This window comes from Salvelinus alpinus, chromosome 1 (genome assembly GCF_045679555.1).
Source record: "Salvelinus alpinus chromosome 1, SLU_Salpinus.1, whole genome shotgun sequence".
Taxonomy (NCBI): domain Eukaryota; kingdom Metazoa; phylum Chordata; class Actinopteri; order Salmoniformes; family Salmonidae; genus Salvelinus; species Salvelinus alpinus.
The window spans coordinates 99,086,976-99,151,354 of NC_092086.1; the positions used below are offsets into that span (position 1 = coordinate 99,086,976).

A 64,379-nucleotide genomic window follows, 5' to 3' on the forward strand; every position below is an offset into this window, starting at 1 on the left:
CAGAGCCCAGGCAGTGCTCAGACAGAGGCTCAGGGAGGGGCCCAGGTGCAGCAGAGGGAGACAATTCCCCAGCATCCAGAGAGGAATAGAACTGTCAGCCAAACCAGCACGAAAACAGCCCAGAGAAACCATTCAGAGCCCTCACCACAGGATTCTCATTCAACTATGTGAAGAATCTTGACACATAGCCAACAAACAAGCAGTACATAAAAATAAACACACACACACACACACACACACACACACACACACACACACACACACACACACACACACACACACACACACACACACACACACACACACACACACACACACACACTGAAATTGTGAATAATTCTAGTTTCATCTACAGACTTGAGTGATATGCTTCATTGAGTGATGTTTAATTGAAATCACATATTGAAGAACTCCATAAGGAAATGATAGAGGCGTTTGGCGCCACGACGTCAGACTGACATGAGGAAGAGGAGGCAGTAAAGTGCATGAACGTTAGAACGCGCTGTCCTTGGTGCTGGAATCGTATTACGGCGCGCAGCTTTGACCTTCCTACCACAGTAGCTATCGTCCAATAAAGTCAAACTGAAGATCATCTGTTGTTCCTCGGGATCAGCTCTTGCACATTTCAAGTAAAAAAATAATATATATGTATTACTGTATACAGCTTTAGCAAAAAACGACATCCTTAAATAGATAGACTATAATATTATTTCTCTATCTCTACGTTCATCTATTCATTTACCATTACGTGCCCTAGTACAAGATACAGTGACCATCATGTTCAAGCTTCACTAAATAGTAAAAAGAGTCAGTCATCAATGTCAACCTTGAGAGACACGTTTTGTGCTCAATAAGATACTATATAAAGTCTACCGTGAAGGGGGAGGTGGATGGGGTTGTCATCACTAGAAACCGTGGGGAGCTTGGATTGAGGGAACCAAAATGAGACAACAGTGTGCAGAGCAGACGGCTCAAGGATCAACCTATACACGGAGTGTTTCTCCATCAGAATAAAGAGACAGTGGGTCGACCAGGAAATCCATTGACTATTGAATATCATGACAACTCTTGTTTTTAGCTTTGCTGTTATTTAGTTGTTAGGCTATACATTATTTTTGTCAATTTTTTTGCCGCCAAAAAAAACGTGTTAATTTCACTGAGAACCTTACCGATGAAAATCTGTTCAATAAGCTACTGGTTGCAGCTGTTTTTGGCTAATGGTTACTTACAGTTGTATCGACTGGTCTCAAGAAGTGAAGATAAAGGAACAGGAGAGGAACGTGTGAGGAAACCGGCGTTAGCCTACGTTGATCTATGATTTAACACAAAAATATGCGCTCGACTCGGGTTTGTAATTCACAAGTTCTGTTTTTATGTATAGTTTTTTTGTATCATTATTTTATTCCCAGATATGCGGAATACAATATGTGATTTCAAATTGGAGGTTTTGGTGTAACACAGATATTCGCTATGCTTAGGTGGATCATTATTTGAGACAATAACATAGATATAATTACACCTGATAATAAAGTTTCAGCACTATATGTAGTACTTATATCCTTTGGTAATTGTATTGCAAAGTTGGCGTGACATATATACACAAGCATTCTTGTTGTATAGTCAGCTATTACATGCATGAAGCCAAAGGCAGAGACACCTGCCACTTTGTCGGGGACTTCACGTGCTTCGATTCCGCTACTGTTTTCTCAACAGGCTACACCAAAAAACAGAAGATATCAAGTGACATAACCTAACAGATTTTTGTTCTCCAAAGTGGACTATAGTAAAGTTTTATTCAGCAAACAGTGAGCTATAGCCTATGAAGATCGCGACACAGAGTTTCCCTCGCAGAAATGCCAGTGCGAATGCCAGTGCGAACCACCAGGTTGATGTACAGGGGAATTTGCACTATTCCAGATATCCTGTCATACCGGACCCCCATTAACCTGCCTGAGGATGAGGTGGAAGGTGAGTCATGATTGTTATATCTACAGATGTAGGATCTTAATTTGATCACGCTTTTGTTGCTGAGAATTTTCTTGCACAGCAGGAAATGCAAACCTATAGTGTATTTGAGGCTTAAAAATGCTTATAAAGTTTGTAATTTCCACATTGAAATTTCAGACTTGACTTGCACTTACAAAAAATGTATCAACCCCTACAAAAATGTCCATTATTGTATCAACAAAAAATGTATCAACCCCTAAAAACATGTCCATTATTTATAATAATTTTAATTGCTGTTGCTGCAAGATTATTTTCCTGCTGTAGAAAACTGGCTCAAATTAAAATCTTACATCTGTATTGTTTCATGTCTTGCCGAAATCCATTCTACATGTGGCGGATCGATCCAGCCAGGGTAAGAGAATGACCTTAGACTTGACCATAAAATGAGTCACATAAAATGAGTCAGCAAATTGGAGAGCGCCTCACAGATACGGGGCTAAATGTTTGCACATCAGAATGGTCTCAAACAAGAGCAGCAATTACAACTTAAATGTACTCACATTTTTGGGCCTGCTGTAATATTCTCTATTTAGGTGATAAAGCCAGAGAAGCCGGTGTTTGGAGGATATATTGGCACGGGTGTTGTTAGGTCCGAGATGAACTCGAACGCCGGCAACCGTGCCAATATATCCTCCAAACACCGGCTTCGAGGGCATTATACCTTTCATACAACGAGTTACCAACAAATTCAAATAATGATTGACATATTTTCATTAAAAACTTAATTTTGATGAATTTATTCATACAATTTCATCTTTACACAAGATATAGTCCCGACACAAATCTAGGGTTGCTGGAGACGCGACACAGTCATTCAGTCTTTTTGTTCTGTATCTATGGATGTGACCCAGTCGTTAGTTCTAAATGTTCCATTGCCATACTGGCTGGCAACGTTCTTATCCCTTGCTTGCTAGCTAGCCAACTATATCTAAAAGTGCAGCTAGAATAACAACAAACTAGCCGCATTTGCATTTGTTGAAGCTGTTTTCTAGTGACATTTATTTGGATACATCCATAACAATGAGCTAATGAGGCGCGATTTTGCCTTGCATAGTAAATGTGCTCACTCGTCAGGACACTGTTGTTCAGAGGAGCAAGCCAACAACACACCTACAAAACTATTGTTTTGGCTTGTCAGTTAGGACATCTACTTTGTGCATGACACAAGTCATTTTTCCAAAAATTGTTTACAGACAGATTTTTTCACTTATAATTCACTGTATCACAATTCCAATGGGTCAGAAGTTTACATACACTAAGTTGACTGTGCTTTTAAACAGCTTGGAAAATTCCAGAAAATTATGTCATGGCTTTAGAAGCATCTGATAGGCTAATTGACATCCTTTGAGTCAATTTGAGGTGTACCTGTGGATGTATTTCAAGGCCTACCTTCAAATTCAGTGCCTCTGCTTGACATCATGGGAAAATCAAAAGAAATCAGCTAAGACCTCAGAAAAAAATGTAGACCTCCACAAGTCTGGTTCATCATTGGGAGCAATTTCCAAACGCCTGAAGGTACCACGTTCATCTGTACAAACAATAGTACGCAAGTATAAACACCATGGGACAACACAGCCGTCATACCGCTCAGGAAGAAGACGCATTCTGTCGCCTAGATGAACGCACTTTGGTGCGAAAAGTGCAAATCAATCCAAGAACAACAGCAAAGGATTTTGTGAAGATGCTGAAGGAAACAGGTACAAAATTATCAATATCCACAGTAAAACGAGTCCTATTTCAACTTAACCTGAAAGGCCGCTCAGCAAGGAAGAAGCCACTGCTCCAAAACCGCCATAAAAAAGCCAGACTACGGTTTGCAACTGCACATGGGGACAAAGATCGTACATTTTGGACAAATGTCCTCTGGTCTGATGAAACAAAAATAGAACGGTTTGGCCATAGAGAACATCATTATGTTTGGATGAAAAAGGGGTACGCTTGCAAGCCAAAGAACACCATCCCAACCGTGAAGCACGGGGGTGGCTGCATCATGTTGTGGGTGTGCTTTGCTGCAGGAGGGACTGGAGCACTTTACAAAATAGATGGCATCATGAGGGAGAATAATTATGTGGATATATTGAAGCAACATCTCAAGACATCAGTCAGGAAGTTAAAAATTGGTCAGAAATGGGTCTTTCAAATGGACAATGACCCCAAGCATACTTCCAAAGTTGTGGCAAAATGGCTTAATGACAACAACGTCAAGGTATTGGAGTGGCCATCACAAAGCCCTGACCTCAATCCTATAGACATTTTGTGGGCAGAACTGAAAAAGCATGTGCGAGCAAGGAGGCCTACAAACCTGACTCAGTTACACCAGCTCTGTCAGGAGGAATGGGCCACAATTCACCTAACTTATTGTGGGAAGCTTGTGGAAGGCTACCGAAACATTTGACCCAAGTTAAACAATTTAAAAGCAATGCTACCAAATACTAACTGAGTGTATGTAAACTTCTGACCCACTGAGATTGTGATGAAAGAAATAAAAGCTGAAATAAATAATTGTCACGTTCCTGACCTGTTTTATGTTATTTTTGTATGTGTTTAGTTGGTCAGGGCGTGAGTTGGGGTGGGCATTTTATGTTTTGTGTTTCTATGTTTAGGTCACTTGTAATTAGCCTTATATGGTTCTCAATCAGAGACAGGTGTTTGACGTTTTCCTCTGATTGAGAACCATATATAGGTTGGCTGTTCACACTGTTTGTTTGTGGGTGATTGTCTTCCGTGTCTGTGTCTATGCACCACACGGGACTGTTTCGGTTCGTTCGTTTTATGTAGTCATTTTTCCTGTTCGTGCGTTCTTCGTGTTACATGTAAGTTCTCAGAGTTCAGGTCTGTCCACGTTTTCGTTTTGTTATTTTGTAATATTTCAAGTGTTCTTCGTCTTCGTCTTGTTCTGTAATAAATTCATTATGTATTCACAACCCGCTGCATTTTGGTCCTCCGATCCTTCTCTCCTCTCCTCGTCCGAGGAGGAGGAAGATCTAGACACCCGTTACAATAATTTCACATTCTTAAATTAAAGTAGTGATTCTAACTGACATAAAACAGGGATTTTTTACTAGGATTAAATGTCAGAGATTGTGAAAAACGGAGTTTAAATGTATTTGGCTAAGGTGTATGTAAACTTCCGACTTCAACTGTATATCTGTAGAAATGATGCCAGTTGATTCATGATTTCGACTGGCTGAGAAATGCTCCCTGCCTGTCTGTCTTGTTCCGACTCCCGACACATTCATTATTATGGGACAGCAGGAGATCAAATTTGAATATTGAAACAATGTTGACAAAGTCGGCGAGACAGACAGCAAGGTTTTTGCAAATCTCTGCTGTTGAAAAAAAAATGTTAGTCTAAAAGAAATGTGAGATAATGTCTAGATGCTTTTTATAGTGGAGATCAAGTTTATAAATTGCCTGGCTGGGCTGATGAGACAGTGTATTGCGTTGAGTGGATAGCACAGAGTAAATAGGCATTTTAACATCATAGATTTAGCCGGTGGCAACTTGTGGAAACGACACCAGCTGGAATACAGTTTTAACCAATCAGTATTCAGGATTAGACCCAACCGTTGTATAACATATGTTCTTGACCCATTAATTTGTTCATAAAACAACTTACATGTGCACAACTGTTACAATTGGGGGATCAAAGTAGTGTAACGTTTCACCACGTTGGGTTGCGAGACATCAGTGGGCACCAAAGTGTTGTTATTGTTGTTAATAATGATCCTGTTTTGATGGTAGTTCCACCAAACGCAAAATAACTGAAATCCTGATCATTTAAATCCTTCATCCTGCAGCATGTGACAGACAAAGAGAATGGGTGCTAGTATGCATGCAAATCTGAATATGTGCTATGATTATTATTATTCTAAGGCTTGCAGGCCTGGAAAAGCATGCTGAATATAGCTAGACAATATTTGTTTGAATGTTGCTTGAATGCTCCTAGACAATATTTGTTTGAATGTTGCTTTAATGTTGCTAGACAATATTTGTTTGAATGTTGCTAGATAATATTTGTTTCATTGTTGCTTTGAGTGTTGCTAGACAATATTCAGGTCTTTGTACTTCCATTTTTTGTTGTTGTATTCGTTGTCTGATACTTTATTCCTGTATTTCATTATACTTAAATTGACTTCATGCAATCCTGTTTCACAGAAGCCTTGTTGGACCTACATCTCCCAAATCTTAGTTATGTCAAGCAGTTAATGATCTCTCTCTCTATCGCACTCTCAATATTCCTTCTTTATTAATCTATCTTGCCAAACATGGGCGATTCAGACTGCCTGTGAGTAAAGATGTGTATACAGATATATCTCTCACAGCAATCACTCAATTCACTCCATTATTCTGATTCATATGTATTGAAGCCCCTGCATATTGCTTACTGCAAGCTATTTCCTATACAGGCCACCCAGCATCCACAGACTTTGTCTATCTGTTTACTCTAATAACTTTTCTGATTTAATTCAGTAAAGTTATGACTTATCATCAACAGAGTAGCTGCGGATCTTACTCTTCTGAACCCTTCTTCCTGACAGCTAAAGGTCCCGAAGCTTCTGCACATGTTTGGGATTCTATTTATGCACAGTCTCTGCTCTATTCGTAGAGAACAGGCGACTCTGGCGAATGGTGCTCATTTAATAAAGTTATATTAAAGCTGAATCAATTTCTGCAAGATCACATAATGATAGTATTTTACATAAAATAACAGAATATAATAGCATAGTCTAACATTACTGTAAAACAATAAAACACCACCTAATTTCTTATGAGATTACAGCATGATGGTCAAATTTTTCTCTCATGTAGCCGAAACTCAACAGCCATGCCACTAGGCGAAATATGTGCTTTGAAACAAAACACAGGTAGGCTATGCTACAGTTTATTAACACCATCTGCCCTAAAATTCAGTCACTTTACACAATTCAAACAACAAAGTAGGCTGCTTCGAAACAACACTATATAACTCAACAAGATCTAAATGCATATCCCCATGAAACTGATTGAGATAAAATGGTTGGTATGCAGATCCTGCATGGACGTCTCACCCGTTAAACCTGAAAAATTTTCATTCAGGATTGACAGTGAGAAATGTGAAGGGAGGGTGACCACAAAAATGTGTGCATAAAGTAGAGGTAAAGAAACACATGCGCAAAACGTGATTCGGATCTTCAGCTCTGGGGAAACGGGATACAGGGGAGCGGGACAGAGCGGTTACCTATGGATCGCAAACCACTGCCTATCATTAATGTGTTGGTGCTGTAGGGGGGGGACATATAGAGTAAGAATCAGGAGAAAGAGGATATCACAAAGTGTAACTGTGTAGCAGGATAAATCCAAAAATGTCACCAGAATTTCCTAGGAAATGCAATCAGATTTTCCTGAGAGGATGTACTGTAGCTAAGACAAGCCAACGTGTACAAAACGTACCCCTACCTAAACGTACAAGTTACCTCGACTAACCTGTACCCCCGCGTATTGACTCGGTACCGGTACTCCCTCTATATAGCCTCGTTATTGTTGTTTATTGTGTTACTTTTGATTATTTTTTACGTTAGTTTATTTGGTAAATGTTTTCTTAACTCTTTCTTGAACTGCATTGTTGATTAAGGGTTTGAAAGTAAGCATTTCACTGTTGTATTCGGCGCATGTGACAAATAAAGTTAGATTTGATTTGAATATTTAAATATAACCTGTGTATGTCTGCTTTATCCAACTTTGAAACACAGAAAACCAAGTACTTAGAATCCAAATAAAAGAAAACAATTTTAGCCAATTATTTACTTCTTCACACTTCCAGAAGACAACAGTCATTAGAATACAATGCATGTCCATTCTGACGTTAGAGGGAGGGGCCTCTCTAACCCTGAAGTAAAGGAAATGGTGCATTTCGGTCCATTGGTCTGCACTGTGTACATGGTATGGCATTGGAACTCACAATATGTGATGACTGCTGATGATGAGCATGACTCCCGGCTGCAAATTAAAAGGGAAAATATGAATGTCATTGACTGTTTTTATGAAGGTCATTGATGATTGACAGCAGGCGATGGTATGGGGCAGGGAGGAGTGACTACTACTTGGAAGGACCAGATAACAATGAGAGAAGCTGCATTGTGAATTCTGAAAACAAGTGGTTCATGGAGATTTGAAATTGAACTAAATACATAGGAATTAAAACAATCAACAGCATAATAAAAACCTTAGAGAAGAGTTAGGGATTGATCGGCATTGACGCATCACTGTTCTAGTTGACGTTAGTTTGGCTATAGAGGTTGCAAATCATAGAGAACCTATGGGTTTGGGTAATATAGAACCCAGTCTTGCACAGGATATTTGGTCCTGGGTGACGAGATTATAGAACCCAAATATAAATATAGAACCAAATATAAACGTGAGACTATACTTTGTCTACTACTCCAGGATGAATGGACTGTGGAGTTGAGTTCATAAGGGATGTTTTCATTTTGAAAAGCCAAATTCTAAAGTTCACATAGGTGCATCTCAGCAGACGAATCATTAAAGAGATCTGGCATTGGGTAAAAAACTAAACCCTGTCAGAATATTGTAGCCTTCCTCCTGTCTGAAAGAGCAGTTTGGTGGTTCCTGCAATGACAAGATACACATTAATTAGAATAAATGTGTTTTCATAAGTTTCCTGGAAGTTAACAATGGAGATTTTGTTGTAACAAAAAAGAGATGAAAATCAGATCAGTCTTTTATGCTGATAATGAAAACCCTATTTTCTGTTTCTGCTCTTGGTTAGACACCCTGGCCCCAGATCTGGCCAAGCTGTCTCGCCCTAAAATTCCATCATCGCTTTGAGCAATTAATTTGCTGTCAATCAGCTGTACATTTTTACTTTCTCCCCCTTCCACTTGCTTCTTCCATTTTTGTGGTAATGCTGCAATTAGTTGGTTGTAATTTTGAGTAGAGCAGACATTTCCATATATTTTTGTTAGCTGCATGTGTGACATAATTCCACAGTCCTATTTATCAAATCAAATCAAATATTGTTTCTCACATGCACCGAATACAACAACCTTACCTTGAAATGCCTACTTACAAGCCCTTAACCAACAATGCAGTTTTAAGAAAATAGAGTTAAGAAAATATTTACTAAATAAACTAAAGTAAAAAAGAAAAGAAACAACACAATAAAATAACAATAATGAGGCAAAATACAGGGGGTACTGGTACCGAGTCAATGTGCGAGGGTACAGGTTAGTCGGGGTAATTTGTACATGTAGGTAGGGGTAAAATGACTATGCATAGATAATAAACAGCAAGTAGCAGCAGTGAAAAAACAAAGGGAGTGGGGGTGTCAATGCAAATAGTCTGGTTCAGCAGTTTTATGAATTGGGGGTAGAAGCTGTTAAGGAGCCTTTTGGACCTAGACTTGGCGCTCCGGTACCGCTTGCCATGCTGTAGCAAAAAGAACAGTCTATGAGAACAGTCTGTTTCTTCCTCTGACACCTCTTGACAGTTTAATACTTTCTGTGAAGTACCCATTATTTACTATTTTTACACCTACGGCTGCTATACTTTAACCCATTTGTATAAGAGATTCTCCAAAATTGATATATTCCAGGCATTTATATATAAATCTCAATTGTACTTTATCAAAAGTATTTTCAAAGTCCGCTATGAATACCAGGCCTGGCTTTCCAGATTTTTCATAGCAGTCTATTGTTTCCAGTACTTGTCTTATATTATCTCCAATGTACTGTATCGTCCATGTAAAAAACCTGTCTGATTAGGATGAATAATATCCTTTTTAATTCTATGCGCTATGCACTTTTCTATAATTTGTTGCATCACAACACTGAAGTGTAAGGGGATTTTTATGGATTGGATCTTTATATTTACCACTTGGGTCCTGTTTCAGTAATAATGAAATCAGACCTTCTTGTTGAGTATCTGATAATCTACCATTTTGATAGGCGTAGTTAAAACATGCTAATAACAGTCTTCTGAGTACATCAAAAAAGGTTTGGTATACCTCAACTGGTATGCCATCCAGCCCTGGAGTTTCCCCAGACTATAATATATTACACTTGATCTTTCTTGAATAAGTTCATTCATTTCTTTTTGTTTTTCCTCAAACGTATTCTGTGCCTCTATGGCACTGTTTTTGTTAGTATCTATCTGTACTGTTAGTCCCTCTATTTCCTTTCTTAATATGAATTATTTTGACTTAAATTGCTTTTGTTTTAAAGATGAGTATTGAATTGCATGGCCTCTAAAGGCACATTTAAAAGTGTCCCATACAGTAAGGGGATCTGCTGTACCTACAATATATTATGTCGGAAAAAGTCAGTTATAAATTCTTCTGTCCTGATTAAAAACAAGCTGTCATCCAATAGGCCTTGATAAAGTGTCCAATATCCGACTGCATTCTGTTTCCTGTCAACACTTTTTTTAACTTTTGGTGCCAGCGAAAATGACATAAGTATTCAATACGACTAACTTGATTGAGCCTCCACCATTTATATCTGACTAGTTCAGGATATTTAACCCTCCATATATCCACTAGTTCCATTATATCCATGATATTCATGATTTATTTAAGTGCAGAAGGGTGATAGTTTGTAGTGTGATGAGGTTAAAAACCTCTTAAGGATCTCTACAGATCGGTGTCCCACCCTCTGGACGGTTGAGCTAATGTGTGCTAATGTGATTAGCATGACGTTGTAAGTAACAAGAACATTTCCCAGAACACACAGCCACTGTCACTGATTCCTTCCAAACCACTAGTTGAATTTGGGATTTCCAACTTGTTGTGTCATATTTATGTCCAATGGCCGATGAGCACCGATACGTTTTATCTATAATTTTTCTTCCTTATTTCTCTTCATATGACAAGGATTAAAAAGGATTTGCAAGTAGATTGTCGACTTGATTCATGATGATGACTGCTAGCTAAGATTGTGAAAGTATGATGTTGACATGATCGGTCCAGTCAAAGTGATTTGATGTAATTTTATCTGTGGCCAATGACCTTGAGCCTTCTTGGATGGGCACTTCTATGGCAGCAGCCAATGGGATAGAATTTTCAATGTCTCCTCTTACACTTGGCAGTGACGTAAAGTCCCCATGAGTGACAGAACACTGAGCCAATCATGGCGCAACGCTCCGTATTTTCTGCTGGCTTTCCCCACCACCACAGAAAGCACTGACCTAGGCTGAAACACCTGAATTTTGGAGCTGCCTTTCTCAAGAAAACAAAAAAGAGACCATGTTTGTATGTGGGTTTATTAACTCAATGATACTGTATATATTATTTTTTACATTGTTTGCAAACTGATATGTGACACCCCCCCCCAAAAAAAAGTATTTTAGTTATTTATTATTTGCTAAAAACCTGCCCTGAATGACGGGTCACCACTGCTTGTAGGCTCGATAAATTATTATATATACAGGGCCTTCGGAAAGTATTCAGACCCCTTGACTTTTTCCACATTTTGTTACGCTACAGCCTTATTCTAAAATGTATTAAATAAAGAAAAAATCCTCAGCAATCTCCACATAATACCCCATAATGACAAAGTGAAAACAGGTTTTTAGAAGTGTTTGTAATTGTATTAAACATAAAACACTGAAATAACTTATTCACATAAGTATTCAGACCCTTTGCTATGACACGAAATTGAGGTCAGGTGCATCCTGTTTCCATTGATCATCCTTGAGATGTTTCTACAACTTGATTGGAGTCCACCTGTGGTAAATTCAATTGACATGATTTGGAAAGGCACACTCCCGTCTATATCAGGTCCCACAGTTGACAGTGCATGTCAGAGGAAAAAACGTAATTGTCCGTAGAGCTCCGAGACAGGATTGTTTTGAGGCACAGATCTGGGGACGGGTACCATACCATTTCTGCAGCATTGAAGGTCCCGAAGAACGCAGTGGCCTCCATCATTCTTAAATGGAAGAAGTTTGGAACCACCAAGACTCTCCCTAGAGCTGGCCGCATGGCCAAACTGAGCAATCGGGGGAGAAGGCCCTTGGTCAGGGAGGTGACCAAGAACCTGACGGTTACTCTGACAGAGCTCCAGAGTTCCTCTGTGGAGAGGGGAGAACATTTCCAGAAGGACAACCATCTCTGCAGCACTCCACCAATCAGGCCTTTATGGTAGAGTGGCCAGACTGAAACCACTCCTCAATAAAAGGCACATGACAGCCCGCTTGGAGTTTGCCAGAAGGCACCTAAAAACTCTCAGACCATGAGAAACAAGATTCTCTAGTCTGATGAAACACAAACTCTTATGCCTGAATGCCAAGCGTCATATCTGGAGGAAACCTGGCACCATCCTTACGGTGAAGCATGGTGGTGGTAGCATCATGCTGTGGGGATGTTTTTCAGCGGCAGGGACTTGGAGACTAGTCAGGATCGAGGCAAAGATGAACAGAGCAAAGTACAGAGAGATCCTTGATGAAAACCTGCTCGAGAGCGCTCAGGACCTCAGGCGAAGGTTCACCTTCCAACAGGAAAACGACCCTAAGCACACAGCCAAAACAACGCAGGAGTGGCCCTGCCAAAGCCCGGACTTGAACATCTCTGGAGAGACCTGGAAATAGCGGTGCAGCAACACTCCCCATCCAACCTGACAGAGCTTGAGAGGATCTGCAGAGAAGAATGGGAGAAACTCCCTAAATACAGGTGTGCCAAGCTTGCAGCGTCATATCCAAGAAGACTCGAGGCTGTAATTGCTGCCAAAGTTGCCTCAACAAAGTACTGAGTAAAGGGTCTGAATACTTACGTGAATGTTATATTACGTTTTTTATTTTTAATAAATTTGCAAAAATGTATAAAAACCTGTTTTTGCTTTTTCATTATGGGGTATTGTGTGTAGATTGATGAGGAGAAAAAATTAGTTAATACATTTTAGAATAAGGCTGTAACCTAACAAAATGTGGAAAAAGTCAAGGGATCTGAATACTTTCCGAAGGCATGGTATTTTCAAAGAAGCTTGGATCATCATTATTTGGACCGTATAGATTAATGAGCTTTAAAGATTAAAATAATCCATCTTTGCCACCCGAGTGTCGCAGCGGTCTAATGCACTCCGTTGCAGCTCTAGAGGTGTCACTACAGACCCGGGTTCAATTCCGGCTGTATCACAACCAGTCATGATCAGGAGTCCCATAGGGCGGTGCACAATTGGCCCAGAGTTTGGTTGGGGAGGCTTTACTTGGCTCATCACGCTTTAGCGACTCCTTGTGGCGGGCCCGACGCCTGCAGGCTGATCTTGGTCGTCAGTTGAACTGTGTTTCCTCCGACACATTTGTGCGGCTGGCTTCCGGGTTATGAAGCGCGGTTTGGCGGGTCATGTTTCGGAGGACGCTTAACTCGACCTTTGCCTCCCGAGCCCGAAAAAGGGGTAAAATACCCAAAAATATATAAAGAAAATCCATCTACCTTGCGGATCTGTTTGAACAATTTGCACATTCGGATCAAATTGATTGTAAATTCATATCTTCACCCCTTTCGCCCATGGAAGAGGTATATTTCGTCCCACCAGTCCATTCTCCACACAACTTAATCTAAAATAGTTGAATGAGTTTCCTGTAAACAATGGATATTATATTCCTTCTCTTTTAGCCATGTAAATACTGATTGTCTTTTCTTATTATCTGCAAAGCTATTAAAATTATAACTGCCTATACTTATTTCACCATAACGAGATACAAGTTAAAATTCTATTTATCATAATATATGTTTAGAAACTTACCATTAAAAAGTAACATAATGATTGGTTGCCCATATAGCTATACCATTGTATTTGCACTGCTAAAACCTCCCGCCATCCCAAGTTGGATTGTCGTCCCAGTGACTGGCAGACCACCCCTGTCAATCTGTATCCTAGGTCCTTTGAGAGATTAGGACCCATCCTTTAAAAAGAGCACATAGCGCCACCCACAGAACAGAAGCAGATTAACTGCCAAAAACATTTCCAACGCCCTTACCTCGATTGTATTGTATACCGTTATTTAAAAAAATATTTATCTAAATTAATTTCCACAATTGGCGAATAATATGCGTAATAATGTTGGCAGTTCATACGAAGGATTGTTACCTATAACCAGGATTGGCATTAAAAAAAATGCATTTTTGGCAAGCAATTATTGTTTTGGCCATGTACTGTTATAATCTCCACCTGGCAGAGCCAGAAGGGGACTGGCCACCCCTCAGAGCCTGGTTCCACATTAGGTTTATTCCTAGGTTCCTGCCTTTCTAGGGAGTTTTTCCTAGCCACTGTGCTTCTACATCAGCATTGCTCGCTATTTGGGTTTCTGTATAGCACTTTGTGATATCTGCTGATGTAAAAAGGCTTTATAAATACATTTGATTTATTGATTCAATTATTGTAATTCATCCTGTATTGTCCCTAACATTATAACCCCATAGCAACAGATGTGGGATACACACGCACGCACGCACGCACGCACGCACGCACGCACACACACACACACACACACACACACACACACACACACACACACACACACACACACACACACACACACACACACACACACACACACACACACACACACACACACACACACACACACACACACACACACACACACACACACACACACACCACCCTTCCCCTACAAACAACCACAAGCTCAGATGTTTAACAGTTATTTCATCCCTGAGCCCAACTCAAGAGAAGGCTTAATGTGCGAATGCATATACAGTTGTAGCTGTTTGAGAAGGCACGCAAAATTGAGCAAGAATGGGGAGATTTGATTAACCAGTGTCAAGTCTTAGCTGATGGTGCTCAGATACACCCCCCTACCCTGAAACACACACACACTAGTCCCCCGTTGTGACCATTTTACCAAGCATCTCTGTGCAGTCAGACCTTTTGATTATTTTGTCCCACCAGGGCCACAATAATTAGCCCCTTCTCTGATTGTGACCCCCTCCCCATGGGTTACTGCAGCTAGTGTAGCCAGTACTGCTACTACCTGTGTGGGGGCACCCCACCGGAATCCCCACCAGCTAGGTACAAGGTCATCAAGGTTCTCATTAGCAGCTTTGAAAAATTCCTTGTATATTATGCTCACATATCCGGGGGCTTTAGCTTTATAGGACCAACCTTGCCAGGCAGGCTCAGACTCTTGAGGGGGCAGTGTTGCTTTAGTGGGTCTTTGACCGTGTTTATCTTTCTGTCTTGGCTGCATATAGGCTACTTGCAGTAGGCCTATTAAACAGATAAGGATTTATCCTTAGTGTGTGGGTCACTCAGGTGCGTGTCTAGGGTACAGGGTTGGGGACTGCTCCGTCATGATAAGAAATTAAAACAATAAACTATATTTATAATCTATTTTAAAATGTATATCCCATATCTGCACAAAATTGAAAGCTCTCTGTCACTACTCCTGCTCGCAGACACACATGGGCTCTGGCATTTGCAACAATTTTCCTTTTTCACTCACTTAACTCCAGACTTTTCCAAACACAAAAACATATACCCCATCTTCCATCACAATACACCCACACATACCCAAATACTGTGCCTTCTATGTCCTCTGTTTGCTGTGTTTTTTTTTTTTATCTCTACCATGTTGATTCCTACCTAATTTTGGGCTTTTAAGTACTTATGTGTTCCAGTTCATTATATTTGAAATATGTATTATTTAAATAATTATCCTTTCTTCTAATGCTGTTTTTTAAAATCTATTTATAAATAATATGAATAGAAAGTCGAATACAAATTATTTTACAACATGCTATCTTGATTGATAGAGTGGGTTTGTAGTTTATTTCTTTATCAATTGTTGTATTTTCTTGTTTTCCGTTTTTTCCTTGATTACAATCCCTACCATGGATAGTATTGGGCGTTCCATTATTCAACTCCTCTTTTCGAACTTTGTATTATTTAGAATAGCCATGGAGTAGTCTTGGTGTCTCGGAACAGTTGGTTATCAATGTACAGTTTATCGACTACGAGAGCTACACATTTCCCTATAAGTCTATTCACCTTGAAAACTGGGTACAGAACTTTGCGCCGTTCTGCAATTTCCTTCATGAACTGATCATTCATTCCTATTTTCGTGCCAGTGAGTTTTTTGCCCAGGCTTTTAACCACTATTTTATCTTTAAGAATGCAAATTTGGCAACGATTGGGCACTCGTATCGTTGTCCTCTCTATCCGAAACGGTGTACGCGTTTGAAAAACGTTTGCAGTCAGAGTACAGTATAACTGCAGTGATAAATGCAGTTAGAGTGCAGTCTAACTTCAGTGTGCTGCAAATATTGCATCCAAATAACAAAGTTTTCTTTACTGCAGTAATTTTGCAGTATAACTGCAGTTAGAGTGCAGTAGAACTAACTGCAGTACAGTGCAGTTATTCTGCAATTACTGCGTCCAAAATACTACAGTCGACTGCAGTTACTGCAATTTTACTGCAGTTTCAAAACTGCAATTGTTTTTTGTAAGGCTTGATTTTGTCAACAGTATCGCATGGGATCTGTAGCGCTTCAAGGAGGAATTCTTTCCCCATGCTTTCAGGATCTTTCACCCTCATTTTCTTTAAGCACCAGTTTTTCTCGCATGGATCTAGTCTGTATTCCATGTAAGGCTTCTCTTAGAAACATGTTCTCCTTTTTAAGTTCATTAACATCAGATTCAACAGTATTGACTGTATCTTTTAGCTTGTTTGTTTCTTTCTCCATTGTCGCAGCTTTTTCGTCACTCGTTCTCCTTTATTTTTTTACTGACAAGTTCAAATACTCCCAATTTATAATTTCTTGATTTTAGCAGGTCGGTTTCCACTCTTACCGTACCAGGTGGTGAAAAGCCAATGGTGTCTGTCGAGGAATCGCGTTGTTTTCTCTTGGAGTTTGGTTCATAATTTTTTCCCCTGGTTCCTCTCTGACATGTTTTGACCTCGACTGCATGTAACGTATACGCTGGGAGTCAAAAAGCAGGTGCAGAAAGTGAGGTTAATACGGAACTGATACAAAAGAACAAACATGGGAAGCGTACTGAACGTGAGAGACAACCAATAACACCTAAGGACTGATGGTTAGTTGTTAGTAAACCGGCGACGTCGAGCACCGGAGCGGTGGAGCGGGAGTAGACGTGACAGTGGGCCGATCTGGATGGCAAAGGTGGAAATCTCAAATTTTGTTGGGATCTAGAATGTCGTCCACCGGAACCCAACACCGCTCTTCTGGACCGTACCCCTCCCAGTCCACCAGGTACTGTAGTCGACCCCCACAACGTCGGGAGTCCAGGAGGGATCTGACGGCATAGGCAGGGCTTCCCTCGATGTCCAGTGGTGGCGAAGGGATATCGTGGGAGATGGCATCAGCCAGGGGACTAGGAACCACCGGCCTAAGGCGGGACACATGGAAAGAGGGTGAGATCCGGTAGTCAGTGGGGAGCTGCAAACGGTATGTTACCTCATTGACCCTCCGGAGTACTTTGAACAAACCCACAAACCGGGGGCTCAGCTTCCGGCAGGGCAGGCGGAGCGGGAGGTTCCTGGTGGAGAGCCAGACACAATCACCAGGACGGAATACAGGAGCCTCACTGTGGTGGCGGTCCGCCTCCTACTTCTGTCGGTGGACGGCGCGTTGGAGCCTCACGTGGGCAGCGATCCAAACCTCCTCTGCATGCCGGAACCACTCGTCTGCTGCTTCGGTCGGGCTCTGGATCCACGGGGCCAGGGCCTGCTGGTACCCCAGGATGCACTGGAAGGGAGACAGCCCGGTGGAGGAGTGACGAGGTGAGTTCTGGACGTACTGCGCCCAGGGAAGGAACCGGGCCCACTCCCCCTGCTGGTCCTGACAGTGACTCCTAAGGAACCTCCCCAGCTCCTGGTTGGGCCTCTCCACCTGGCCGTTGGACTGAGGCCGGTACCCGGATGTGAGGCTGACCGTGAGCCCCAGCTTCTCCATGAAGGCTCTCCATACCCGTGAATTGGGGTCCACGGTTGGAGATGATGTCCTCCAGAAGGCCATAGTGCCAGGAAACCTGTTGGAACAACGTCTCACCAACCTGGAAAGCAGTAGGAAGACCAGAAAAAGGGATAAAATGGCAGGATTTTGAGAATCTGTCCACAACAACCATAACAGTGGTGAAACCATCAGACGGAGGAAGATCAGCAACAAAATCTATGGACAGATGTGACCAAGGCTGCTGAGGCACGGGAAGGGGAAGTAGTTTCCCTGCTGGAGATTTGGATTGGGTACATATGGAGCAGGAGTTGACATAGTGGGCGACGTCCTGCGCCAAGGTGGGTCACCAGTACTTCTCAGAGAGGGATTGGATGGTGTGGGTGATATCTGGGTGTCCGGCGGCAAGGGATGTATGTGCTCAGGTCAACAGCCGATTTCTCACCCCCGTGGGGACATAGATGCGTTCTGGAGGGCAGGTAGCAGAAGCAGTTTCCCTTTCCAGAGCCTGACGAGGGCCACATCTATGTCCCAACACATGGGAACATACAAAAGATCAAACATGGGAAGCGTACTGAACATGAGAGACAACCAATAACACCTAAAGACTGATGACAAATGAGGGCTAAATAAAGGGGGAGTAATCAGGGTATTGATCAAGTCCAGTTGTGCCTAATTATGGGGCGCAGGTGTGCGTAATGCGAGTTGCCAGGTGTGCGTAATGCTGGGTTAACCGGTGGTTAGTAAACCGGCGACGTTGAGCGCCTAAGCGGTGGAGTGGGAGTAGACGTGACAATGCCTTCCTAATATTTATCAATGAACTTTTCTGTCCTTATATGTTTTTTTCGGGTTATTATCCAGTTTGAATGTTATTGCCCACGAGCAAATGGATCAGTGTAGTGCTACTATTTGGTCCGTTTTAGAGATAATGAATATTGCAATATCTCATGAGGCATTCTGCACCTCCATCTTCAGTCCGCCATCTGCTAAATAGTTAACCAAATAGATACCCGGACAATCTCAAATGTCTTTTTTGTCTGCCTTATAAAGTAATTGTATTTTGGCTGGGTGACTGGTTTCTGGGACTGATTACACTGTAATACTGCACTGTCCAAGTTTCAATATTAAAAACCTTTGTGCTCCTTGATGATACTGCAAAGTGCTATAATAATAATTGTATCAATTTCCATTTTCTCACCAAAATTACAATTGTTACAGATGCTATATGATAGAAAAATTATTAACAAAATAATGCATAATTTTTTTAATTGAAAATAGGTTATTAAATATGTTGTCAGGAGGTGTAACTATATTCATCATCAGGGAACTAAAGGGGATTACAGCGAATGGCACTTTTTTGTTATTCTTCCCAATAAATATTCCCTACGAACAAGAGTCAACACCTCAAAATAATCAGACTGAAACAGTTAATTCAAGTGCACCTCGACAGCTATGGCATAGTCAGGAAAGTATTTTAGGACTGCCAGTTCTCGCCCTTGAACAAGTCTGCCGAGCAAGATAAGACCACGGAGCACTGATTTCCTTAGAGTGAGATCCCATGTCTCAGTCTCCACCTCTCTTCCTGTTTCTCAATGCACAACTGACAGAGCTCACAAACGTTCTTTATAGATCACAGAATGTCAGAGAATCCCCCAGACACAAGACATTGTTGTAGGACTTAGATCACTTTCCACTTTGTATGCAAAGCTGTCTTCATACATGGTTACAAATGGGAAGATATAAGCACCTCATATAAAGAGATGAGGTCTCTGACTACTGTAAATCTGAAAATGAATTAGCTAATAAATTTGATACAATGCTAACATTTGACAGAGACCCATAACCCTCTGTATGACAGCAATGCTCCCCATCAGCTGATTTACACATAATACCTAACACACAGTTGAACAGACACTGGACTCTAATTGGGCTATAATAGAGTTCATACATAGGGTGTGTTCGTAAAATTCCATCTGGCTATCTAATCCGATTTCAGAGCACTCTCTTCTGAGTGTGCCAGAACGCAGAATAACTGATGAATTTAGGAACGCTCAACATCCATCGAAAATGACCGGTGTCAGTAAACATCTGCAAAAAAAGCGTAATTAAATTGTTTTAATTGACGTGTTGACGTGTTCTCTCATTTTATGTTTGGAAGTAGATAGCAAGCTAGCTAACTTTAGCCAGTTAGTTTGGGTGCTTGACTGCCGTTGTGAGGTCAGAATGCTCGGATCAACCCTACTCCTTGGTTAGAGCGTCCAGTGTGCTCACTAAATGCTTAGAGAGCGAAACGCTCTGAATTTTCAAAGGACAATCTGACAAAGCTCTGAAGCTGAATTATTGAAAATGTCATAACAAAGATCAAGTCATGACTGGAGATTGTGATAATTTCTTGGAGAGCTCCAGGCTCACAGTAAGCTATCTGAAGAGGAGGGATCTCTGGTAACCCTCCCTCCCTCTCTCCCCCCCCCCCCCTCTCTCTCTCTCTCTCTCTCTCTCTCTCTCTCTCTCTCTCTCGCTCTCTCACTCTCTCTCTATCTCTCACTCTCTCTCAGCCGCAGTCTCACTGAATGCAGAACCAATGTCACAGTGCCAATTCAGCTATATTATGATAAAAAGACAAGCCTTTTGAAAGAGAGAGAATTCTCATGAAATGGATGAGCAGGTCGCTTAAAATTGAATATCTGACACCAGCTTCAGCAAATACAATTGTCAGTCAGTTGGAACCACACAGTCTTGTGGTTTTTCATTTTTGTTTGATTGTTGTCAGTCATTTGTTGGGAAAGCATTGGGACAGTGCAGAATAGAGCTATATCACCCATACAAGACCTACCTGCAGAGTGAGACAGAAAAAACGGTCCTCCTCAGAGAGGGAAACTATGGTCCTGAGGCACTGGGGAGGAATAGGGCTCTGGCTCATAGGTGACCTTTTGTTCAGGGGGAACGGAGCAGACAGACCCCTGTAGAGATCCCCTTTCAGGGCTGGGCACACTACACCAGAGATGGTTTCTTTCTGCTCTACAGAGCAGATTGACTGAGGAGATTTTAATACACATCTAGATTGGAATCTTTTAAAGTGACTACCAGGTGGAAATGAAGGAATTGACTTATATCTTCAATAATGGAACGTTGTTCGGTGTGTGTTCAGGGTCCTGCCGTTGCTCAGGAATGTCAGCAATTCTACAGATCAGGTGTGTATTGTGAGCATAAATAATGATAGTCGACGTGAGACTTCAACTCCAGTCAAATATCTGCAGTTGTGCAATTACTTTGAAGAAAATGGACATGCGCAGACGACGAGCCAGGCTTTGTAGTATTCAATTCTCAAAGAAACAGATCATGAATTTAACTAATTTGTTAACTAACTGTGGATTTTTAAACTAACTGTGGGAAACTAAAGTTTTGAATGACTTTGAAAAAGTTCTGAACATGTAAAATAAATGATATGCCAAGGGAGCTAAGATTTCAAAGTATAACTCTTCTTGGCATAGGAGCAATTTGGTGGCCATAACCTTTACATTAAATCAAGGACTAAGACTTAAAACTACGACCTTCAAGAATCTATGACCTTCAACCTCTCTCACTCATATTAAGGATATCTGATAGAGAGCCAAGATATACTTGGAGCTGATTCGTAATATTCAGCATTGACAATTAACATATCATAACATCTATATAAAAAATATGGCTGTTTTGAAAGAGAAAACAAATAGGTGAAAAAGTGATTAATCGCTGCCCCAATAATGCTCAGTCACTGGTGGCTGTCTCTACAGCCACAACACTCCAAGGGGCATTGCAGTTATCAGCCTGATGGCGTCATACACTCAGTGGCCAGTTTGTTAGGTACACCACCCCTTCACGAAAATGGTTCACTCCTACAGACAGTGAGTCACATGGCCGTGGCTTGCTATATAAAGCAGGCAGACAGGCATCGAATCATTCAGTTACTGTTCGATTGAACGTTAGAATGGGCAAAACAACGGGCCTAAGCGACTTTAAGTGTGGTATGATCGTTGGTGCCAGGCGCGCCGGTTCCAGTAGCTCAGAAACGGCCGGCCTCCTGGGCTTTTCACGCATGACAGGGTCTAGGGTTTACCGAGAATGGTGCGACAAACAAAAAACATCAAGTCAGCGGCAGTCCTGTGGGCGAAAACAGCTCGTTGCTGAGAGACTTCGAAGGAGAATTGGCAAGATTCGTGCAAGCTAACAGGTGTGCCACAAACAGGCAAGTAATGGGCGCAGTACAACAGTGGTGTACAGAACGGCATCTCGGAACGCACAACTCGTTGGTCTTAGTCACGGATTGGCTATTACAGCAGAAGACCACACAGGGTTCCACTCCTATCAGCTAAAGACAAGAAGAAGCGGCTCCAGTGGGCACGCGATCACCAACACTGGACAATTGAGGAGTGGAAAACATTGCCTGGTCCAACGAATCTCAGTTCCTGTTGCGTCATGTTGACGGCAGAGTCAGGATTTGGCATAAGCAGCATGAGTCAATGGCCCCTTCCTGGCTGGTGTACAGGCTGATGGCAGTGGTGTAGTGGTATGGTCCCGTGATACCAACTGAGCAACGTTTGAACGCCACAGCATATCTGTAGCTGTTCTGGAGGCAAAGAGGGGTCTGACCTTTATTTAACTAAGCAAATCAGTTAAGAACAAATTCTTATTTACAATGACAGCCTACTCTGGCCAAACCCTAACCCGGACAACACTGGGCCAATTGTACGCTGCCCTATGGGACTCCCAATCACAGCCAGGTTGTGATACTGCCTGGAATTGAACCAGGGTCTGTAGTGACACCTCTACCACTGAGATGCAGTGCCTTAGACTGCTGTGCCACTCATGAGCCCCAAGTGGAGGGGTGTACTAGATGGGTGTACTTAATAAACTGGCCAATGAGTGTATATCAACAGTAAAAGTTGGCACTATATGAGCTAAAAGACAATTGTTCAATCACACCCATTGATCAGGTGGAAGTAATACATGTGTTGCTATTATAATAATATCATAAGCCATTTAGTAGAGAGTTTTCTCTAAAGCAACTTACAGTGATACATTTTACATGGGTGATGCCAGGAATCAAACCCACTACCCCGGTATTGCAAGCACCATGCTCTACCAACTGAGCTACAGAGGACCATTGTGAGGCTTTGAGAGGGGCAGAAAGATGTCTGATGGCCAGGTCAATGTGACCTCATCTCTCTGTCAGAGCTGATGGGATGTTAATCTGACACAGCAGAGAATTGAAACCGGAAGGGATACCATGAGAGGGAGGATTTCTCTTTTACTGAAACAATAAAATAAAAAGGTGATACCCTGACAGCAGATCAAACAACCAGAGCCAGAGCCTAGCTGTCCCCTTCCCATAGAACACACTTAACAATGGCTGGAGGACTGTCAGAGGACTGTCAACACAGCTGAAGAAGATGTAAGAGTTATTGATCCACACATCATATTGTTAGAACTGAGTATCTCTATGTGTATTTATTATGGATCCCCATTACTTCCTGCCAAAGCAGCAGCTACTCTTCCTGGGGTCCAGTAAAGTTAAGGCAGTTTATACAATTTTAAAAACATTACAATACATCCACAGATTTCACAACACACTTTGTGCCCTCAGGCCCCTACTCCACCACTACCACATATCTACAGTACTAAATCCATGTTACATTTACATTTACATTTACATTTAAGTCATTTAGCAGACGCTCTTATCCAGAGCGACTTACAAATTGGTGCATTCACCTTATGATATCCAGTGGAACAACCACTTTACAATAGTGCATCTAACTCTTTTAAGGGGGGGGGGGGGTTAGAAGGATTACTTTATCCTATCCTAGGTATTCCTTAAAGAGGTGGGGTTTCAGGTGTCTCCGGAAGGTGGTGATTGACTCCGCTGACCTGGCGTCGTGAGGGAGTTTGTTCCACCATTGGGGTGCCAGAGCAGCAACCATGTGTATGCATAGTGCGTATGTTATTGTGTCTGTGTGTGTGTGTGCGTGCGTGTGTGTGTATGCACGTGTCTGTGCCAATGTTTGTGTTGCTTCACAGTCCCCACTGTTCCATACGGTGTTTAAAAAAAATAAAATGTAAATCGAATTTTACTGCTTGCGTCAGTTACTTGATGTGGAATAGAGTTCCATGTAGTCATGGCTCTATATAGTACTGTGTGCCTCCCATAGTCTGTTCTGGACTTGGGGACTGTGAAGAGACCTCTTGTGGCATGTCTTGTAGGCTATGCAAGGATGTCTGAGCTGTGTGCCAGTAGCTTAGACAGACAGCTCGGTGCATTCAACATGTCAATACCTCTCATAAATAAAAGTAGTGATGAAGTCAATCTCTCCTCCACTTTCAGCCATGAGAGATTGACATATATATTATTAATATTAGCTCTCTGTGTACATCCAAGGACCAGCCGTGCTGCCCTGTTCTGAGCCAATTGCAATTTTCCTAAGCCCTTTTTGTGGCACTTGACCACAGGAGTGAACAGTAGTCAAGGTGCAACAAAACTATGGCCTGTAGGACCTGCCTTGTTGATAGTGTTGTTAAGAAGGCATATCATCACTTTATTATAGACAGACTTCTCCCCGTCTTAGCTACTACTGCATCAATATGTTTTAACCATGACAGCTTACAATCTAGGGTTACTCCAAGCAGTTTAGTAATCTCAACTTGCTCAATTTCCACATTATTTATTACAAGGTTTAGTTGAGGTTTATGGTTTAGTGGGTGTTTTGTTCCAAATACAATGCTTTTAGTTTTAGAAATATCATTGGATGTGGTGAAAATTGAATTATTATCAGAAACAGTTTATTACATTGAGGCCCTGGTATTTTTATCAACCTTCCTAATACTGCCAAGATTAGAGACACCCATGAAACGACTTGGTATGGAAAGAGATAACCGTATTAATCTCCATTATACATAGGATGTGAATGCTGAACAACTTTCTCATTAATTTGACAGTTATAGAAATCATTAATCACGATTTCCATTGATGTGCTTTCTGGGAAACATAGCAGTTATAACAGCACTCACTGTAATTGTATTGTGTGATTTGTCTTAATCCTGCTGTTGTGTCCCAGAGCAGTAGGGCCAGTCTGACCCTGGCCACAGATTAGACACAGGGACAAATCTATTTTCAGCCATCAGTACACCAAAGAGGTTCCGATATGCCTTTTATCAATTGCATTGAACAGAAGGTTAACACATGCACACAAGTGCTCAAATTATTCATCACAACAAAAGTAATTTGAGTGTAGGCTAATTGGTTTGCATGCTATTTCTATTGCAATTCTCCTGTCAAAAAATGAAGTTGTGTTTTTCTACAGATAATTACTTCACTAGCATATTGTAATTCAGATCCCATACATATAACAATACAATATTTATTGGATACTTTGTATGTGATGTGAGTACAAACAAGCCATAGTGAAATCTGCAAATCCTTTGGACTTTGCCTCAACTCACTAAATATAAATGGCCTATGGCCACTCAGCTACCATTGATGTAGGATCCATTCAATTGTTATACTGTTTAAGTAACAGCCTCCTTGGATTATACATTCAGCAGGGGAATATAAAAACCAGTTCCTCGAAACACATTATCCACTTAATTTGTCATTTTCAAACCCCTTGAGTCTTGTTACAATTTGGTAAGTGCAATATTTAAAGCCTCTTTGTCACTGGAAGGACTATTCACCACCAAATGTGGATTTAAAGTGGCATTTGCATGGATTATGCGCAGGTTGAGTTTAGCGTTTGAAATTAATTGAAGGTGGAAGGAAAGCGGTATACCTCATTTGAGCACAGTATTGTTGAAGTGACGTGCTGAAATCTTATGACTGTATGCACAATATGCTCAGTTTGTACTAGCTGATTCTGATCTGTTGTCTTTTACCGAGCCTGGAAAGATGGCTCAAAACCTCAGTGGTGATATACTGTATCTAAGTAAACTCCAGGTCAAAGATATTACAAGCCTTATCCAAACAACCATATAAAGCCCCTTACCATATTGATGAGCATTTTGTTTATTTGCAACCCTCCAGATCTGGTATGGAAACTATTCCATAACCCCTAGCTACTGATATTAGGCTTGTAGCCTCTCCTCTTGTGCTACAGTATTCTGTTTGAAGTGAATAAGATACAGTTGGCATCACAGATGTAAAATGTCAGTGCCTCTGCTGTTTGATGCAAACAAACACTCATAGATTTAAAGCCCTACAAATTCAGCTGAGCATTGAAAATGTCAGCCAACTAGCCGCAATAAGATATGAGCATAATACCACATATTTCTAAGTCAGCATTATTTACGTGAATATAACGCCACATAACTCTGAGTCTGAGCATTATTAACACATCAAATCAAATCAAACTGTATTTGTCACATGCTCCGAATACAGCAAGTGTAGATCGTGAAATGCTTACTTACAAGCCCTTAACCAACAGTGCAGTTCAAGAAGAGTTAAGTAAATATTTACCAAATAAACTAAAGTAAAAAATAACACAATAAAATAACAATAACGAGGCTATAGGGGGTATAGGTTAGAGGTAATTTGTACTTGTAGGTAGGGGTGAAGTGACTATGCAGTTCTCTATGAGTGGTTTGAGAGGTCAGGACAGCTCTGTTGTGTGGTGGGGAAATGTGAACTACAAATTATCAGTGCATTAGAAATAGAATATCAGACTAGTCTCAACCCTTCTACCCTCCATTTCCCCACAGAGATCCGCGAGGCCTTCAAGGTGTTTGACAGAGATGGAAACGGCTACATATCAAAGCAGGAGTTGGGGGTAGCCATGCGGTCGCTGGGATACATGCCTAATGAGGTGGAGCTGGAGATTATTATCCAAAGGCTGGACATTGATGGTGAGTTACAAACATACGCAATTTTAAATTAGGTTTACTGGGATAATTCAAGATAAACCATTGGTCCCATTACATGTGTAAAAGTGTCTGGCTGACAAAACTATTTACTAAATATCCACTCTCCTGTCCCTGCAGGTGATGGCCAGGTTGACTTTGACGAATTTGTTGCACTGCTTGGACCAAAACTTATTGCTGCTGGGATGCCTGATAAGTTCCATGGGGCGAACTTTGACTCTGTGTTTTGGAAGGTAAAGTATCACTAGTATCACTATCAAAAGCCTCATCTGTGCAGTCTCATTCTCTTCTTTCTTTTTCAGAGTTAATTATGGCTTAATATTTCCTCATCAGAGTGAGATGATTTTCCTGAGGGCTTTTAAAGCTTTTGTGATAATAAACCACAGTCAGTCTAATTAGAATTACCATAAAAACATGATAGGAGCTAAATGAGTCATTAAAGAGAGGCCGATTCCACTGTGGTTATGAAATCACGTATGATATTCCTAATTGCCATTGCAATCGTTCCCCTGAGATTCAAATTTCTATTCAATTTTTCCATGAGAGAGAGAGTATTCCAGAGCAATGTTCAGACAATTAATACAAACACTTTCTTAGTTGCTTCATTGTTTAAATTCTTCATCACTCCGTGATGACTGGATCATGACATTGGAAGTCATAATAGTCAGGGGGCTGTTCATGATTTTAAACTTCATAACAGTAATTCACATCAGAAGAGGCTGGTAGGATGAGCTATAGGAAGATGAGCTCATTGTAATGGCTGGAATGGAATACATGGAACAGAATCAAACATGTGGTTTCCATGTGTTTGATGTATTTGATACAGATCCATTAATTCCATTCCAGACATTACAATGAGCCTGTCCTCCTATAGCTCATTCCACCAGCCTCCTCTGATTTACATCCATGTGTCTGTGTAGAGATAGAAACCCTTGCACCTCTTATAATTGTCTAACATAGAAATACTCCCCTGTGTAACCTTGCTCAAACATTAATATGCAGACAGACACCTGTAGTTGTGGTCAGTAACCAAGTTTCCATACAACCTTTTTATGCGGGTAAAGTACATGTCGGATAAAAAATGTCACGACAGGCCTAATGGAAACAGAAAATTTGTCAGGAAATGTCCAAATGTTGTCAAAACAAATTACAATAGACAAGGTGAAATCTTTTTGTGTCTGTAAAGTTGATTATGCGAGAAATGTTGGTGGAAACGCTTATATGCGCAAATATTGATATAATAACAATTATATCGAGGTAAATTTGGAGTCACATGATGAAATGTTGTGTGGTCCTCCCAGTACGACTCGTCGGGGAGCATGCAGTTTATTAGGCTACAGATGACCTTCACAGGGTGGTGAACGTGTAAGTGGATGAGCTTAATGCTCCTTTCCAATAAATATTGAGGGTCTTATTCTGGTGACATGATGATCGTTGCTTTACTGCTGTTTGACAAATAAAAAATATTGTCGCTCTTATCCATAATAATCTCATCATGTAGACTAGCCTACTGTATCTGTTGTTGGCTAGAGCACATGTACCAAAACCAGAGTAGGCACATGTGCTATTTAACACAACAGTTTTTGTGATAAAACTATTGGTGTTGTGGAAAATGTTTGACACGATATATCAACATTTTTATTCGGTACATGAAAACGTAACTTTTTTTGTGTGCATTACCTCATCACACACTGATTGTTATCCGCAACAAGTACCTTTGGTGGAAACACACCACTGGTCGAACATTTGCATATTTTTTATGTGTATTTTTGGATATTCGCATGAAAATCTGTCGGATGGAAACCTAGTTAGTGTTCGTGTCTGGTACTATCCCCCAGTGTGACATGTCGAAGCTAACGGTAGATGAGCTGAAGAGGCTGCTGTACGACACGTTCTGTGACCACCTCACCATGAAAGACATTGAGAACATCATCATGACCGAAGAGAGCCACCTGGACAACCAAGTGTGCCAAGTGGACATTGACAGTAAGAGCTTCAGCCAGCACAATCTTGTTTAACACATTGCTGATAAATACAGCTATGCAATATTTCTAATGAGCAAAATTCATGCCACCGTCTTACGAAGGCTTGTAATCGATGGAGTACAATGTATTGTGTACTGTTTTCCTGATAGATTTATCTCTCTGTCATTGTCTCTCTATTTTTCTCTCTCTCTTCACAGCGAGCCCGACACAACAGGTGAAGCACACTTGTGTGCGGAAGAGTCTGATTTGTGCTTTTGCCTTTGCATTTATCATCAGTGTAATGCTTATTGCAGCTAACCAGATGCTCCGTAGAGGTATGAAGTAGAAAGTCCTTCACTACCAGAGGGGAAAATAGTTTTCTTCATTGTCCTTTCACACTCAACCAGTGACTAAGCAGAGACAAATTAAACTGAAAAAAAAGAACCAAAATGACATGGATTTTCTTTGATTCAGAGACACACTGAGTGTACAAAACATTAAGGACACCTTCGATATATTAAATTGCACCCCCAAAACAGCCTCAATTCATCAGGGCATGGACTCTACAAGGTGTCAAAAGCGTTCCACAGGGATGCTGGCCTATGTTGACTCCAATGCTTCTCACAGTTGTGTCAAGTTGGGTGGATGTCCTTTGGGTGGTGGACCATTCTTGATACACACGGGAAACTGTTGATTGTGAAAAACCCAGTAGCGTTGCAGTTCTTGACACAAACCGGTGCACCTGACCCCTACTACCATACCCAGTTCAAAGGCACTTAAATATTTTGGCTTTCCCATTCACCCTCTGAATGGCACACACACAATCCATGTCTCAATTGTCTCAAGGCTAAAAGATCCTTCTTTAACCTGTCTCCTCCACTTCATCTACACTGATTGAAGTGGATTTAACAAGTGACATCAATAAGGGATTATAGTTGTCACCTGGGATTCACCTGGTCAGTCAGTCATGGAAAGAGCAGGTGTCCTTAATGTTTTGTACATTCAATTACCCTTCTGTCCTGAGATCCATTTCGAGCCAGAGCATAGACCGAACCCGTTACTAAAACCGTCAACTGGACGAATGGGCATTCAGTGATGTAAAGTAACTAGTTTTAAGTTTCAAAATGTATTGGTCGTATGTACAGGATACACATGGTATACACTGTCCAACGAAATGCTAACTTGCAAGTTCCTTCTCGACAATACAACAACAATAAGAAATAATAAAAGATTACAATACAGGCACCGTTTCAAGTAGATGTCCTGGATAGGTGGGAACACGGTCCCAGGGATGTACTGGGCCGTCTTCACCACGGGACTTGCGATCGTGGATGGAGCAATTCCCGTACCAGGCCGTGATGCAACCAGTCAGGGCACTCTCAATGGTGCAGCAGAAGTATTTGGAGAGGACCCAGGGTGGCATGCCAAATTTCTTTAGCCCCCTTAGGAAGTAGAGGCGATGTTGTGGTGGTGTTGTTGGTCCATGTCAAGTCCTCGGTGATGTGGATGCCGAGGAACTTAAAACTGCTGACTCCCTCTACTGCAGTCCCGCTGGATGATGTGGAACTATACTGAACAAAAATATAAAAGCAACATGCAACAATTTTAATGATTTTACCTAGTTACAGTTCATATAAGGAAATCAGTGAATTTAAATAAATTCATTAGGCCCTAATCTATGGATTTCACATGACTGGGCAGGATGTGTAGCCATGGGTGGACCTGGGAGGGCATAGGGAGCTCCCCAACCACTGGGGAGCCAGGCCCAGCCAATCAGAATGAGTTTTTCCTCACAAAAGGGCTTTATTACAGACAGAAATACTCCTCAGTTTCATTGGCTGTCCGGGCGGCTGGTCTCCGATGATCCCGCAGGTGAAGAAGCCGGATGTGGAGGTCCTAGGCTGGCGTGGTTACACATGGTCTGCGATTGTGAGGTCGGTTGGACGTACTGCCATGCTCTCTAAAATGATGTTGGAGGCAGCTTATGGTAGAGATTCCTGCAGTCAACATGCCAATTGCAAGCTCCCTCAGAATTTGAGACATCTGTTGCATTGTGTGACAAAACTGCACATTTTAGAGTGGCCTTGTATTGTTCCCAGCACAAGGTGCACCTGTGTAATATTCATATTGTTTAATCAGCTTCTTGATATGCCACACCTGTCAGGTGGATGGATTATCTTGGCAAATGAGAAATGCTCACTAACTGGGATATTAACAAATGTGTGCACAAAAGTTGATTGAAATAAGCTTTTTTGTGCATATGGAACATTTCTGGGATATTTTATTTCAGCTCATGAAACATGGGACCAAAAATTCACATGTTGCGTTTAAATTTTTGTTCAGTATAAGTACAAATAATTTGAAATACTACTTATGTATTTTTGGGGGTACATTCTGCCATTGCATAGCATGTAGCCAATGGCAGTCGCTAAAGAAAATGTGATAAGAAGCGAATGAGATTGGAAATGGGGAGATATGATTTTGGTGAACTTCTTAGACACAGATAATATATGAATTATCATTATCAAACCTAAGATGGGATCTGCCAACCCCTAGCTATTGAACCACTGTTCCAACTGCTGGCTCACCGCAGTTCTCCTTCTAAACACACAGCACATGTAAAGTACATGTAAATAATACCAAGTAATACAATTTGTGTACTTCCTCTGTGGTGGTTTTACTTCAAAGTCTGATGTATTTATTACAGTTATTATGCAAATTATAGTGCTTGCAAAAAGGTACATGACAGTTTTCTGTAAATATTTATGTTCTGTGAGTAACAGGTTTTACGGTATGCTGTGAAGGATATTGAAACATATCATGGATATCAATGTTGTTTTGTTTGGCTGTTGACATGGTCCACCAAAACAACATTCAGCTATTGTTTAGATTTTGACTTGGTTATATTTTCTTAATGGAAGAAGAGACACGATATATCAAAGATGATGATATCAAGAATGTAAACATACAATATTTTTTTAAACCAGGGTTCTAATGTATGATTTCCAGGTTTACTGAAACTGGAATACCATTCTAACACAATTAATGTGTTAATGGCCATTTACTTCAATTTTACGTATTACTCTTTTGTCATGTTTCTTTTTAAGAATCAGTGTTTATCATACAGTACCAGTCAAAAGTTTGAACACACCTACTCATTCAATGGTTTTTCTTTATTTTTACTATTTTCTACATTGTAGAATAATAGTGTAGACATCAAAACTATGAAACAACACAAATGGAATTATGTAGTAACCCAAAAAAGTGTTAAACAAATCAAAATGTATTTTATATTTGAGATTCTGCAAAAAAAAGTAGCCACCCTTTGCCTTGATGACAGCTTTGCACACCCTTGCCATTCTCTCAACCAGCTTGATGAGGTAGTCACCTGGAATGCATTTCAATTAACAGGTGTGCCTTGGTAAAAGTTAATTTGTGAAATGTCTTTCCTTCTTAATGTGTTTGAGCCAATCAGTTGTGTTGTGACAAGGTAGGGGTGGTATACAGAAGATAGCCCTATTTGGTAAAAGACCAAGTCCATATTATGGCAAGAACAGCTCAAATAAGCAAAGAGAAAGCACAAGCCATCATTACTTTAAGACATGAAGGTCAGTCAATGCTGAACATTTCAAGAACTTTGAAAGTTTCTTCAAGTGCAGTCGCAAAAACTATCAAACGCTATAATGAAACTGGATCTCATGAGGACCGCCACAGGAAAGGAAGACCCAGAGTTACCTCTGCTGTAGAGTATACGTTCATTAGAGTTAACTGCACCTCAGATTGCAGCCCAAATAAATGCTTCACAGAGTTCAAGTAACACACATCTCAACATCAACTGTTCAGAGGAGACTGCGTGAATCATGCCTTCATGGTCAAATTGCTGCAAAGAAACCACTACTAAAGGACACCAATAATAAGAAGAGACTTGCTTTGGCCAAGAAACACGAGCAATGGACATTAGACTCGTGGAAATCTGTCCTTTGGTCTGATGAGTCCAAATGTAAAATTTTTGGTTCCAACCGCCATACCTTTGTGAGACGCAGAGTGGTGGAACGGATGATCGCTACATGTGTGGTTCCCACCGTGAAGCATGGAGTAGGAGGTGTGATGGTGTGGCGGTGCTTTGCTGGTGACACTGTCTGTGATTTATTTAGAATTCAAGGCACACTTAACCAGCATGGCTACCACAGCATTCTGCAGCGATACGCCATCCCATCAGGTTTGCACTTAGTGGGACTATCATGTGTTTTTCAACAGGACATTGAACCAAAACACACTTCCAGGCTGTGTAAGGGCTATTTGACCAAGATGGAGAGTGATGGATTGCTGCATCAGTTGACCTGGCCTCCACAATCACCCGACCTCAATCCAATTGAGATGGTTTGGGATGAGTTGGACCGCAAGGGGAACAAAAAGCAGGACAACAAGTGCCCAGCATATGTGGGAACTCCTTCAAGACTGTTGGAAAATCATTCCTCATGAAGCTGGTTGAGAGAATGCCAAGAGAGTGCAAAGCTGTCATCAAGGCAAAGGGTGGCTACTTTGAAGAATCTGAAATATATTTTGATTTGTTTAAAACTTTTTTGCTTACTACATGATTTTATATGTGTTATTTCATAGTTTTGATGTCTTCACTATTCTTCTAAAATGTAAAAAATAACAAATAAACCTTGAATGAGTATCTGTGTCCAAACTTTTTACTGGTACTGTATATTAAGAATTGAATTATCGTTTTGATGAAATGCTATATATTTTGTATTAAGACTATAACATACCAGATAATACTATATAAAGTAAAGTGAAAAATAATGGGTTGTGCAATAGTCTAGGGCAATTCCAAGGTACAAAGTGATGCTGAAACTTTTCAGACTTGTTAAAAGTAGTCCTTGAGCATAAAGTTGTATGTTTTGCAATCATTGGTTTTTGTTTGATATACATTTTAAAGTGAAACATCTGAGTCTCAGCATCGTTCTGTTAACGTGGAATTACCCTCTACTTTGCTGAGGATGACAAAATGTTGCTTGGTTATCTGTTCATATTTACAAACACTGAGTGTACAAACACTGAGAACAGCTTCCTAACATTGAGTTGCACCCCCTTTTGCCCTCAGAACAACCCTAATTCGTCGGGGCATGGACTCTACAAGGTGTCCAAAGCGTTCCACAGGAATGCTGGCCCATGTTGAGTCCAACACTTCCCATAGTTGTGTCAAGTTGACTGGTCCGTTGGGTTGTGGACTTTTCTTGATACACACGGGAAACTGTCAAGCGTGAAAAACCTAGCAGAATTGCAGTTCTTGACACACATCAATGCACCTGACGTTCAAAGGCACTTCAATCTATTATTTTGCCCATTCATACTCTGAGTGGCACACACACAATTTATGTCATAATTGTCTCAAGGCTTAAAAATCCTTCTTTAACCTGTCTTCCCCCCTTCATCTACATTGATTGAAGTTGATTTAACAAGTGACATCAATAAGGGATCATAGCTTTCACCTGGTCAGTCTATATGTCATGGAAAGAGCAGGTGTTCTTAATGTTTTGTACAATCAGTGTATATGAGAATTAACTATATGACTACATGCATTTGTGCAAATGTGAAATAGCCAGTGTAATAGACAACACATACAAAAATATTAAAGCAATGATATTGCATATGAACAATGTTACATTGAATTATTGAGGAGAATCTGTTCATGTACAGTTTGTTGAGAGCTGATCAGATGTTTTACTCATATCCCTCAATGTGTCATATGTAGAAGTTTGGTTCTCTATATGTGACTGTGATTGTCATCAAGTCAAACATAGTGCAGCTCTGATACTTTGTGTCAAACACAGGAGGAAATCCACATATCAATCATTTCAGAATAATATGTTTTATGGACCAAATATTCTTGATCGAAAAATAACTTGAAACAAATGTATTGGTCAGAGATGAACATCTTGCAAATCTAAATTAACACAATATACAGGTACAGTCGGAAGTTTACATACACTTAGGTTGGAGTCATCAAAACTCGTTTTTCAACCACTCCACAAATTTATTGTTAACAAACTATAGTTTTGGAAAGTCGGTTAGGACATCTACTTTGTGCATGACAAGTAGTTTTTCCAACAATTGTTTACAGACAGATTATTTCACTTATAATTCACTGTATCACAATTCCAGTGGGTCAGAAGTTTACATACACTAAGTTGACTGTGCCTTTAAACAGCTTGGAAAATTCCAGAAAATGATGTCATGGCTTTAGAAGCTTCTGATAGGCTAATTGACCTCCTTTGAGTCAATTAGAGGTGTACCTGTGGATGCATTTCACGGCCAACCTTCAAACTCAGTGCCTCTTTGCTTGACATCATGGGAAAAATCAAAAGAAATCAGTCAAGACCTCAGAAAAAAAATTCAGACCTCCACAAGTCTGGTTCATCCTTGGGAGCAATTTCCAAATGCTTGAAAGAACCACGTTCATCTGTACAAACAATAGTGCGCAAGTATAAACACCATGGAACCCTGCAGCTGTCACTCCGCTCAGGAAGGAGACGCGTTCTGACTCCTAGAGATGAACGTACTTTGGTGCAAAAAGTGCAAATCAATCCCAGAACAACAGCAAAGGACCTTGTGAAGATGCTGGAGGAAACAGGTACAAAAGTATCTATATCCACAGTAAAACAAGTCCTATATCGACATATCGACTTCTGGAGAAATGTCCTCTGGTCTGATGAAACAAAGTAGAACTGTTTGGCCATAATGACCATCGTTATGTTTGGAGGTAAAATTGGGGAGGCTTGCAAGCCAAAGAACACCATCCCAACCGTGAAGCACGGGGTTGGCAGCATCATGTTGTGGGGGTGCTTTGCTGCAGGAGGGACTGGTTCACTTCACAAAATAGATGGCATCATGAGGAGGAAAAATGATGTGGATATATTGAAGCAACATCTCAAGACATCAGTCAGGAAGTTAAAGCTTGGTCGCTAATGGGTCTTCCAAATGGACAATGACCCCAAGCATACTTCCAAAGTTGTGGCAAAATGGCTTAAGGACAACAAAGTCAAGGTATTGGAGTGGCCATCACAAAGCCCTGACCTCAATCCCATAGAAATATTGTGGGCAGAACTGACAAAGCGTGTGCGAGCAAGGAGGCCTACAAACCTGACTCAGTTACACCAGCTCTGTCAGGAGGAATGTGGGAAGCTTGTGGAAAGCTACCCGAAACGTTTGACCCAAGTTAAACAATTTAAAGGCAATGCTACCAAATACTAATTGAGTGTATGTAGAGTTCTGACCCACTGGGAATGTGATGAAAGAAATAAAAGCTTAAATAAATCATTCTCTCTACTATTATTCTGACATTTCACATTCTTAAAATAAAGTGGTGATCCTAACTGACCTAGGACAGGGAATTTTTTACTAGTATTAAATGTCAGGAATTGTGAAAAACTGAGTTTAAATGTATTTGGCTAAGGTGTATGTAAACTTCTGACTTCAACTGTATATGGTGAACGGAAATTATCCCTAATGTGAACCTTTAGGTGTCCTAGAACTGTCTAATGTCGCCTTTGGTTATGGCATTCTTTCAGCATCAGTAAACTCTTCCTATGCTCTGTAGATGCAGAGGCGGTAGGTAGCCTAGCAATTAAGAGCGTTGGGCCAGTAAGGGATTTGAATCCCTGAGCCGACTACGTGAAAAATCTGTCGATGTGCCCTTGAGCAAGGCACTTAACCCTAATTGCTCCTGTAAGTCGCTCTGGATAAGACCGTCTGCTAAATGACTAAAAGGTAAATGTAAATGCACATACAGTATGTACCCATCACCACATCCAATATACATTTATAAAAGTGATGTCTGGGAGCATGTTGTCCAATAAACACAAACATAAATAACCTTGTCAAATGTTTTTATTCCTATCGTACGGATACTGTAACCTTTTAAGGGAACAGACATAAATATTGTAATGTTTTAAGATGTAGTGTGTGCAATTGAAGGCTAGTGATTGTTGGTGTGTATCATATTGTGAGACAACAGGTGATACACACATTCATATAAGACTGCCTCGAAATCTACTAGAATTTGATAGAAATAAGGAAATGATACAGAAATGTGAAGCTGCATTCTAATTAAGTTTGAATGTGAATCTTTCAGGTGATTTCTGCAGCACCATCAGTGTTGTGGCTGTAGCTCTATGGTGGAATCCCAACGGGCCAGATGCTGGCCCTACCTTCAGACAGACATCAGTAGCTCTGGTTCCCTGGGACTCAAATCCCAGCATGAGTAGACAGGAAAACTTTAGATACAGAGTAGTAGCAGATATCATTAGACAGGTCCAAATGTTCAGTAAACCAGAAAGAGGTGGAAAAGGAGACAGACTGGGTGGAAAAATAATGGTGTTGGAAATCAGAATCTCAATGTTCTTGGCCCATTTCACTTTCTTCTGAGCATACCAGAATAATCCCATGGGAAGTCATACATTTGAGGCCATTTTAGGACCTTCAATATCCTCAGAATTACCATAGAGGAGAGTGAATTGCAAGTTCTGTTTTAGTTGATCATATAATTGTTCATAAATGATTTATATGGGAGATACCAGCAAACCTGCCTGAAATGACCATACATAGCCTCCGGGGTCTGACAAATACATAATGGCAGTTCTTTCTGCCCTGCTTACTAACAGGAATCAAATAATATAAGACAGTGAGTACTCAAGTGGGGAATGATAAAGTTATTTGTTATCTGAAGAGAATCAGCAATACAACATATAGTTATATATAAATATATCTTCAAGAGATGATATAATAAGCTGACAGCCAACCTCTCAAGGCACTAATATTACATCAGCATGAATGTAACATCAAGTCTAATCAATGCACAGTAATGGCAAGGATCCATTTGATCACGCAGCTCAATTTTCCATGAAACCATGCAACATGAAAACAAAGCTACTGCCCAAAGGGTTCCCATATCTCTCGTTGTTTACATGTCAGACTCCTGTTTGATGATATCGTCTCTTGACAAGCTGATGACCTGAGAGGATCTGACATGGAGGCACTCACTGAACTTTAGTCCCAAACAAGACATGTCTTCTCTTCACCCCTCTGACAGTGACAGGTCTATGATTCACACCCAGGGAAGGCACTTCCTTTCTCCCTCGAGGACCTCCATCTCATAAGAGTCTGGTAGACTGTCTATAACATTCCTCTAAGGGGACTTTGGCAGACACTAGTTGCTGGCTGGCCAAAGATCTCTCAAAAGGGGGGGGGGGACAATTCAGATCGACTTTGGATCATATTGACGACTGTTTAGTTTATCCCCTGGGAGAAGGACAGAAATGAACTGTTACATTTTTCATAGGAACTTGTTTTTTTAACAATGGTAAATAGCCAAAGATGCAATAAACTGAAATTATTATGCAATGGATCTAAATAAAAAGTGGTGTTGTTTCAAATGGGTTTCTTTGAGCAGTGCAGATATGCAGAAACTAATTAAAACGTAATGATGGTAATCTATGCCTTTATTCCTTTTCCATCTTTTTCTTTTGCATATCCGGTATCCTAACTCCACATCGCCCTTCATAGACTGTAACACATACCATCACAGCAAAGAGTTTAAATAAATAATATTCTAGGAACCACAAAATCCAATAATATCTACATGCCTTTGAAAACATCTAGGCCGCTTTCCAGACCATGACAAAAATATCACTGGGACACATTTTGTTTATAATATTGTGTGGATAGAGTAAGACTCAACAGTTACGTTTTGAACATTCATACAACATGTTATTCTCCTGAGATTTGCCAAGCTGTTTTAAGTATTTACATTTGTTAGAAGAGAAAGCTAAAATGGTTGGATGGTTTTAAAACAGGATCTAAGTTTGGAATAGTGCCTGCAGTTGCTAAATTACTGAGAGCAATTTGTGGTAAGCCTGGCACCCGTTCCCCAAAAGGCAATGCAGAACCTTGCTCGTCTTAATTAAATGTTACAACTTTTGGTGCTTGTCTCGGGAAGGGGAGAATGTGCCCAGCGTTAATAATAATTCATTAATGCATCTCGGACTGCATACCAATGACAGGTCCAACAAGCAGCTGCATACACTATGAATATATGATCTATTACCCCACTGCATCTTTACAACCATTATTGCTGCATAATGCAAAAATCAACCTTCCTTTTCCCTTTTTTTTTCAATCAACCTTTCAATTCCAAACAAGGAATTTGAATGTTTATTAGATATGAATGTTTACCAAATATGAATTTCCAGTTGTTTTACATTGCCATTTTCTAGAACTGGATATTCTTACATGACGCACACTGTAAGAAGCAATCATGACAATTCCATATGTTGAACCTAATTCCAAGCTATCTACTAGGGTGATATCTATTAAATAGCAATACAAATATGACATTAATGATTAATGACCAATCAGTGAAATGAGGTTTGACCTGCCTGGCATGTGCTGGCAACTGAATCTCATCAGTTCCTGCTGCATATGCTTTCAGCAGATAAGCTGAAGACTTGCTGCTGGGGAGCCATTTCTCTTACTGTGTGTTGCAAATCAAAGTTAAATTGTAGTGTTGATTTGCTGTTAGGGGATTTTATTCTGCATTTAACCTCAAGCCCATAAAAGCCAAATGCAGTGCTTGAATGATTGGACTGTGAAAAACAAACAAACTCACAGTGAAGGACCTCTACTACTGCCAGGTGCCTACAGCACATAGTCAACAATGGAACATCAGTAGGGAGGGGGACTGTTGTAGAATAACAAAAAATACAAACTGCTTTCAGTAACACCTGTGTAAAACACAATTACACTAACAACCTGTTACAAAATAGCCTACTGAGATATTTCCAAGACACAGGTGACAGATTTTTATCATGGATTCAAGGAAGACAGACTCGATGTACATTTGTATTCATTTATTTAGTTTATTTAACTCGGCAAGTCAGTTAAGAACAAATTCTTATTTACAATGACGGCCTACCCAGTCCAAACCCGGATGACGCTGGGCCAATTGTGCGCCGCCCTATGGGACTCCCAATCATGGCCAGAGGTGATACAGCCCGGATTCGAACCAGGGACTGTAGTGACAACTCTTGCACTGAGATTCATTGCCTTAGACCGCTGCGCCACTCGTACATTGGGACTCTGCTTGTAATTCTCTTGCGGAGCCGAGAGAGACCGTTGTTAATGTGTCACATTTCAGCAGGGAATGGACTCAGTATTCAGCACAGCAACTTCTCATTGGAGGTGGTTAAGGTCTTAAAGAGCAGTGAGGATGGTAAAGAGAAGCAGAGCAGATATAAAGAGCACAGTGTACCGGCAATTAATCAACCAATGCAAGCTGCATACTAATGGTTGGATGGTAGCAAAAAGCTACTATTAATAGCTACAAACTTTTCTACTTAGAATTTTGTTTGGTACAATGACTGTACATAGTACATTTTGGTGAATACTTTGAATAAATGCAAAACTACAAGTGTAAATACCAACTTAATTATGTTGAGTTATTTTATGCCTGGTTCAGGGAAACTTATCAGGGCTCTCGGTGACAGGTAGGCAGACACTAAGGCCTTGAGACAAGTCAGTAACTGTAGTCCTGCTCCAAAATTGGCCATGTGAGTTTTTAATCACAGAGCCCAGAGATGTAATACAGCCAGCATGGCCATAATATTCAGAGTAGAGGAGGTACTCACACTGCTGGCCAACCAACCAGCAAAGTATCCCTGTCCTGGCATCTCCCTCAGAGCCAATCTGAAACCAATTGAAAATGTTATTCTAGGGTGTAGCGGTTTGGGTTTTAATCTGTGTTACTGTCACAGGAGAGGCAGATGATGCCGGCAAAGGGTCGCCGTCACATGGTGATGTGACATCCTGCCAAAGCACTGTCTGATCTGGCCCTCAGTTGTGTGGCACATACTGACAGGCCTCCAATTACACAGTGAAGTAAGGTCCTGAATAGCACTTGTTCTATTATCCCTTACAAATTAAACGTGGGGAAACACTATTTTATTACCTGAAGATAGGGACACAAAAAATGTGTTTTTACAAATATGGACACCATCTTTTGTACATGTGGCCAACATAAGTGATGAGGTAAAGCTGTAACATCCATCCACTAAAAATAAATCTTCCCAAAATACACAAACCACTTTTTCATCATAAAGAATAGGTGGAGGGAAGGAAATCACATATAGTTTTTTTTCTAAATGTGGTAGCCACTCCAGTACTGCTGATTTCCTGAGGTTATCATTTCAAAAGCATTACAACCTCACATTCTGCAAATGTATAATTCATAATCCATTTTCTTGAATCCAAGGACTTACTCAACAAGTCTGCATGCACATAACTCATAAGACTAATGTAGACGAATGAAGAAACTCAATTAAAATATGAAGATAAAAAATTCACTCACCTTCATCAAGTAAAAGTTTGAGGCCTAATAAAAATAAATGATCAGTTCTTGCATCACCAAATGTAACTTTGAGAAATAAAATGGTGAATCTCCTTTAATTAACCCCATTCAGTTCAGCCAGACTTTCCATCCACTAGGGGGAGGGGACAGAATTGAGGGAGGGAGGTCAGGAATTGTGAGGAAATGTGGCGGTATATCATTCTCTGGTTGATTGTCATCATCTTCCTCTTTCAAAACACTGTAGGGAGTAAAACAGAGGAACCATTTTAGGAAAAGGAAAAAGAGGAAAAGCTATCTTTGCACTGATGGTATCAAATATGACGCTGTGCAAGTGAAAATAACATTTTACCACTAGCATGCACAGGAAGTACTGACAGCCTTTGACCATTTATTCATACTGTACCTTCCACTGCTGAGGGCGGCTCTCCTCTTCTCCCTCCTGGTGAGAAACTCCTCTATGCTCCGCTCAGGGGATGCTCTGTGCTCTGGGTCCTCTCTGCTCCATCTTTCATCTAGAGTTCAGACTGCACCACTTAATATGGAGCTAATTAACACAAGCACCATGGTAACTTTGAATTCCGAGCAAAATTAGTAACGATGCTTACTATGAGGGATTTCATTGAACCACCTAAATGAAGAGGGGCATTGCATGTTCATAATTCAAACACCAGAGTAACTTGCCACCATAATGATGTAAATTTGACCTCTTACAAATGTTATCATCATGCAAGGCATAACTAAAATGACGACGACGCCATTGCTCATAACTGACTACCCTTCATTTGAGGACCATGTCCATGGCAGACAGTGCCATCTTGTGGAAACAACTGACCTTCAATCTGCATTCTTAGGCTCTCCATTTTATTTATTTATTTAACTAGGCAATTCAGTTAAGAACAAATTCTTATTTACAATGACGGCCTACCAAAAGGCAAAAGGCCTCCTGCAGGGACGGGAGCCTGGGATTTAAAAAATGTATTCAATATAAATATAAGACAAAACACATCACAGAGAGTCATAACACTACATAAAGAGAGACCTAAGACAACATAACAAGGCAGCAAAACATGATGACACAGCATGGTAGCAACACATGGTAGCAGCACAAAAACATGGTACAAACATTATTGGGCAAAGTCAACAGCACAAAGGTCAAGAAGGTAGAGACAACAATACATCATACAAAGCAGCCACAACTGTCAGTAAGAGTGCCCATGATTGAGTCTTTGAATGAAGAGATTGAGATAAAACTGTCTATTTTGAGTGTTTGTTGCAGCTCGTTCCAGTCGCTAGCTACAGTGAACTGAAAAGAGGAGCGACACAGGGATGTGTGTGCTTTGGGGACCTTTAACAGAATGTGACTAGCAGAACGGGTGTTGTATGTGGAGAATGAGGGCTGCAGTAAATATCTCAGATAGGGGGGAGTGAGGCCTAAGAGGGTTTTATAAATAAGCATCAACCAGTGGGTCTTGCGACGGGTATACAGAGATGCCCAGTTTACAGAGGAGTAAAGAGTGCAGTGATGTGTCCTATAAGGAGCATTGGTGGCAAATCTGATGGCCGAATGGTAAAGAACATTTAGCCACTCGAGAGCACCCTTACCTGTCGATCTATAAATTATGACTCCGCAATCTAGCATGGGTAGGATGGTCATCTGAATCAGGGTTAGTTTGGCAGCTGGAGTAAAAGAGGAGCGATTATGATAGAGGAAACCCAGTCTAGATTTAACTTTAGCCTGCAGCTTCGTTATGTGCTGAGAGTACAGTGCACCATCTAGCCATACTCCCAAGTACTTGTATGGGGTGACTACCTCAAGCTCTAAACTCTGTGGGAAGAGGGTCATTCTTCTTACCAAACCACATAACCTTGTTCTGAACACCTCCAAAACAAAGGTCAAGGGTAGAGAAAGCTTGTTGGACACTAAGAAAGCTTTGTTGTAGAGCATTTAACACAAAATCTGGGGAGAGGCCAGCTGAGTACAAGACTGTATCATCTGCATATAAATGGATGAGAGAGCTTCCCTCTGCCTGAGCAATGTTGTTAATGTAAATTGAGAAGAGCGTGAGGCCTAGGATTGAGCCTTGGGGTACTACCTTGGTGACAGGCAGTGGCTGAGACAGCAGATTCTGATTTTATACACATCACTCTTTGAGAGTGGTAGTTAGCAAACCAGGCCAAAGACCCCTCAGAGACACCAATACTCCTTAGACGGCCCACAAGAATGGAATGGTCTACCGTATCAAAAGCTTGGGCCAAGTCAATAAAAATATCAGCACAATTTTGCTTAGAATCAAGGGCAATGGTGACATCATTGAGGACCTTTAAGGTTGCAGTGACACATCCTTAACCTGAGCAGAAACCAGATTGCATACCCAAGAGAATACTATAGACGTCAAGAAAGTCAGTCAGTTGATTATTGACAAGTTTTTCCAACACTTTTGATAAACAGGTCATAATAGAAATAGGCCTATAACAGTTAGGATTAGCTTGATCTCCATGTCCCTCTGACATGTAAGAGAATCTGCAGTTGTTGCCGAACACACACTGGCCTGATGCAAAGGACAAAAACATAAGCATTACACAGATAAATCGTAAGGGTCTTTAATTCACACGACATGTTCCTTGTATCTTTAATTGTAGTCTTTACCAGTCTTTAGAAACCTCCTGCATGGTTTCTTAGTCCGTTCATCATACAGGATAGCTGCTGTATCTGTGATGAGAGAAGAGGTGTCAATGTGTACATTAAAATCTACAGCCTATTACCACAAGTATGTCAGATGATAAAAACAACTGCAGAGATAAGGTCACTGTCAATTATTTTTAGAAAAGGACTTGAACTGAATTGCATTTGATCACATCCATCTGAATTTAACCCCAACCATCTCTTTTTGCTGTTCTTTTGTAATTATATTACGTCTTCTGATTGGTTACTGTGTCAAACCTTACACCCTGATCTGATGTAGGAAACTAAGCCTAAGCAAATTCCATGTAGCTTCATCGTATGGGCAGGTGGGGGAGTACTATTCATGTCTGTGTTAGTTTCCTGAATCGTTATCTATATGTTTTGTGTATGCAATGTGTGAGCTATGCCAAGATTTTCCTAATGTAGGACAATACATGAGATTCTGAAAACACATTGGCAACTTGATGTTGGTCCTGCTGTCTGCCAAAATGCCAAGTAAATAAAGCCTTTTTAAATCAAGAAGTTTCTTCATCTGTTCTTCAAAAGTGCATTGATGGGAAAAGTAAGCCAAGTGATAGCCATCATTCCCTAATTTTTCTACCAGTCCATAGACAACCCTTTTTCTAAAAGCATCTTATACCAAGTCTCCATGAACGTATAGTTTTAACTTTTTACACACTTGAGCGCACCAACACAATGTTTCTTCAGACCGAGGCCTCAACTATGTTGGACCGAAACTCTTGGGAAATTACATTTCTTACCTCTGAAATGGTCAAACCAGGCTTTTTTAGATCTGTGGTGTTGAACACCTTACATGTGTTTTTTCCTGTTGTGCATGTTGTCCTGAAAGGGCCGGTCACAGTAGTCACAGTAATACCGCTTCCCCATGGTTAAGATTCTGTCTTCAGTTCAGTCAGCTATAGAGTCACCTCATATCTCTGAAACCAAACAATGGCTGTGTTCAAGAGCATCAAAACCGTAATGTATCATACATTGTGACGGACTGACTGATCTACAAATAATAATGAGTTGTTATTTTTGATGCAAGGTGATTTGTAGATCAGTCAGGTGATAGCACTGTTGAATGCAATGTCGAACAAGCCCAATGATTGAAAATATGACCGTCACATTACAGGCCCCAATCGAAGTGCCAAGACCTTCAAGTGCTTACCCTGCAGTGAGTCAAGGGTTGGCAAACCCTTCTTGTGTAGAGCTACTGGGCGTGCAGGCTTTCGTGCCAACATTACTCTCTACACACCTGATTGCATAGGCTACTAATCCTCCAACCCCCTGCTCATCAAGACTTTAGGTAGCTAAAGCAGGGCTGGAGAAAGGGTAGTTTGAGAACCCAAGGGCATACAGCCGTGATAGCATCTCGGTCTAGAACCTACATTCACTCCAGCCACCATGGTTGACCAATGAACTGACCATCCTTGTCTAATGTTACTAGCTATAAAGAAATAAGCAATACAAACCTTTTTATGTGAGGATTGGGACACTCAGTCATAGTATTCAGCTAACATAACATTTAGCAAATGGTTTAGCTGTTAAATCGTTGTGACTTCGATGCGAGCTTGTTTTCTTGAAATGTAACATTTCTTCTTCGATGAGGTTTAACCGTGGTTTGCATCCAATATACGTTGCATTACCACCACCTACTAGATTGGAGTATAACTCTGTTATACTTTGCTTAATTCTTTATATATATATATATATATATATATCAATAAATAAATACCCTACCATCTAACACTACCCTACCAAACCCACCACCCTACTCCACTATTTAAATCCATTTGGTTCTACCTCAGACCAACAGCCTGAAAGGATGGGACAACACCATTTAACACACCCTGTAACTTTTCTGACGTCAAGTCTTGCACACCCAAATACCTCTCTGCAGCTGCCACCACAACCTCTATTTTCTGTGACTTCTGTTCCATCCCTGCAGTACAGTTGACAACCATTGCTATAAATGGTAAAAATCCAATCTTACTAAAACATACAGTACAAGTCAAAAGTTGACACACCTACTCATTCAAGGGTTTTTCTTTATTTTAACTATTTTCAGCATTGTAGAATTATAGTGAAGATATCAAAACTATGAAATAACATATATGGAATCATGTAGTGAGCAAAATAGTGTTAAACAAATCTAAATATATTTTATATTTGAGATTCTTCAAACTAGCCACCTTTTGCCTTGATGACAGCTTTGTGCACTCTTGGCAGTCTCTCAACCAGCTTCATGAGGAATGCTTTTCCAACAGTTTTGAAGGAGTTCCCACATATACTAAGCACTATTTAGCTGCTTCTCCTTCACTCTGCGGTCCAACTCCTCTCAAACCATCTCAATTGGATTGAGGACGGGTGATTGTGGAGGCCAGGTCATCTGATTCAGCAATCCATCACTCTCCTTCTAGGTCAAATAGCCCTTACACAGCCTGGAGGTGTGTTGGGTCATTGTCCTGTTGAAAAAAAAATGATAGTCCCACTTATCGCAAACCAGATGGGATGGTGTATCGCTGCAGAATGCTGTGGTAGCCAAGCTGGTTAAGTGTGCCTTGAATTTAAAACAAATCACAGACAGGGTCACCGGCAAAGCACCCCCAAACCTCCTCCTCCATGCTTCAGGGTGGGAACCACACATGTGGAGATCATCCGTTCAACTACTCTGCGGCTCACATCAGTTGGAACCAAAAATCTCAAATTTGGACTCATCAGACTAAAGGACAGATTTCCACCGGTCTAATATCTATTGCTCGTGTTTCTTTTTCCAAGCAAGACTCGTCTTCTTATTGGTGTCCTTTAGTAGTGGTTTCTTTGCAGCAAATAGACCACGAAGGCCTGATTCACACAGTCTCCTCTGAACAGTTGATGTTGAGATGTGTGTTACTTGAACTCTGTGAAGCATTTATTTGGGCTGCAATCTGAGGTGCAATTAACTCTAATGAACTTATACTCTACAGCAGAGGTAACTCTGGGTCTTACTTTCCTGTGGCGGTCCTCATGAGAGCCAGTTTCATCATAGCGCTTGATGGTTTTTGCGACGGCCCTTGAAGAAACTTCAAATTCTTCTTCTTCAAGTTCTTCAAATTTTCCAGATTGACTGACCTTCATGTCTTAAAGTAGATGGACTGTCATTTCTCTTTGCTTATTTGAGCTGTTATGTCCATAATATGGACTTGGTCTTTTACCAGATAGGGCTATCTTCTCTATACCAACCCTACCTTGTCACAACACAACTGAATGGCTTAAACACATTAAGAAGGAAAGAAATTCCACAAATTACATTTCAACAAGGCACACCTGTTAATTGAAATGCATTCCAGGTGACTACCTCATGAAGCTGGTTGAGAGAATACCAAGAATGTGCAAAGCTGTCATCAAGGCAAAGGGTGGCTCCTTTGAAGAATCTGAAATATATTTTGATTTGTTTAACTTCATGATTCCATATGTGTTATTTCATAGTTTTGATGTCTACACTATTATTCTACAATGTAGAAAATAGTAAAAATGAAGAAAAACCCTTGAATGAGTAGGTGTCCAAACTTTTGACTGGTACTGTATTTCACTTGTTGGCCTAACCCTCTGTACTGGTATAGCTCTACTACTCACACTCCCCTCTACATTCTTCATAGCCTCAGCATACAACAACTTCTGCACTACTCTAACCCTGGAAATCTCAACATGCCTCTCTCGCATTGGACATTTCTGATTCCTGGCCCCATGGGCACACCTACTATTAACACATACCACTACTTTCCCCAATGCTACACATTCCTTTGTCTCATGCCCTTCTGCACACTTCTCACACCTAGGAACCTCCCTCCTACACACTGCTGCCACATACCCATAAGCTTGACACCTGTAAAAACGTGATGTATTTGGCACAAAAGCTCGTACAGGATAACTTATATAGCCTAACATCACTTTGTTGACTCAACATCAAAACTCAAAAGGACAGACAACGACTCTCACGCCCCCGTCACCACTCACACCACCCTGTCTGTGTCGCACCAAACGACGAGCATCACAAACACCGGGAATCTTCCCCTTCAAGTGGTCAACTTTCACATTTACCCCTACCCCAGTAATCACTCCTCTCAATGGCGCCCTTCCGAGGAGAGCAAAATGAAAGTTACATATGTAACCACGGTTATGTGAGCTATTGGATCACTCCAATATGGTATCCTTCCGCTCGACAGGATACATTCCGAGTAAGAATTTCATATTAGTCCCGTGTTCTGGGTAGTGCTGCAGCTGACACCCTTAAATAGCTGCTGGCGCACTACTCCCACCTCAAGTTCTTTTCGAGGCGTAGTAGATCACAACAAGAGGATTGGAGTGATCCAATAGCGCAAATAACTGTGGTTGCATACGTAACCTTCTTATGTAGCACTATTTTGGATCACTACAATATGGTATCACAATACCAGATTAAATCAGTGAACTAGGCATGGCCAGACAAGACCAAAATCCCATAGGACTGAGCCCATGGCAGTCATGGTTGCGGTTTCCCTCCATCCCCCTCCAGGGAAGTGGAGGCAACACCCAACATGGCCGTCCCGACCTGGTTGGCTGCAGCAACATTGACTCGATAGTGCCTAGCAAAAGTGCTAGGTGGCCGAGGCACAAATTTCATCAAGGGGAAATCTTCGGAGCAGGGCCTACGATGTAGCTACTCTTCTAGTAGAATGTGCCACCAAAGCAGATGGCAAAGGCCAGCCAGCTAGCTGATATGCTGTAGTAATAGTGTCCATAGTCCAATGTGAGAGTGGACATGCGCTTAGAAAGCCTGGAGGGGATGAGGGCCACATTACAGTCCTCCCCATCTGATGACCGTATTTCCCCCCTGGGGTGATGCGTTGTCACGGCAGCACTCCTTCGGCCACTTTGGGGGCACCCTCCACCAAACTCAGTATGGCTGAGGAGTTGATCCGTCTCGAACGTCAGGCAGAAAGGATAATGACGGTGACGACGCCCTCTCTCCACGCTGGAGATGAGTTGGAGTTGGATGACAGTGCTTCAGTGTTCCGAGCACATCAATGATCGACCCAGTCCACATCGCCATCTGTAGCTGGGAGCACCGCTACGGAGGCACCCCCGGTGGTGACGGAAGCAACACAGGAGTTTTTAGCGAGAGTGGCTACCGCTTTTGATATCAAGCTGGAAGAAGCACCATCTGATTAGCTCCTTATACCAATCTGCCTCAAGTTCGCTTTGGCAGTCCGCGAATACTGGAGCAAGATGGGAGGGCGCTTCCATTGCGACATCCAGACCAGGCCGTTGACTCTCCTAAGGGATGCAGAGTCCTTGGGGCGAGACCACTATCGGGTGATGGATGACATGGTGGCTGCCTTGATCCTCCCTGACAAGGAAATTGTTGGCAAGGTGCCTCGCCTCAAACCAGGACCTGAAGGAGTAAGCAATGGGACCCTCTCCATCATGGCATGCCTTGTAAACACGGCTATGATGCTGGAATCCTACCTCTCTCTGTTGATCCCTCACCTCCCAGGGGGTGGTGACGAGCTTCTTAAGGAGGCCACAGAGGTGTCAAGGCTTCTCACTATGCTCCAGACGGACATGGCACGTGCCAACGGCAAGGCTTTGGCTTCAGTGGTGACTTCACACCTCCATCTTTGGCTGGCACAGTCTAAACTGCCAACGCCAGTTCAGTAAACATTCTTGGAGCCAGGGGTGGACAACATCATACAGCAGACTACAAAACTACGCAAAGACAGAGACTTTGCAGGAGTTCTTGGCAACTGCGTGCCCTACACCCGCCCCTCAGAGGAGCTGGAAGACAGGGCAGGGCGCTCTACCAACAACTTGGTCCCCCTCCTCCCCTGCCTAGACAGGGAAATGGGAACCAGCGTTTCACACCCCAACAGCACAGTCCTGGATACTGGGTACTGGGTACTGGGCACAGTCCTGGGGGGGATACGAACTACAGTTCCGATGCCAACCACCGTCCTACGGTGCCACCTGGGTCACCTCGGTGGCAGATGGGTTTTGGAAGGAGGTGCTCCGGTTGGAGATAGCCTCGCTCCTGAGCAAGGATGCAATAAGGAAGGTAGAGCCGCTAGAACGGCTAAGTAGGTTCTACGTATTTCTAAGTTCCGAAAAAGGACGGCAGCTTTCAGCCAATCCTGTACCAACAAATGTTTAAACGAGCTCAAGTTCAAGATGCTCTCACCAGTGCGGGTGTTGCAGGCAGTTTTAAGCGGCCAATGGTTCACCGCTCGACCTGAAGGATGCGTACTTCCACGTTCCTGTTAATCAAGATCACTGGAAGTACCTCCCATTCGGACTCTCACTGGCGCGGCGTACATTCACAAAGTGCATGGACGCAGTCTTAGCGCCTATCACGCCCCAGGGCATTCTAGTGCTGAACTACCTGGACGACTGGCTGGTGTGTGCTCAATGAAGTGAGCAAGCTACAGCAGACTCAAGGATAATCTTGAAACACATTCAAGACCTGGGCCTCACCCTAAACAGAGAGAAGAGGAACCTGACTCCCTCACAAACGGTGGTCTTCCTGGGGATGTTGATCGACTCAACACTTATGAGAGCATTTCTCCATCAGGTGAGATTGGAGAAGATACAGGGCGTGTCCGTATTAGAGTGCCAGAAGTTACTCGGTCTCCTCACGTCGGCTTCTCTGTTGATTACGCTGGGCCTTCTTCACCTCAGGCCACTCCAGCGATGGTTCAACTCTCACCATCCACACCAGAGACGACACAGACATAGTCAGCTATCGGTGACAAATGCATGTGTGAAGACTCTGTTGAAACGGCCCTCTCCCTCCTTCCTGTTGGAGGGAGTGATACTGAACAGAGCCCACAGAAGGAAGCTAGTGTGCACCGATGCCTCGCTAGCGGGTTGGGGGGCAGTGTTCAGAGGCATGCAGCGAGCGGACATTGGAGCCCTCCATGGCACTCAAACAGTACTTGCTCTACTTGGAGGGGAAGCATGTAATGGTCAGATCAGACAACACCATGATAGTGGGGTATATCAATCACCAGGGGGGACTGAGATCCAAGCCATTTCGTGGAGGTGCCGTGGAGCTCTTGCTGTGGGCTCAGACTTAGCATCACTGCGGGCAGCGCACATCCCCGGGGTCTTGAACCGGGCAGCGGACATGCTTGAACCGGGCAGCGGACACACCCTCAGGTGGTGTGACAGCTGTGGGAAAGGTTCGTGAGAGCGCAGGTGGACCTGTTTGAATCTCAGGAGAACACTCATTGTCCCAGCTGGTTCTCAATGTCGGACCCTGCAGGCCCTCTGGGTTTGGACGCCCTTGCTCACAATTGGCCGGCAACGACATTATGTTCCCGCCATTTCCCCTATTCACAGCTAGGCTAAACAGGGTTAGTTTAAAGGGCCACCGTTTGCTCCTGATAGCCCCATACTGGCAGAGACGACTATGGTTCAGCCTTCTGTTGTCCCTCCTCTCTGGGATCCCATGGCAGATGCCAATGAGGCCCGATCTGCTTTCTTAATCTTGGGGGACGCTCTGGCATCTGGACCCACATCGCCTCCAGCTTTGGGCTTGGCCCCTGAGAGGCGTAAATGGGACAATATGAATTCAGGACAATGTGGTGAACACATTGCAGAAAGCCAGGGCTTCCTCCACCAACGCGCCATATCAAATGCGGTGGGGCATATTCTGTACTGCGTGGGTCATAATGTTGCCCCCGAGTCGTGTGATGTACAAACGGTTTTACACTTTTTACAATCACTGCTTGATGCGCGCCGAGCGGCATCTACTTTTAGAGTGTATTTGGGAGTGTGTTTAGTCCTGCAGTGGTCTGCTCTTGTTAAGCTAACTACTGCAGAGCTCATCACTGTGGAACACACAAGAGTCTAGGCAAGATGGCTACGCCCTTTGAGAGATAAATGTGGTGCGCCTAGGAACACGTGACTCACTCTCTGGGTAGAACTGCAAGCCTGCCAGAGTGAAACATACACAGACTCCCGATCTTGCGGAGTTCGGTGAGGTCCCTGAACTCAAAGGCTAACCGGGAGGGTTCCGATGGACAAACAAGACACAGACAACTAGCGCCGCAATACTGGTCGACCAAACTGAGTGTCGCCCAGGTTGGTACACAAGTAATTAAATACAAAGGACAAAACCCAAACGAGATGACACAAGCCAAACCGAGTGGGGGTGGCAGCAGAGGACCCAGGTGGAGGCGCTAGCTAGCTAGCTGCTCCAAGCTATTGAATAGCTGCAGGTATACTTCTACAGTTATAGACTAACATAGAGCTCTTACCAAGCACATCCTCTCTGGAATGAGCCGAGAAAAGGAAGTGGTGGGAATAGAGCGGCAGCAGCTATTTAAGGGGGTCAGCTTCAGCACGACCTGGTACACAGGACTAATCTGAAATTCTTACTCGGAATGTATCCTGCCGAGCGGAAGGATACCATATTGGAGTGATTCAATATAGTGCTACATAACAGTTAAACTTTTTTTGTCCCCATTAGTTTAATGCAGAGCGCCTGCTCCTGTAACAGTTTAACTTTAGGGACCCTCTGCACACATCAACAACAGTCCCCCACGAAGCATCGTTACCCATCGCTCCACAAAAGCCCTTGCAGAGCAAGGGGAACCACTACTTCAAGGTCTCAAAGCGAGTGACGTCACCGATTGAAACGCTATTAGCGCGCATCACCGCTAACTAGCTAGCCATTTCACATCGGTTACACTCCCTCTTACAGAAACAGAAACACAAGACCACTTCTGGTTACCTTCACCAATTCCACAGCACCCAACTCTGTTTTCACCCACCTTGAAACGACAAATGGATCAGCCAAAAGGATCCACTTTTTCAAAAAATGTCACTCATACTGTCACAGACTCATCTTTATCCTGACCACACCTACCACCTCTGATACTTCACCCTCATTTACTTCCATTTCTCCTCCTGTCTTCGATCCGGCGTACAGTTCACTCTGCTTACACTTTCGACCATTCTTCTTGAACAAATCATCTCCCCTTTTCCCACCATTTTTAACCAACTCTCTCTCTCTCTCTCCTCCTCCTCTGCCTCTCTTTTCCCCTCTATTCCTCCTCCGTATTCCAAGTATACGTCTCCTTATGATAATACTGCACTACTCCTGACATACATCTTGTTCTTGCCCTCTCAAGGGATGCCATTTAACCAGCTGACACAATCGCTGTACAATCAGAACAAACCCCTCAGAATGTAGTGCATCCCACACTGTAAAGCAGCTGCTTTGTCTTGATGTTCTTCTTTGTCAGTAGCTACCAAGAAGCTTTACCATTTCAAACAAGCGCGCTCTTCCAACCACCATCCAGCCACTTCCTCCTCAACAGCCTTCAGCAAAGATTGTCACTGTCCAAATGTATAATTTATTTTTCAGGTAATAGCTATATCACGTGATGTTCTTCTTCTTTAAATTTGTATTGGCGGATCGCAACCGAGAGGTGCAAACACCGTTCCCTATTGTACTGGAGTGTGAGCCCTCTATCAGAGAGGATGAGGTAGAGAGGCCCTACTCGGAGGAAAATCTGTCTCCCTCCAGCAGGTGGCGGTTTTTCGCCCACTAATCAAAGAGTTTTTGTATGGAAGTCAACCAAAGAATATATGGTTTATTTGATTGAATAGAAGTTTCGTAAAGCTTAGGTTGTTAGCAGTGTAATGATATAAGTAGGACACGTGACATGCCTGCACCTTTCAGAAAAAACACTATATCGTAGTGGTCTCGAGATAGCTATGCATATTCATGTTATGAGGCTAGGTTCATAGCATCTCTCCATTGAATACAGGCATAAATTTAGCAGCGTCGTTGGGGTTAAGGTTAGGTTCAAAATCATATTTTAACAAGATTAATTGTAGAAACAGGCGGGGTTTAGAAATAAGTATCACTTTGTGGCTGTGGTAATTAGTGACGACCTCGAATAGCTAGTAACTGCAACTACAGGTTAGATCTACTCTAGCGGGTTTGCTGTCTATCCAGCTTAGCTACTCGGCAGTTTGCCATCATTATATTTGTATGATAAGTAAGTATGTGAGTGTTTACTCTCAAAGACCATGTATGTTATATCGTCAGTATTTTGTTTTCACGTTTACTTTGGCGCACATTGATATGACGCACATGTTTAGAACTACTTTTCCCATCATACTTCGGTTTAACTTAATATGTCGTCATTTCCTCCCTTCTCGAAATCACCATCAGTTGACATGTCGCTCGCTAAAGGTGTCTACAATTTGCTCTTCAGGAGAACATCTACTTTTGCCGTTACCATCATGGTCGGAGCAGTGTTTTTTGAACGAATGTTTGACCAGGGAGGCGATGCCATATTCGAGCAATTGAATCGGGGGGTAAGTCTACTGACAGATCTTCCCGCAGCATACGTCTGACCTTGCTAAGGACAAACGACCGCCTGCCTAGGCTTTTAGCTAACCTAGCTAGCTAGTTGTTAATGTCCATTGGCTATTTGATTAGCTAGCTAGTTCATTTAAATCTTCATAGGAAGGATGCATCATAGGTCGTTACACGTATAATTCAACTTTCAATGTTGTGTTTTGTTTGTAGAAACTATGGAAACACATCAAACACCAATACGAAACAGAGGAGGAATAGAAGTGGCCTGACGATGTTCCGGTGGAAAAGAAGCTAACGCCACTCTTTAGTGTTCTATTCCCCTGAGTCGGTCTTCATGGAATATCAGCTGCATGGACATTGATCTGTCACGACGAGGCTGACCACTGGCTACCAGGAACTTCATGGGCGTTAGACTTGTCAAAACTCAGAAAATCATGGATGTGTTTCCTATCAATTGTTATTGTCATTCCCTCCTGTTCCTCACAATTTGTACATGTACTGATAAGTTAAAACTGTTAATAAACTCAACATAAACCTACACGTTTTGAATTGTAGAATCAGAAAACTAGTAAGCATTTCTTGACATTCTCTTGTTGGATAATATTATTCCCTGCCATGAGTGATGTTACTTTAGTGGCATTCCATTGTACAAAATAACTCACTGTATCAAAGTTCTATTGTGTAACTTGTTGACACAAACAACTCAAACTTGAATAGCACCAATCCACAAGTATCAATGCTCAAGTCTAATACAGTTGATGTCAAAAGTGGGCACTGCCCTTCAGTCAGTCCCCAGTAAGAACCAAAGGTTTTCTACCAGAATACTCAATACAAGTTATCAGTAGCCCTTCTTTCACAAGGCATTGCTGTCCTACGTTCCCCTCACTGGGAGAAGTGGTCAATGGCAGGGAGGAAGAGGCAAGAGGGTTCACTCGTCAATCTGACCATGATTAGCAGACCGCCTGCCTTCCTGCCATTGGGACGACAACTCCCATTGTTGGGGTGGAGACAAGACCATCTCGCCATTATATACAGTATCAATTTGAAGGGCTTTATTGGCATGGGAAACATGCTTACATTGCCAAAGCAAGTGAAATAGATAAACAAAAAATGAACAGTAAACATTACACTCACAAAAGTGTCATAGGAATAGAGACATTTCAAACATCATACATTGTCTTATGTACAATGTTATAACGATGTACAAATAGTTAAAAATACAAAAGGAGAAAAATGTTTGTTCTTCACTGGTTGCACTTTTCTTGTGGCAACAGGTTACAAATCTTGCCGCTCTGATGGCACACTGATATTTCACCCAATAGATATGGGAGTTTATCAAAATTTGACTATGTAATCTGAGGGATTGTATCTCTGGTTTGATGCCACATTCAAAACAACTGGGAAAATATGAGGTCATATGACGTCAGAGCTCTAGAAAGAGGTCTGAGTTGGAATATCGAGTTGGATGACACGTCCAAATCGATTTTTCCAGTAGAAGCTAGTTTTTTCCCAGTTTTGAAAGTGTCATTAATGTCTGGTCAGAAGTGTGACAACCAGGTCCTGCTCTATGTTGGGAACACAAGATGGAGCCATTTCCTCTATATGGCGAATCCATCCAGCATTATTCTATCCATGTCCTGTTTATGTAATACTTTATATCCCACATCCAAGGTCGGCAGTAGCGGTGCGTGGGTAAAATCACCGGGAAAGCAAGCAAGGCCCCCACCCCAAAAAAAGCAATATTACAAAATATGTGTCAATTGCATTGTTTTTTCTGTAACCTGTTATTTCATATGCTTTGGCAGCAGGTGCCGTTTTAAGATGAGGGAGGACGATTTTTTTTGTCTCATGAGCATTGCCTTATTTATATTACAGCATATTGGATGACTGTCATTCATATTCCATATACCCAGTTCAATGTAACATCAATAGGTTTAGGGTACTACATGATACTCAAATTTTCCCTATACCCATCAAGCCCATCAACCTAGCCTATGAATGAAAGTTTATCATGTAGGTGCACACAGGTCGATAGAAATTTGACAGTGACACATTCAATCCCGCCTTGCGCGCACTTGCCTGCATCTAGCTGATCTAGGGTGTAAGGTATGCTTATCCCTGTTCCGTTTAATTCTGTTTAATAAATGTTTTACAACAGAATTGGCGGAATGAATAAACCCCTGATCACACATAAACATAATTCACTTTCATAGCAGCCACGTAGTATTCCTTCTCACATCTATGTGCTCTCCTACATCATTGTCACTATGTTAGCTAAAGTAGTGTCATAGTCAACATAACTAATAGAACTAACGCATTAGTAAACCTGCTACAATCACGCAGTAACGTTAGTGTGCAGTTCAATAAGCAGTTTAGCAGTTACACCGACGAGCCCCAATGGCATTAAAATAGTAAACCGAAATCTTACCTTGAATTGGAAGGGTTCCAGTGTTGTGTTGGATAGTCATAGCCAGCAACTGTAGCTAACATAGCATCCCTCAGTTTGAGTAGGCTAAACTAGCTAGCTAGCTAAGTAAGTGAAAGCAACAACAACAAACAATCTCTCTTGCTTCTTTATTTTAAAAAAATAAGTAATTTGTTAACTGTTCAACTATTGTGGCATTTTTTGAGTCAACTACTCACCAAATGTTATGCACTGCAGTGCTAGTTAGCTGTATCTTATGCTTATACTAGATTCAATATCTGATCCCTTGATTGGGTGGACAACATGCCAGGTCATGCTGCAAGAGCTCTGTTAGGTTGGAGAACGTCCTCTCGAAGTTGCCATAATTACTGTGTAAGTCTAAGGAAGGGGGTGAGAACCATGAGTCTCCTAGGTTTTTTAAGTCAATGTACCCAGAGGAGGACGGAAGCTAGCTGTCCTCCGACTACACCATGGCGCTACCCTACAGAGTGCTGTTGAGGCTACTGTAAACCTTCATTGTAAAACAGTGTGTTTTAATCAATTATTCGGTGACGTGAATATATTTAGTATAGTTTTATCAAAAAAGGATAAATTCTCTGAGGATGGTCCTCCCCTTCCTCCTCCGAGGAGCCTCCACTGCTTGACACCGTGATATATAAGCCTAAGGCCGAGACAATAATTAGACAGTGGGAGAATAAATTCAACCACACATTTGTTTAATTACAAAATCAGATAGCAACATCTGTCCTGCTGAATCGGCACCGGGACCTGTCTTGGATGGTCGTCCACGATTTCCTCCCGGTCAGGGGCGTTATGCACTCTCGGGGCATGGTGAGGACATCCACGTGCCCCCGACCAGGCTGCGGCCAAGATGAGTCAGTGAGGCACTTGCTCTGGGAGTGCAGAGCCGCCAGGGACCTGTGGAAGGAAGCAGGCCCCCTGATCTCCCCGTGTCTGCCAGCAGGGGAGGACCTGACGCCCCAGCTCATGCTGTATGGGGTGGGCCGAAGGCCTATTCCACCGAAGGCCTTTACCAAGCTCTGGTCCACCCTCACAAGTCTGAAGGAAGCACTGTGGTCCTCCCGCAACCTGCTGGTAGTGAAACGAGTAGAGACCAGCGGCCATGGCAGCCACGGAAGCCCTGGGGTGGTACAGAAGAAAGGGGGCCTCGACCCAAGACGAAGGGTCCCCCACAACACCCAAGGTCCTGGCGGCCACGGCCTGACAACGCTGCGGCGCCTAGGGGAGGGATCTCCTCTGGGCCCCGACGGACAGGACGGAAATTTATTCGGAGGAGCAGGAGGAGGCGAGTTTGATAAGGACTCACCCCGGTCCTGTACAAAAGACCGAAGACAGCCTTTTAACAAAGTTACTTTTTACATGTTTTCCATGTCTTAAAAATGTTTTACTTTTGTTAATTAATTTATACACATTTTAAATGACTTTTACAGAATTTGATGTTTTACATAAAAAAGTTGTTTTATTTCTGGTTGTTTTTATTGGTTTTAACAACATGTACTTTTTAACAAACTTGTTTGTAATACTGAAATACTGTGTTTTATGCTTTTATGCCGTTTTTTCTTTTTCTTACCAACATTCGGAGCAAGGTCACTGGAGACCTGTGGGTGCTGGGTAGGCTGTGGGGTGGAGGTTGTGGCGGAGGTTGATTCACCAGGTCACATTCGAAAGAGCCAGTGAAGACTGGTAACCCACCCAAATGGCTGTAGCCTGGGTTTTTGAACTGCTTGTCTCGGTGGCGCCTCAGGGTTTTGGATGGCACTTTAAAAGCATGGGCAGCTGCCTTAATGCCCTACCCATTATCAATAATATTCAGGGAACTACTAAGCGCCTCTTCGCCATAGCCACCACAATCAGATTATTTCTTGAAAACTCACATCTGAAAAGGAAGTAGCTATGCTAGCAGACATTAGCTTATGCTGACTAGCTGGCTAGCATTTATTTATCTTCAGACATTCTGCTAGTGAGGTTGCTAGGTAGCTAACTGGGCTAGCCAGTGCCTAAATTGTATATACATTTTTCTATTGTGTTATTTGACTGTGTTTGTTTATCCCATGTGTAACTCTGTGTTGTTTGTGTCGCACTGCTTTGCTTTATCTTTGCCAGGTCGCAGTTGGAAAGGGGAACTTGTTCTCAACTGGCCTACCTGGTTAAATAAAAAAATAAAAAAATTAACAATTACAGCTAGAAACATGATCAACCATAAAGGGGCCACATTGGAGGGGGCATCTTGCCACAACATACTAACCTAACATATTACTACTTTACTCAAAAACAATACAAAATGTTTCTTTCTAAACTAGTGGATGATTTATCTTAAGGCTTCCCTATATATAAAAATATACAGTTGAAGTCAGAAGTTTACATACACCTTAGCCAAATACATTTATACTCAGTTTTTCACAATTCCTGACATTTAATCCTAGTACAAATTCCCTGTCTTAGGTCAGTTAGGATCACCACTTTTATTTTAAGTATGTGAAATGTCAGAATAATAGTAGAGAGAATGATTTATTTCAGCTTTTATTTCTTTCATCACATTCCCAGTGGGTCAGAAGTTTACATAATGTCACGTTCTGACCATAGTTCTTTTGTATTTTCTTTGTTTTAGTGTGGTTAGGGCGTGAGTTGGGTGGGTATGATCTATGTTTTCTGTTTCTATGTGGGGTTTCTCGTTTGGCCTGATATGGTTCTCAATCAGAGGCAGGTGTTAGTCATTGTCTTGGGAACCATATTTAGGTAGCCTGTGTTCTATTGTGGTTTGTGGGTGGTTGTCTTCAGTCTTTGTGTGTCTGCACCAGATAGAACTGTTTCGGTTTTCACTTTTGTTGTTTTTGTATTTTGAAGTGTTCTGGTTTTTGATTTTTATTAAATTAAGATGAACACTAACTACGCTGCGCTTTGGTCCTCTCCTTCCACCGACAAAAGCCGTTACACATACACTCAATTAGTATTTGGTAGCTGTTATGGCTGCAAGGGAAATTATTGAGTAGCCAGAAAAAAGGTGCCCATTTCAAACGGCCTCGTACTCAATTCTTGCTCGTACAATATGCATATTATTTATTACCTTTGGATATAAAACACCTTCTAGTTTCTAAAACAGGTTTAATTATTTCTCTAAGTGAAACATAACTCTTTTTACAGCCCATTTTCTGGAAAAAGTGAATTTTCCAAGAAGCTATGTCTCTCTTCAAGATACTCTCTATAAAAGGCCTTGGCACTTGGGACTGTACAAACACGTCACACATCTTCCCCTGGTTGTCATGCGGAAGTGAGAGAAAAAAGGACTTGATTATCTCTGTCAGGGACTGAAAGGAACCTCTTTGAGTGATAAGTGCGCACTTTATAATTTTTTCTGGGCGCGAAGTAGGAACTGGACCGCGCTCCTGGAAAACACTCGTTATAGGTGAATATGACCTCCAGCTTCGATTTTCTTTGATACATGTCACAAAATCATCCTAAAGTATGTTTTTTCAATATACTTTAATTATATTATTGAAATTTATTCTGGACTTTAGACGTGATGCGACGCAAGAATTTTGTCAAGACGGAGAGGTTAGCATGGCATGGCCAGTGTGTCATGCTAATTCAACAGGGACATCGTTCGTTCTAGGTCCAAATGAACACGGTTCTGAACAAAGGACCCTTTGGAGAACATTCTGATGGAAAATCAACAAAGATAAGGACCCAATTTGGGATGCTTTTTCATATATCTGTCGAACTGTGCTATCGCTAGCGTTTGACTAGAATCAATGCTGCTGTGTGCTAGCTATTGTAGTAAGCTAATATAACGATATATTGTGTTTTCGCTGTAAAACACTTCAGAAATCGGAAATATTGTCTGTATTCACAAGATCTTTCTCTTTCATTAGCTATCCACCATATATTTTTCTGAAATCTTTTCTGATGTGAAATTAGAAGTAGACGTTGGTGTCTGTTTTCTCTGGCTACTGCCGTGCGATTTCTTACTGTAGCCTTGATGGTAGCAGTAATGTAAAACTGATTTATAGCTAAAATATGCATTTTTTTTGAACAAAACATAGATTTATTGTGTAACATGTTATAGGACTGTCATCTGAGGTAGTTTTTTCTAGGTTATTTAGGTTGGTTCTAGGTTAGTTAGGTTGGCTTGTGCATGCTAAATGCAGCCTACTTGTGCTGTGAAATGTCTTTCTGTCTTTTTTTATTTGGTGGTGACCTAACATAAATATATGTGGTGTTTTCTCTGTAAAACATTTAAAAAATCGGACATGTTGGCTGGATTGACAAGATGTTTATCTTTCAAATGCTGTATTGGACTTGTTAATGTGTGAAAGTTAAATATTTTACAAAAATAGATTTTGAATTTCGCGCTCTGCACTTGGACAGGCTGTTGTCATATTGATCCCGATGTCGGGCTTGCAGCCTGAAGAAGTTTTAAATTGTTTAACTTGGGTCAAACATTTCCGGTAGCCTTCCACAAGCTTCCCACAATAAGTTTTGACCCATTCCTCATAACAGAGCTGGTGTAACTGAGTCAGGTTTGTAAGCCTCCTTGCTCGCACACGCTTTTTCAGTTCTGCCAACAAATTTTCTATGGGATTGAGGTCAGGGCTTTGTGATGGCCACTCCAATACCTTGACTTTGTTGTCCTTAAGCCATTCTGCCACAACTTTGGAAGTATGCTTGGGGTCATTGTCCATTTGGAAGACCCATTTGCGACCAAGCTTTAACTTCCTGACTGATGTCTTGAGATGTTGCTTCAATATATCCACATAATTTTTCTTCCTCATGATGCCATTATTTTGGTAAGTGCACCAGTCCCTCTTGCATCAAAGCACCCCCACAACATGATGCTGCCACCCCCGTGCTTCACGGTTGGGATGGTGTCTTCGGCTTGCAAGCCTCCCCCTTTTTCCTCCAAACATAACAATGGTCATTATGGCCAAACAGTTCTATTTTTGTTTCATCAGACCAGAGGACATTTCTCCAAAAACTACGATCTTTGTCCCCATGTGCAGTTGCAAACCGTAGTCTGGCTTTTTGTGGCGGTTTTGGAGCAGTAGCTTCTTCCTTGCTGAGCGGCCTTTCATGTTATGTCGATATAAGACTCGTTCTACTGTGAATATAGATACTTTTGTACTTGTTTCCTCCAGCATCTTCAGAAGGTCCTTTGCTGTTGTTCTGGGATTGATTTGCACTTTTCACACCAAAGTACGTTCATCTCTAGGAGACAGAACGCGTCTCCTTCCTGAGCGGTATGATGGCTGCGTGGTCCCATGGTGTTTATACTTGTGTACTATTGTTTTTACAGATGAATGTGGTACCTTCAGGCATTTGGAAATTTCTCCCAAGGATGAACCAGACTTGAGGCGGTCTACATTTATAAGTGAAATAATCTGTCTGTAAACAATTGTTGGAAAAATTACTTGTGTCATGCACAAAGTAGATGTCCTAACTGACTTGCCAAAACTATAGTTTGTTAACAAGAAATTTGTGGAGTGATTGAAAAATGAGTTTTAATGATGTAAACATCCGACTTCAACTGTATATACATACAGTACCAGTACAAAGTTTGGACACCTAATCATTCAAGGGTTTTTCTTTATTTTGACTATTTTGTACATTGTAGAATAATATTGAAGACATCAAAACTATGGAATAAGACATATGGAATCATGTAGTAACCAAAAAAGCGTTATACACATCAAAATATATTATATATTTGAGATTATTCAAAGTAGCCACCCTTGCCTTGATAACAGCTTTGCACACTCTTGACATTCTCTCAAACAGCTTCATGAGGTAGTCACCTGGAATGCATTTCAATTAACAGGTGTGCATTGTTAAAAGTTCATTTGTGGAATTTCTTTACTTCTTAATGTGTTTGAGTCAATCAGTTGTGTTGTGACAAGGTAGGCGTGGTATACAGAAGATAGCCCTATTTGGTAAAAGACCCAGACTTAACCAGCATGGCTGCCACAGCATTCTGCAGCGATACGCCATCCCATCTGGTTTGCACTTAGTGGGACTATCATTTGTTTTTCAACAGGACAGTGACCCAACACACCTCCAGGCTGTGCAAGAGCTATTTTACCAAGAAGGAGAGTGATGGATTGCTGCCTCAGATGACCTGGCCTCCACAATCACCTGACCTCAACCCAATTGAGATGGTTTGGGAGGAGTTGAACTGCAGAGTGAAGGAAAAGCAGCCATCTATTGCTCAGCATATGTGGGAACTCCTTCAAGACTGTTGGAAAAACATTCCAGGTGAAGCTGGTTGAGAGAATGCCAAGAGTGTGCAAAGCTGTCATTAAGGTAAAAGGTGTCTACTTTGAAGAATCTAACATTTAAAATATACACTACTGTTCAAAAGTTTGGGGTCACTTAGAAATGTTCTTGTTTTCCATGAAAACATACATGAAATGAGTTGCAAAATGAATAGGAAATATAGTCAAGATGTTGACAAGGTTATAGATAATTTAAATAATAATGATTGTGTCCTTCAAACTTTGCTTTCGTCAAAGAATCCTCCATTGGCAGCAATTACAGCCTTGCAGTCCTTTGGCATTCTAGTTGTCAATTTATTGAGGTAATCTGAAAAGATTTCACCCCATGCTTCCTGAAGCACCTCCCACAAGTTGGATTGGCTTGATGGGCATTTCGTACGTTGTCACGCCCTGACCTTAGAGAGCCTTTTTATGTCTCTATTTGGTTCGGTCGGGGTGTGATTTGGGTGGGCATTCTAGTTTTTCTATTTCTTTGTTGGCCGGGTATGGTTCCCAATCAGAGGCAGCTGTCTATTGTTGTCTCTGATTGGGGATCATACTTAGGCAGCCTTTTTTCCACCTTTAGTTTGTGGGATCTTGTTTGTGTGTAGTTGCTTTCTGCGCTGCATGTAGCTTTACGTTTGTTTTGTATTTTTGTTGTTTTTTCGGTGTAATTTAATAAAAGAAAGATGTACGCCTACCACGCTGCACCTTGGTACAATCCATCTCTAAACGAACGTGACATACGTACCATACGGTCAAGCTGCTCCCACATCAGCTCAATAGGGTTGAGATCCGGTGACTGTGCTGGGAACTCCATTATAGACAGAATACCAGCTGACTGCTTCTTCCCTAAATAGTTATTGCATAGTTTGGAGCTGTGCTTTGGGTCATTGTCCTGTTGTAGGAGGAAATTGGCTCCAATTAAGCGCCGTCCACAGGGTATGGCATGGCGTTGCAAAATGGAGTGATTGCCTTCCTTCTTCAAGATCCCTTTTACCCTGTACAAATCTCCCACTTTACCACCACCAAATCACCCCCAGACCATCACATTGCCTCCACCATGGTTGACAGATGGCGTCAAGCATTCTTCCAGCATCTTTTCATTTTTTCTGTGTCTCACGAATGTTCTTCTTTGTGATCCGAACACCTCAAACTTAGATTTGTCTGTCCATAACACTTTTTTCCCCAATCTTCCTCTGTCCAGTGTCTGTGTTCTTTTGCCCATTTTAATCTTTTCTTTTTATTAGACAGTTTGAGATATGGCTTTTTCTTTGCAACTCTGCCTAGAAGGCCAGCATCCCGGAGTCGCCTCTTCACTGTTGACGTTGAGACTGGTGTTTTGCGGATACTATTTAATGAAGCTGCCAGTTGAGGACTTGTGAGGCGTCTGTTTCTCAATCTAGACACTCTAATGTACTTGTCCTCTTTCTTGCTCAATTGTGCACCGGGGCCTCCCA

General features: G+C 41.7%; 2 protein-coding genes and 1 long non-coding RNA gene across 3 annotated transcripts; 2 read left to right on the forward strand and 1 right to left on the reverse strand.

The window, feature by feature from the left end:
• Window positions 1–923: 923 nt before the first annotated feature.
• LOC139536424 (calcium-binding protein 7-like) lies at window positions 924–30,020 on the forward strand. Its single transcript, XM_071336957.1, has 5 exons — window positions 924–1,968; window positions 26,657–26,800; window positions 26,936–27,048; window positions 28,654–28,801; window positions 28,998–30,020. Exons 1-5 carry the CDS (start codon window positions 1,854–1,856, stop codon window positions 29,123–29,125), a joined length of 648 nt encoding a protein of 215 aa, XP_071193058.1. The 5' UTR covers window positions 924–1,853; the 3' UTR covers window positions 29,126–30,020.
• A 9,697-nt stretch (window positions 30,021–39,717) lies between these two features.
• On the reverse strand, window positions 39,718–53,303 carry LOC139536432 (uncharacterized). Its single transcript, XR_011667304.1, has 4 exons — window positions 53,161–53,303; window positions 44,633–44,809; window positions 41,592–43,898; window positions 39,718–41,426 (listed from the first exon to the last, which is right to left on the reverse strand). It is a non-coding gene; the product is annotated as an uncharacterized lncRNA (long non-coding RNA).
• Window positions 53,304–54,038: 735 nt separating this feature from the next.
• On the forward strand, window positions 54,039–54,766 carry LOC139536437 (cytochrome b-c1 complex subunit 9-like). The gene is made up of 2 exons (XM_071336976.1): window positions 54,039–54,224; window positions 54,439–54,766. Exons 1-2 carry the CDS (start codon window positions 54,042–54,044, stop codon window positions 54,484–54,486), a joined length of 231 nt encoding a protein of 76 aa, XP_071193077.1. The 5' UTR covers window positions 54,039–54,041; the 3' UTR covers window positions 54,487–54,766.
• The last annotated feature ends 9,613 nt before the right edge of the window (window positions 54,767–64,379 follow it).

What these genes read in the sequence shown, in the direction of transcription:
- LOC139536437 (XM_071336976.1), top strand. Translation starts at nt 54,042, where the DNA reads ATGTCGTCATTTCCTCCCTTCTCGAAATCACCATCAGTTGACATGTCG. An exon ending in TCGAGCAATTGAATCGGGGG is followed by an intron (nt 54,225 to 54,438) that starts GTAAGTCTACTG and finishes TTTTGTTTGTAG; the next exon opens with AAACTATGGAAACACATCAA.
- LOC139536424 (XM_071336957.1), top strand. Translation starts at nt 1,854, where the DNA reads ATGCCAGTGCGAATGCCAGTGCGAACCACCAGGTTGATGTACAGGGGA. An exon ending in GCCTGAGGATGAGGTGGAAG is followed by an intron (nt 1,969 to 26,656) that starts GTGAGTCATGAT and finishes ATTTCCCCACAG; the next exon opens with AGATCCGCGAGGCCTTCAAG. An exon ending in CCAAAGGCTGGACATTGATG is followed by an intron (nt 26,801 to 26,935) that starts GTGAGTTACAAA and finishes CTGTCCCTGCAG; the next exon opens with GTGATGGCCAGGTTGACTTT.